The 72,089-nt window shown below is 46.8% G+C and overlaps 1 protein-coding gene and 1 long non-coding RNA gene across 5 annotated transcripts; one reads left to right on the top strand and one right to left on the bottom strand.

Moving 5' to 3' along the window:
• The first annotated feature begins 37,879 nt into the window (after window positions 1-37,879).
• LOC120659919 (expansin-B11-like) lies at window positions 37,880-39,560 on the top strand. The gene is made up of 3 exons (XM_039938188.1): window positions 37,880-38,329; window positions 38,410-38,522; window positions 38,672-39,560. Exons 1-3 carry the CDS (start codon window positions 37,996-37,998, stop codon window positions 39,188-39,190), a joined length of 966 nt encoding a protein of 321 aa, XP_039794122.1. The 5' UTR covers window positions 37,880-37,995; the 3' UTR covers window positions 39,191-39,560.
• Window positions 39,561-45,012: 5,452 nt separating this feature from the next.
• Window positions 45,013-69,827, bottom strand: LOC120659918. 4 transcript variants are annotated; one of them, XR_005669280.1, is made up of 15 exons: window positions 69,803-69,827; window positions 69,389-69,713; window positions 54,575-54,710; window positions 54,280-54,443; window positions 53,936-54,204; window positions 53,508-53,858; window positions 48,438-48,506; window positions 47,373-47,411; window positions 47,074-47,255; window positions 46,730-46,804; window positions 46,439-46,507; window positions 45,719-45,773; window positions 45,524-45,637; window positions 45,365-45,442; window positions 45,013-45,283 (listed from the first exon to the last, which is right to left on the bottom strand). It is a non-coding gene; the product is annotated as an uncharacterized LOC120659918 (long non-coding RNA). The 4 variants fall into 4 exon arrangements; XR_005669279.1 differs by having other exon boundaries at window positions 46,439-46,804; XR_005669282.1 differs by lacking the exons at window positions 47,074-47,255; window positions 47,373-47,411.
• Between the last annotated feature and the right edge of the window lie 2,262 nt (window positions 69,828-72,089).

Raw genomic sequence — 72,089 nt, 5'->3', positions numbered from 1 at the left:
CGCGCTACTAAGATTTTTTGTGTCAGTGGTTATCTTGTTGGAAGTTGAGCATTATTTCACACGATGGTACGCCAGAGAAAGAAACTAACAACGACAGAAAAGGGAAAAGCAAAAATGGCAGAAAAGGAAGGGAAAACAAAAGAGCGGATTGATTTGGAAGCTGCAATAAATGCTGCCCAGGCAGCTGAACTTCATATGAGGGACCGGGGAATACATATTAGGGACAACGCACCGATAGCCACTTAGACTCCAGAATCTCCTATTCCTCTGAGCCACACTATTGCGGCTGGGACGGACACCACTGGCACTCTAGGGTCAGAAACCAATCCAGCACGGACCCTAGGACCCTGAAAGAGGACACGTGCAGTTGTTGATCCAGATTAGGGGACAGATAGAGGCAGGCCCTCCTCATACTCATCCTCCTCCCCAGGTAGTCCTTGCTTTATCCATTTCTAGACATTTATTTACATATTTAAGTTTGGTATGAAGTCATTCTCACATTCTTCTTTGATAGCAAATTTGTTCTTTTTCTCTTATGATTGCACATAAACTACAGTGCTGCACGCTTTACTAGTTTGATTGTGAATTTACTATACATAACGGGTATATTATATTCTTCCCTTCAACTACCCACAAACTCAATATGACCTTACTCTGTGATTGTGAATTACATTCGCTGTCAGTCCTATACGTCTTAAAATGTTTAGATAACAGTTAAAAATTATGCTCTAAACCTTTTTTAGAAATTAGTTACATGATCTGACAACAATTTATTTAGCAATCTTATGGTGTCTACTAGGCAATTTCGGTACATGTTTACCCATTGTCGTTGACTGTTTATAATTATAGCCTTGCTATTATGAGATGCTAAGTTTACATTGCTAACTTTTTGCTCTATCTCATTTGTTTTTTCTTTTATGTATAGATCGAGGATGAGAACAATAACCATGAATTGATGTTGAAATCGTTATGCTCTGTTGTAACCATTGCCGACTCTCATGACATGAAGAATTTGGACGAAACAATCTATGACACTGGTTTTATTCTTATAGCCGAGAAAAACTATTGCTTGCTATTTACCTCATAATTACCTATTGTAGGAAAATATTTTGTCCATTTTAAAGACGATAGGACCAAAACAAAAGCTTCCTTGCTCACGAGAGCTAAGAATAAATTTTCAATCCTAATTGTTGAAACTATTAAAAAGCATACAACTATCATTTTCGATCATTTTTTTTGGGAACCGAGGTGCCCTAATACCCACTAAGCTAAGAACCTACACCTAAGACACACCAACTCATTCTAGAGTTGGTTAACTTTTTCAATTTCTAGCTACTTAGTGTACAAGGTTCTTTCAACGGCAGAGCCGCTTTCTCGCTTCCGACTATTCCTAGATACTTAGTGTATAAGGTTCATTCGACGGCAGAGCCACTTTCTCGCTTCCGGGTGGCAGAGCCTACCAACACTTGCTTTATTACAACACAAGAGTACACATCACACCCTCTCTTTGTGACTATCCTAGCACTCACCTTTCTCATCTACCATGCTCTTAGGTAGATAGCATGGCAAGGACGGGGGGTCCTCTATTTATAGGCCAAGGCGGATCATAGGGTGGTGACATGCGTCCCTCCTTCTAGAGAATTCCTAAATATTACAAGATTTTCTAATTTATTTATTACTAATTCTAGAGTACTCCACAAAAATATCTTCTTATTGTCTTGTGGAGAATACTCTAGAAGGTTGCCTTGTATTCTTCCAACATGATCCGCTAGATTATGAAACTATTTATACAGTTGGTGCAATGGCTGGTTCTAAGTTGAATGCTCATGCCCAAGCACCTTTAATGGAAGAACTGGAAAGTTGACTTGGTCTTTACGAGGGGTTCGTGTCGACTGTAACTTATGAAGCATCAGATTATAAACACAAAGATTTATATGGAGCTGAAGGAATCGGGAATTTCGGAGACAGGTGCTGGAGAAGCCTGGAGGCCAATGCGGGCCAATGTTGTAGACAGGGGGTGGGGGGCGCATGTCGGGGGTGTCGTGGGCCGCAGGGGGCAATGTGGCCGATTGGTGGGGAGGGGAAGTTGGGCTGCTCCATCTTTTTCAGCCGTTGGACTATTATGTTGTTCATTTTTTGTTTTTTCCTTCATATACACAACAAATACTGCATGTACAAAATTTTTGCCTAAAATAATAGGTATTCAACTGAATACCATTGATACATAGTGGATCAGCCCCTGCCTCCGCCTCCACCCTCATCTCACTGCTCCCCTCCCCTCACACCGTCCTTGTCATCTTGGAAGAAGAGGCGCAGCCAGAGCAGGAGCGAATGAGCAGTGGGCCTCCGTTGAAGCATATGCACTCTCCGATGAGCAGCATGCCAATTGAAGTGCCTTCCCCTTCCCAGCGGTGAAGAAGCTTCCTTTTAGATCTATGTTTATCAAGATTTGTTAGCAGATTCACTTTTTTAGCAGAACAAGCACTGCATATATGGTTTGAAAAATAAATTACATCAGCATTTGGTTGGATGCATGAGAAGTTTAGGTGTCATCATCTTAAGGTTATTGTTTTAGTTAATAGGATGAATACTCTAGTTGATTGTTGCAATGTGTTGCCTTGATTGAGCTTCTAATGACTGCAGGCAAATGTTTATATGCTTAGGTGCAATACTGTATGCACTTGCATCCAGTGCACTTTCAGAATTATGCCATATTACAATTACAACTAATGTTTTATGTAGGAAGTTGAACATGTCGGGTGGAGAATCTAAGCTGGAGATCCGTTATCCTTGTAATATACATTTTGGAACTTCCTTTAGTAGGAGTTACTCGTGCTTGCAAGTTCTGTAGAGTCCTTGGTGGAAGCAGTTCTCCATCTTCCAAACAGCAACGGGGGCTGAGGCAGGGGAGGGGGAGCGCTGCCCTGGGAATCCACTGGCCGGTTAAATCCCTGCCGGGAGTTTTCTTCCAAGGGCTAATTTGGCACTGGCTCCCAAACTAGCCCTTAGAGACCACTTCAACCCCCATTTCACAATCGATTCTACATGATTTTTGTTATACTAGCTAGTTTATGATCAGAGATTTGGACGAAAATTTTCAACTAGCACACTGCGAGTATCATCTCTTAGGCATCGTGCTAGGCATGTTGATAGTTTGCACAACTCGTACAATACTAGCTTTGAGCCCTAATTAGAGTAACACCATTATTCGCCTACCAGTACACACTTGCAGATTAAATTTCTCTACACGCGTTTTCTATTTGCAGTGTCCTTATAGGCCATTGCCCAATTGAACTCACAAACCATTTGTTCATGATTATTTCACTACTATAAAAATAATTTGTAAGAGCATCCTATTTTTTCTAGGGAGGATCCAAAAGGTAACACACTGCTATAAAAGGAGAGGCGGTACTATATTATTTGACCCGCCCGTGGAAATGTATTTTAGGAGCGGGTGATGCAATCACACCTCTAAAATATTTCTAGAGGCGGGTGATGGAATGATCCGATCCTAAAAATTAATTTTCAGAGGCGGGTGATGGCAGACCCATCCCTACAAATGGTGCCACACAAATAAATTCATAACTTTTTATATGGTCTCAGATGAAGTCAAACTTTATGTAAAATTTTGTAGTTGTTAATTTTTATTTAAGGTCATTTAATAATCCAAAATATTATTATAAGTTCTCTAATTTTAAAATCTAGAAGTTTTGATTTTTTTTCTCATACATCGGATGTAGAGTAGCTCCATATCAGAGCTATGGTGGTAAGATCTAAAATTTTATAGTTTTTATAGTTCATACATTACTCATTAAAAACCCTTTAGGATCACAAGACTGAATGGTTGTACTCTGTAATACATGTGTTATACTATATAGTATGAATATAGAATATGTGAATGTGAAAGCAATTTGAACATATGTATTGCCATTGTGATATTTTGACCATTTGAAAAAAATACTTGCGATATGTGAATATATTTTGTGTGATTATATTATTGACGGCTCTTAAGTACATATTTTAAATCATTAAATCCTGCATAAATACATAAAAGATGAATATCAACCGAGTGGTAGGGGTCTATTACAAACTATTTCCACAAGTGTTGGTAAATATTTGTATGCAGGTGTAATAAGGTAGAAAAAACACCTCAAGAGCAAGGAAACACACTCCTCAATTCAGGACAAAATGCGTCGACCAATCAGAATGCGACAACATTCAACCTCATAGGGATCACTGGATCCACTAGAGCATGCAATCGACTTAGGACAAGGCCAGCGCACTCAAAACTTTCAAGAGGGCCCACCTACCAGTGACTCAACCAAAGGGGAGGTCAGTTGGGCCTGACCCATGGTCGACCGACTATGGCTAGGAAGCTCCGCCTTTCCTCTTTGATGTGGCACTCCCTCATTGGTGTACAACGCTCCCTCATTGATGTAAAACGTCGGTTCCAAGTGATAGAGTTGTTGCACTCGACCGAGCAGCCCCATGGCTCCCTCTTAAATAGTAGAGGGGGGCTCCATTTGTAGACACACAACCAAGTGTTACAAACAAGCCAAGAGTTTTGAAGTAGAGAGAGAGAGAGAGCGAGGGGGTAGTTCGGGAGAAGTGCCGGGTGTCGACATTTTTCTCCCAGCTTGTACCTCTACGGATGCTGCTACATTCTTCGGGTTTTAGTAAATATTCGTAGTTCCTGTTCATAGTATTATACTTGGTGTAGTATATGCTACTAATGACTATAGCTGAGTGAGATTAGTTCTCTTACTCGCAAGTTTGTCGCTCTGTATTTATACATAGTGATGTGGTTTGCTAAGGGTCAACACACGTTGTTACACTATAGTAGTAATCAATAGCGTAGACATGATGTCTAGACTAAGGGTTATCCTTCGTCTGCCATCTTACGGTTTGTTAGATGTACGTCATAGGCGGTGAAAGCTCTATTGGTCCTTTGTAATTCTCCATGTTCGGATATAGCATAGAGCTGTTGGCTGGAATTGCCTGGCAGACCAGGTGTAAGCCGGTGCCTGAAGCGAGTATTGTGCCCAAGAGATCGACCTTTTAACTCAGCTATAGTGCTATCTTAGGAATCCTCGCCACCCTCGCCACCTATCTTGGTGACTAGAATAGAAGTTAGTGCACACATGTTTTCTGGGATTCAATAACCCTTGAAATACTCTGAAGTGAAAGTTACAACGGTATCCGTGTGCTTGCGGATTCATTCGCTATTGCTGAAATACCCAATATATATATTTATATTTTCAAAGAAAAGAATAAAAATAAAAATAAATAAGTAATTGAGGTATGGGTGATGGTACTATCTGCTTCTAGAAATGATTTCTAGGGGTAGGTGGTGATGTCGCCCGCTCCTACAAATTTATTTCAAAGTTAATACAAACCTTATAGTCATAAGTAACTATGTAGTTTGGTGGAGAGAAGGGTACACGCAAGTATTTGTACCTATACAGTAGAGGGGCTTGTGGTAACTGGTTGGTTGGGATTTTCTCGCCGATTTCAAGTTTTTCCAATTTTATTTTCTGAAAAAAATTGGAAGTGGGCCATGTCGGTGTTTACCGCCAAGCCTACTCAGGGATACCTGTGACACCCTAGGTGTCTGTACAGTAGTTGTGTATCTATTTTATGCATCACTTTCATCATGTGCTTGAATTGCTTGAAAAATGATCTTTTTGTAAATATAAAGGTTATATGTGTAATTATGATTTTATGCAAGGTCCTTTCTGCAGTTATATTTGAATAGGTTGTGAAATTATAACTTTTGTGGAGGGTGTTTTTGCAAAATTCAGTGCATTTATTGCATGGCAGCAAATTTTGCTTTTAAGTCTAAGTTTAAAGTGAAATTGCATTGAAAAAGACAAAATTCCTGGAATTCAAAATCCCTCTTATGTTTTTAAAATTAGCTCTTGAATCTTTGATCAAATAAATTTTTGCACAACATCAAAGTTGTAGATCTTGAAAAACTGAACAACTTTCATGTTGGGCACTTTTTCATTTGAGTTTTAGTTTAAAAGTTATCTCTTCTTTACAGTTTGGTCCCTGGAAATTTCAGAAATTGCAAAATGGCCCTTTTTCTCCTTCCTCCAACTCCTTCCTCTGTTTTCCCTGCCGACGGTGCTCTGTCGCGCCGCCTGCCGCCCCGGAGCCACCTCCAGCTTCGTTGCCACCTCACGTAGCATCCACGCGTCGCACTGGACCTCCTCCCACCGCCCATTGCCTCGTGCTGTACCTCTCCAGCCCGTGCCACGCGCCCCAGTGAGCTCCGCCGGCTGCCACCGCAACGTCGCCGTGGAGGGCTCTCTGCAGTGCCTTGGGCTCCCATCTTGCGCGCGTCTCAGCACCCCTGGAGACCCAGCATCGCAATCTACTCGCCCTCTCGCTCTCTCTCTACCCCGAACCCGCAGCACATCGCCGCCGCCCCGCGTGAACTCCGACGAGCTCACCCCCACCGCGGAGCCGCCATTCCAGAGCAGCTCCACCCCTACAGCCCCCACCAATAGCTTTGCCTCGTCCTAGCGCCGCTCCTCGACTGCTTCTCCTCGCCCAAACCCCACGGGAACCACCCCGCAAGCCGCCGCTCACCGTCGATTCCAAGCACCAGGAGGTGCGCATCGACCTCTAATCCATTCCCCCAACCCAACCCAGCCCTCGCCGCCGATGAGCCTAGGCGCCGGTAAAGGCCGGTTAAACCCCGCGCTCCTCTCTGACCATAGCCAAGGACCCCGTGTTTGAATTTGAAAAACCCCAGGGGGCTATCTGCGTTGTTAGTGACTCAGTGGAATAGTGCTATAGGGACTTCTTTGCTATGTTTTTCTGTGAACTTTGAAATTCAATATCAATTCGTAGAAAATTCGTAAAATAGAAAATCTTGATGTTTTGGAATCCTCTTGAAGAGATATATGCAGTAAAATCATAATATGTTAGGCATTAGTTGCAAGTTTTTGCTGTAGAATTTGATTTGTTTTACTAGTGCATAAATATTAGTTGATTTTATCTTTTTTCTTAACTACTGTTTGAAGCCATATCTTGTAATGAAATTTTTAAGGTGATGTAATCATGTGACACTAGTATTGCTATAAAAATTTCGTGATCAGTTCTCATGTGTAGCTATTTCTTTGATTTAATCCTTTTTTAGTGGACTTTATTTATGATAAATAGTTTATGCTAATTATAAATCATGAAAATATTTCTGAGTGATCTTTTTGAATATTTTAGCTTGTAAATAAAGTTTGAGCCTCAGTTCATGAATAGAACAGGAGCTAAAAATGAATCTTGCTAATCTGATATCTGTTTTATTTATTTTCTCAGAATTAAATATTTGTAGATAAAATCATGAAAAATTCATAGTAGCTATTGAATTTCTGTGTAGACCTCCTGTTAAATTTTGAGCTTCTTCTTTGCTATTGTTTGACCTGTATAATTCAAGCTTGTTCTAGGTGTTGTCTGAATGAATGATTTGTTGTGATTAAATGGCTACATGTTTTGGCATGATTTTTTACAGGGTAGCTTAATCTGTTCATGTTCTGTTTAGGGTAATTTTTGCTAAATTTATTTCTGTTTGTGCTTTGAGTTGTTTATTTATTAGCAAACCATGACTTACTTGTTATAGGAAATCACCCCCACTTGTTTATGAAGTTAGTAAACTTCATTTGTGCTGTTGATCATGATGCCTTATGTAGTTAGATTTGTTAATTAGCTACTCTATAAATGATTGCCCATGTGTGTTTATAATACTGTTCTTGCATTACATATAGATACGACTGCTTTGTCGGACGGGACGTACGAGCTGATCCCGAAGTCTGACGGAGGTGATCTCGAAGCTCAAGTGAACACTGCTAAACTAACTGAAGCCCCGGACCAAAGTTCGGAAGAGCCTAGGGCTGAAATAGTTAGCAACTACCGAGAAGGCAAGCCCCGGACATAACCTATATTTCAAATTAATACCTTTTACTGTTATTATTTGCTTATGCATTTACAGTTCTTAGGATTTGAATTGAAACCCTAGATGCATGATCCTAGAAACCTATGTACTGAACACTAGACTTGAGTTCGACTACTTGCTAAGCTTATAGGACCGGTAAAAGTCGAGTGATTGCCTGTCACTCGCGAGTTTTATAGGAATTGATTGTTTACCTTTCTGTTATCAATATAAGGACGACAGACGGGGTTGTGTTCGATATCATGACCTTATGTGAGACCCCGTCTGTGTTGATAAACTTGCTAAGGTCGCGGTGAGTGGTAGCGGTGGTTAAGTTTTCGAAAGTACTAGCCACATGCCGTAAATATGGTACGCGGCAGGCCTAGTAGCCGATTGGACCGGGGAGTGGATATACCTTTCACTCTCTCTTAGGGATAGGTTTTATTTTATGTTGCGCAACACTACGACTTCAAGGGACAAGGTTCGGCCTTGGAGCCCTGTAGTCGGGGAGAATGACCCTATCCACAAGCCGGAAAGAAAGGTCAACGGTTGTTTGGGAACGACCCGACGGTGTTCTAGACGTGTGTGTTAGGTTTGCCTGGCCAGGTTAAGAAATTCGATTTGAATCGTCTGCTTCTCACAGTTTGGGACTGCTTGATCCCTTTGCCACACAGAGTAATAAGAGCAACAATATTATTTATCAATCTTGATGTTTGCTTAGATTTCTACCATGATTGGATAGTAGTTGCTTACATAGATTGGTTAATCAACTAGAATCTTGAAAGCTAAAACTTGAAAGTAAGGACCTACTCTTTATTGCTTTTTGGCAAAAGGAAAACCAGAGCCTCACAGAATCTTGCATAGTCTAGCTAAAGTGGGCTACTTATACCCGTTGACGGTTAAGTCTTGCTGAGTATTAGAATACTCAGCCTTGCTGTTGAAACCCCTTTTTCAGGTATGAGTTTTGAGGAGCAAATCGCTAGCTTGACCTATCCTTGCTCGTTGCCTCCTGGCTGGTCCGTAGAGTGGGATACGTCTTCGACCGGCAATGACTATGACGAGTGATACCATGCTTGGGCTAGCCTGGTATCCTTTTGCGACGTGTTGTAGCCGTCGTGTTTTATCTTCCACTGTCTAAACTCTGAACTTAAGTGGCTTGTATAACTGTTTTACTTAAGTTGGTTTTGTAATAATGGTTTGAACTAGTTTGTAATCATTACTATGTCCGTGTTGTAAAATGGTGGTTGTAATATCTCTGGACTCGCCTTCGTGCGGGGTATGCTTGTTCGATCCGAGAACCGGTGGTTGTATCGGGACGTTACCCGATAGACCAAGGATTGTTCCGTTTGAAGTGCGTTTGAGCCGGTGTTGCCTTTATGGTGATGACCTGCGCACTTGAGCCGGGATAATTCAGGTGGTTCTGTCACAGCTGGTATCAGAGCTACAAGTGTACACCTGAGGTGTTGGAACCTTAAAAATCATTTTCCGTATAAAATTGGAACAACAAAGTATTTCGGAAAACTACGTTGGATTCGTTAAGGGTTGTGCGTAGAACGTAAAGTCCTAGGGAATTTACGGGAATTACTAGGTGGTTATTTATGTATGGTTTATGTTATCTGACTTCCAGCACTTTACATTTTGTTAAACCATACTCACAAGCAACTCTTAATTCCTTTAACGACGCATCTATGTTGAGGTAAGAAGGTAAGGATCCTCAGTCAGCTGAGGGAGTCTGACCTTCCCGTCGGTGATGCGAGCCGAATGCTGCCCTCAAGCAGTGGCTTACTTGAGGTGCTCCCAATATACCAACGATTAGTTGACTATATTGGAAGTAAAGTGTACTCAGTCAGCTGAGGGAGTCGGACCTTCCCGTCAGCGATGCGAACCGAACGCTGCGCTCAAGCAGTGACCTACTTGAGCTGCTGCCAATATACCGACTTCGGTCGACTATATTGGGAGTAATGGAACTTGTGAATACGCCTCTGAGTAGTGTATGTTAACGTTGGCCATACGGCGGAAATTGTATGGCTGCTGCTTCTATAGTGAGCGGTAATGTTTGGGGACGCTTTCATGAGTGCTGGCATGAAAGGTTCATTGGATATATATATATATATATATATATATATATATATATATATATATATATATGTTCTGTCAATCTTATGCAGGTACACTAACCGCGATTCGATAAGTTAAGAACGGTTAGAATGTATTGACTAGCTATATAGGGAGAGTTGTATTTATGTATGCCACCGTGCTAACCACGTAAGCCCAACCATAGTTGGCAATTGTTTATCTTGTGAGGACGGTCAGGACGTGCATGCATATTTGGTTGATGTTTACTTTGGTTCCTAGTCCTTGAAGTTGTTACATAAGCTTTTTAAGGAATTTTTAGTATGAATCCTCATAGATAAGTGTTAGTGTGCTTAAACCATAAGTGAGTTAAGTTTTGATTTTAGGAGCATGCTTGTTAAAATGCTTAGACTTTCTTGGATGAAAAAGATGGTTTTGAGTCATGCCTTCGTCCTAAGCCCATCTTGTTGTTATAAGGATCTTTTTATTTCTTAGAATCTCAAATGATGAACCAGTACCACTTGGAGGTTTGTTACTTTCTGAAGTTGGTGAAATCAGATAATTCTTTGAATCAGAATCATATTTTCTCCCCATTCTTCTTAAAAAGCTTTATTTGAGAAGGTCTTTTGCAAGTTAGTGGCTTTGGCTTTTGTATGAACCTTACCATTAATCTTAGCTTGTTAATCAATCCAACCCTTGATCAAATGCCTTAAATCTATTCCTATCAAAACCATTATTCCTTTTCCTTCATGGCTCCCTGGTTGAGCCATGATGTTTGTTAACAAAAACCCCATCAATAGTCATTCTATTCCTCTCGGTGTTATGTCGTATCTTCCTAGCTATTCTGATATCTAAATCCTATATTTTCATTCTTGCTCAGTTAGTTTTGGAATAAATTAAAAAGTTTCATGATAATACAATGCATAGTGTTGACTTTTGAATCTGTAGTAAACTTTTGAAATACAGTCCTTGATGCAATAATCATGCATCACATCATTCATGTCATTCGTCAGTGCATAGTGTTGCATCATGATCGGGAATCTGTAGACTGACTAATGGGTATGTGTTTGAGTACCACTTCGTGGGTTGTCTTCGGTTCCTATCTTATCGTTGCTGGCGCTATTAGGTTGCCACTCTTGTTTTCTCTTGTGGTGGAGTTTAGTCATATAACCTTGATGCCGCGACGAAACCTAGACTCTCGTGTGTGCTGCAGCCACATGATTGAGTTACTAGGAGCGCGCTGGTGTCTAGGTATGTGTGACGTAACTCACTGCAATCCCCTTCTATGCAACCTTGTTAGTGTCTTAACTTCTGATCCTTACTCAAGGGTACAAGGCTAATGAGTTTTAGTCGCGGGGGGAAAAAAAATGGGTATGGTATGCACATTTGCACTGTGTGCATCATCAACTCATCCTTGTGGGCATCATGCTTATGCATTTCATACATGCATCCATCAAGAGCATCATCATCGTTGCATCAGAGTGTATGCAAATTTAGGTCAGCATCGTGGCAATTACATTGTGTCATAAGCACCATTTCAGTTGCGCAGGGAACATTCCATTATTGCATTACACCACCATTGCAATCCTACATCTTATGGGTGCATCATTATCATGGTTTCGAGCATTTGAACTTGGAGTTGGAAGATTTTGTCATTACCCCTTGATGGCATTGGCATACATAAGCATATTTTGCCACTAGCATCCTGCAACTCAGTCCGATAATAAAATCCTGAGCAAGGATGTTCCAAAAATCTTCTCCTAAACCATTCTTTGTGTTATCCTCACTTGTTCTCACAAATCTTGTGCCGAATCTCACTGACATCCGTTTTCTTCGTGTGGTGATCTCAGCCTTGTAAGGACTGGCCACCTTGCATCATTATCGTTCCTCGTTCCTTCTGACGTTCTCTTTTTGGATCTGAAAATCTTACATGGCTTACCTATCCAATCTCGTTGAAGAGCCGTGCAAGAATTAAGTTCGGGCGTTTGCTTAAAAGCATCATCGTCATCAGGAGGCGTCCCTAGCTGCATACAAAGAGGAAGATCCTTTCACCTTAGTAGGAAATTCTGGTTTTGGACTGCATGTGTAACCTTGAGTTCCCTAAACCACCTTGCTTATTTTGGGCTAGAAACTCTTGTATGCAATGTTGTTTACAGATATTTGTATGTATGAGGTTTATGTGGGTCCTCTTGAAATAGAAGTTGCCATACTGCTAAAGATGTCTCCACTTTATTTTGTTTCTTAGGTGAATAATGGAGAATGCAGCGGGAAGTAGTAGGAAGGACCCTGGTCAGGGGCACATCAACCTTCTACTCTCTGATGTCGTGATAATCGAAGCACCAATGATGCAATTTGAGCCTTGCCACTGTTGTAAGACGTACGACCGCCCTTTTCTACGAAGCAGCTCCAGCAAAAAGAAAAGTGATCACAGCGAAGTATCCGAAGGATATGCTAAACCCAGACCAGAAATAAATGGGAAGCAAGAGGAGACACAGAATGTTTACTCGGATTTCTTAATGCCACCATCACAACTTCCGCTGGAACTTAAAGATCCCCAGGTAGAGTGTATGACTCTTAAGGATAGTGGATACGATATAGATTTGAGTGGGTGGGAAATTACATGCACAGAATTCCTTCCACGTGGTAGAAGGCAAGCTAACAGTACTACTGATGTCGACCCAACCATAAGAGCAAGAACTCGCTCCCCTGTTCAGGGTTCAATGAGGTCAAAGAAGAAATGTCGTTGCACCGGGTGTCAACCTTGTTTCAAGTGTGGCGAATACGGTCATTTTATCCGGGACTGCCGTTCATCCACTTGGAAAGATCCACCGAATTCGGTTAGCACCTCTAATAATCTGAACTGGACAAAGATATTATCCAGTGTTCGTATGTTGGGAGGCGACTCAAGCAATCTGCTCCGGATGTTAGCTGCACAGTACGAACCACATACACAAGGTCAGAGGTCAATTAAGCAATGCGATAGAGAAAAATCTTGTACTTGGTACCATCGTGAAGGGATGGTTCATGCTGAATGCGCTAACCCCAAGAAAGATTTCGAAGGTAACTTAGTTGGGGAAGGTAATTTTTGGATAGTGCTAATATCCTGGGTTAACGAACATCTTCCCTCCTTAGCTGTCAATTACGCGTGTGAATCTCGGGACGAGATTCCTTTTTAGGGGGGAAGGCTGTGACACCCTAGGTGTCTGTACAGTAGTTGTGTATCTATTTTATGCATCACTTTCATCATGTTCTTGAATTGCTTGAAAAAGGATCTTTCTATAAATATAAAGGTTATATGTGTAATTATGATTTTATGCAAGGTCCTTTCTGCAGTTATATTTGAATAGGTTGTGAAATTATAACTTTTGTGGAGGGTGTTTTTGCAAAATTCAGTGCATTTATTGCATTGAAGCAAATTTTGCTTTTAAGTCTAAGTTTAAAGTGAAATTGCATTGAAAAAGACAAAATTCCTGGAATTCAAAATCCCTCTTATGTTTTTAAAATTAGCTCTTGAATCTTTGATCAAATAAATTTTTGCACAACATCAAAGTTGTATATCTTGAAAAACTGAACAACTTTCATGTTGGGCACTTTTTCATTTGAGCTTTAGTTTAAAAGTTATCTCTACTTTATAGTTTGGTCCCTGGAAATTTTAGAAATTGCAAAATACCCCTTTTTGTCCTTCCTCCAACTCCTTCCTCTGTTTTCCCCGCCGCCGGTGCTCTGCCGCGCCGCCTGCCACCCCAGAGCCACCTAAAGCTTCGCTGCCGCCTCACGTGGCATCCACGCGTCGCACTGGACCTCCTCCCACCGCCCATTGCCTCGCGTTGTACCTCCCCAGCCCGTGCCACGCGCCCCAGTGAGCTCCGCCGGCTGCCACGGCAACGCCGCCGTGGAGGTCTCTCTGCAGTGCCTTGGGCTCCCATCTTGCGCGTGTCTCAGCACCCCTGGAGACCCAGCATCGCAATCCACTCACCCTCTCACTCGCTCTCTACCCCGAACCCGCAGCACATCGCCGCCGCCCCGCGTGAACTCCGACGAGCTCACCCCCACCGCGGAGCCGCCATTCCAGAGCAGCTCCACCCCTACAGCCCCCACCAATAGCTTTGCCTCATCCTAGCGCCGCTCCTCGACCGCTTCTCCTCGCCCAAACCCTACGGTTATCACCCCACCGTCGTGCTCCGAGCCCCGCAAGCCGCCGCTCACTGTCAACACCCCATCTCCGACCACCCTAGCCTCGATTCCAAGCACCAGGAGGTGCGCATCGACCTCTAATCCATTTCCCCCAACCCAGCCCTCGCCGCCGGTGAGCCTAGGCGCCGGTAAAGGCCGGTCAAACCCCGCGCTTCTCTCTGACCATAGCCAAGGACCCCGTGTTTGAATTTGAAAAACCCCAGGGGGCTATCTGCGTTGTCAGTGACTCAGTGGAATAGTGCTATAGGGACTTCTTTCCTATGTTTTTTTGTGAACTTTGAAATTCAATATCAATTTGTAGAAAATTAGTAACATAGCAAATCTTGATGTTTTGGAATCCTCTTGAAGAGATCTATGCAGTAGAATCATAATATGTTAGGCATTAGTTGCAAGTTTTTGCTGTAGAATTTGATTTGTGTTACTAGTGCATAAATATTAGTTGATTTTATCTTTTTTCTTAACTACTGTTTTAAGCCATATCTTGTAATGAAATTTTTAAGGTGATGTAATCATGTGACACTAGTATTGCTATAAAAATTTCGTGATCAGTTCTCATGTGTAGCTATTTCTTTGATTTAATCCTTGTTTAGTGGACTTTATTTTTGATAAATAGTTTATGCTAATGATAAATCATGAAAATATTTCTGAGTGATCTTTTTGAATATTTTAGCTTGTAAATAAAGTTTGAGCCTCAGTTCATGAATAGAAGAGGAGCTAAAAATGAATCTTGCTAATCTGATATCTGTTTTATTTATTTTCTCAGAATTAATTCTTTGTAGATAAAATCATGAAAAATTCACAGTAGCTATTTAATTTCTGTGTAGACCTCCTGTTAAATTTTGAGCTTCTTCTTTGCTTTTGTTTGACCTGTATAATTCAAGCTTGTTCTAGGTGTTGTCTGAATGAATGATTTGTTGTGATTAAATGGCGACATGTTTTGGCATGATTTTTTACAGGGTAGCTTAATCTGTTCATGTTCTGTTTAGGGTAATTTTTGCTAAATTTATTTCTGTTTGTGCTTTGAGTTGTTTATTTATTAGCAAACCATGACTTACTTGTTATAGGAAATCACCCCCACTTGTTTATGAAGTTAGTAAACTTCATTTGTGCTGTTGATCATGATGCCTTATGTAGTTAGATTTGTTAATTAGCTACTCTATAAACGATTGCCCATGTGTGTTTATAATACTGTTCTTGCATTACATATAGATACGACTGCTTTGTCGGACGGGACGTACGAGCTGATCCCGGAGTCTGACGGAGGTGATCACGAAGCTCAAGTGAACACTGCTGAACTAACTGAAGCCCCGGACCAAAGTTCGGAAGAGCCTAATGCTGAAATAGTTAGCAACTACCGAGAATGCAAGCCCCGGACATTACCTATATTTCAAATTAATACCTTTTACTGATATTATTTGCTTATGCATTTACAGTTCTTAGGATTTGAATTGAAACCCTAGATGCATGATCCTAGGAACCTATGTACTGAACACTAGACTTGAGTTCGACTACTTGCTAAGCTTATAGGACCGGTAAAAGTCGAGTGATTGCATGTCACTCGCGAGTTTTATAGGAATTGATTGTTTACCTTTCTGTTATCAATATAAGAACGACAGACGGGGTTGTGTTCGATATCATGACCTTATGTGAGACCCCGTCTGTGTTGATAAACTTGCTAAGGTCGCGGTGTGTGGTAGCGGTGGTTAAGTTTTTGAAAGTACTAGCCACATGCCGTAAATATGGTACGCGGCAAGCCTAGTAGCCGATTGGACCGGGGAGTGGATATACCTTTCACTCTCTCTTAGGGATAGGTTTTATTTTATGTTACGCAACACTATGACTTCAAGGGACAAGGTTCGGCCTTGGAACCCTGTAGTCGGGGAGAGTGACCCTATCCACAAGCCGGAAAGAAAGGTCAACGGTTGTTTGGGAACGACCCGACGGTGTTCCAGACGTGTGTGTTAGGTTTGTCTGGCCAGGTTAAGAAATTCGATTCGAATCGTCTGCTTCTCACAGTTTGGGACTGCTTGATCTCTTTGCCACACAGAGTAATAAGAGCAACAATATTATTTATCAATCTTGATGTTTGCTTAGTTTTCTACCATGATTGGATAGTAGTTGCTTACATAGAATGGTTAATCAACTAGAATCTTGAAAGCTAAAACTCGAAAGTAAGGACCTACTCTTTATTGCTTTTTAGCAAAAGAAAAACCAGAGCCTCACAGAACCTTGCATAGTCTAGCTAAAGTGGGCTACTTATACCCGTTGACAGTTAAGTCTTGCTGAGTATTAGAATACTCAGCCTTGCTGTTGAAACCCCTTTTTCAGGTATGAATTTTGAGGAGCAAATCATAAGCTTGACCTATCCTTGCTCGTTGCCTCCTGGCTGGTCCGTAGAGTGGGATACGTCTTCGACCGGCAATGACTATGACGAGTGATACCATGCTTGGGCTAGCTTGGTATCCTTTTGCGACGTGTTGTAGCCGTCGTGTTTTATCTTCCGCTGTCTAAACTCTGAACTTAAGTGGCTTGTATAATTGTTTTACTTAAGTTGGTTTTGTAATAATGGTTTGAACTGGTTTGTAATCAATACTATGTCCGCCCTTATATATCCGGGGGGACAGGTCTACATGAAAAGTCCTAGCTGAGTACAGTTGGAGTCCTACTACAGCACGATCGGGTAGTTTCCTTTGTACTGCAGCTAGTTCTACGCCTATTCGGGTAGTTACAAAAGAGGTAAGATACATCTATGAGCTATCCCTCACTCTAGAACATTCTATGCCTATAAGCAGTCCCACTGTCTCGGGTCTGACAAGCCCCCGAGCTCTTCGTAGCTGAGTCCTGTAGGCGTCGAGTACTTGGCCGGACGTCTTCGAGTACTTCAAGTAATCAGAACGTCATTCTGGTTGCTTCTTGTTTTCCTTTTGGATACGTCGAGTAGTCCTCCAAGTGCTTCTGGTTGCTTTGAGGCTGTGAGGTGCTCAAGCCCTGAAATCTTGATCATATATGGTGCGCGAAGTACTCGCGCTCCATATGGAGTAGCCCCCGAGCCTTAGGTTGAATCGCAAAATCAGGCTAAGGGTCACTTCAGTCTTTTTTCTTCTTTATTTTCCAAAAAAATTGAAAAATAAATCTCTGATACATATATCATACAGCCCCCGAGTCTTGAATTTAAATCTCTCCATTTAGATTTAAAAATCGAAGTAAACTCGTGGCAAAATGAAAACTTTTCTGAAAAGGAAAGAATCCGTTGATATCCCATATATTCCCGAAATTGCCACCAGAGACCATATAAAGGCATCTGAAAACTTGTGAGGGTTTTACCCCTTGAACTCCTGGCCGCCGTCAAACTCAAATTTCACCCTTTTCCTTTTTCAGTGAGATCCATAGCCCCTCTCGTAGCCCCCGAGATTAAACTCGTGACTTTGAGATGGCTCCCAAGAAGGACAAATCCAAGGTTGAAGAGGAAGTAGTCGCCAATATGTCAACGGGTTGGCGCAAGAGCAAAATGTCTGAAGCAGCGGTGCAGGAATTGGAGAATTTGGATCTTCTCCAGGCTCAAGGTGTGATCCAATGGCGTGCAGGGGAGGGAGAAGATTACCCCATGGAAGGTACCCTCGAGACCATTGTATTTCGTGACTTTGTGGAACGTGGTTTTGCATTGCCTGTATCGGAATTTTTCTATGCTCTTCTGCAGTTTTGGGGAATCCAGCTGCATCATTTGACTCTGCAATCCATTTTGCATCTTTCCATTTTTACCCATTTCTATGAAGCATTCCTTGGCATTCTTCCCCATTTTCATGTTTTCCAACACTTTTTCCCATTCCGAATTCCGCCAAACCCGCCGTTGTTGGAGGTTGTGAATTAGTACTTTGTCCTGAATCCCGAGACGAATACTTGGCTTATGATCCATCGGGCAAAGGAGTCGAGTGGAAAAAATTCTGGTTTCATGTTGGAAACTTCAAATCTCCCCTCCCAGAAAGAATTCCTTGGGCCCCCCAAGTCCAAGAGAGCTGGTCGAGTAAAGGACCTGGTGGTGAGCAAGTTGACTGCATCCTAAGAGCCATTGCTCATTTGAAAAATAAAGGAATCACTGGTGATCATGTAGTCTTTTCTTTTGTAAGCCGTCGGGTCCAGCCTCTCCAGCATCGAAAGCATCCTGCCTTCAGATATGAAGGCACATAAGACCCTACCAGAATGTCTTTAGAACAAATGGCTCAGTCGGAGGTAATTAAGAGGTGCTGCAAAGTACTCGACAACTTCGACAAGTCTCTGAAGCTTCCAACGCTCTTCTGGACAAACAATCCTCTCGAGAATGCAAGGGTATGTGTTTTAAGAAACACTATTGAGTACTTGAAATTGAAATTACTGATCCTCTGATGAATTCTTTGCTTGTTTTGCAGAAGAATTATAAGTCTTGGTATTGTATGCCTCCGACTTCAGCAGATGCTGCTTCTGATGGCAGCAAGAAATGGAAGGCAACTCCTGGATCTTTGTTGCAAAGAAAAATTTCTTGTCTCGATGCTAGCCAGTAAGAATCTGATATTCTTTTAATTTCATTCTGTCTGCCTCAGCTTTCTTATCTCCAATCTTGCTTGGCTTAGGATCCAATATCTCCTAGCACATGAGAAAGAACAAATCCAAAATTTTTGTAACTGGGTGCAGAATAGCTCGGAAGGAACTAGTCGATCAGCCCCCGAGTCACCAGAAATAGGGTTGATCGAGAACCCATCCGCCGGCTTGTCGAATGTAGATGCGGCTGGAATATCGACTGAACCAAGTCCTCAAGCACCCGAACGTACTCCTACAGCTGTTGAAGGTCCCAACAATGCTGATGAAACTGGCAATAGTGGAGCTCAAGGATCAAGAGGTCCTGCTATTCGACTGGTGCCCTTTCAATCTATGCCTCGGTCAACTCAGGAGGAGTTGAGAAAAGAACTATTTGATGATCCATTGTTATCCATAGACAACGTGAAGAAGCTTGCTGATTACATGCAATGGAGCTTCAAATATACCAAGGTAAGTCTTCTGCTGCTACTTATCTTTCTCGAGTAGTTAGTAATTGTCTGACTAGTCTTTCCTTGTATATTACAGGACGTTGCCAATCGGTCTTTCTTGAAGTCTCAAGCTTTGTATAAGATTGTGGACAATCGGAAGACTTTGGAGCAGCAGAATACTATGATTGCAAAACGACTAGATGAGTCTCTTGATGCTCGGAACAAGCTTTATGAAGCAAACCGAAAGCATCATCTTGAGCTTTGTGATATGAAGCGGCAAATCAAGAGCCTTGAAGAAGAAAGATCAAAGCTTCAGGAAGAAAATTCCAAGCTTTAGGAACAGTTGCAGACTACTCAAGCTTGTGAGTATTCGATCTTTTGTCTTGATATTCCTTTATCAATAGTAATTATTGAAATATCCTTCTGTCCGGTTCTCCAGATGACCATGCTCGATTGGTAGCAGCAGCTCAGGTCCTTGTGGACACGATTGATTCTGAAGAGGGATCGTCAAGTAGCAAATCCTTGGTGGAGCGTTTAGAGGAGGCTCCCAAGAAGATTTTTGATGTCATGACGGCTACCTCCAAGAATTATTTGACCCACATGATAGGAGTTGTCAAGTCTTACTTGCCTCAGTTTAACTTGGCTCCCATAGCTAAAGGAATAGCTCCCAATTGCCCCGATGAGAAATTTCGGGACTATTATAAAGAATCAAAATTGATTACTGAGGAGATTCTGAAGAACTTGGCAGAGTAAACTACTTGTAACAACTCATTGTTCTTTGTTAATCAATTGTATCCTGTTGGCATGTCTGCAGAAGCATGATCTGATACCGTAGGATAAGTACAAACTACTCGTTCAATTGAGTAGAAAGCTTGCATAGAGTAATCTTTAAAGTTGATCAGCTAGGACGAATCCCGTCGGACTACCCAAATAGAAAAACTTGTAAAGATATCCATAAACTACTCAAGCAAGCGAGTAGTGTGTCCTAACCAAGGACTGGAGTAATCTTTAAGATAGATCTATTAGGATGAACTTCATCGAGTTATCCAAGATGAAACCATCTTGAGGATATCCAATACCTATTCGAGCTTGCGAATAGGGTGTCTAACTTGTAGACTAGAGTGACTACTAAGATTGACCTGTTAGGACGAACCCCGTCGGGTTGCCCAAGATGGACAAAATGTAGTAGTATCCATAACATACTCGAGCGAGTGAGTAGTTTTGCCTTAAAGCAAGGCTCGAGTTCCTTATAGTTGACATGTTATGATGAACTCTGTCGAGTTATCTAAGATGGACAACCAGTAAAGGTATCCATACACCTTCTCGAGCTAAGCGAGTAGGTTGTGCCCTTATATTAAGGACAAGGATGTGGCTTGTGTAGTTGTCCTGATGGAAAACTGTGTAAGCTATCCTGAATAGGTGATGCTGTCAGATTGGAAAACTGCCTTTAATGTAGTCAATGTACTGGTAAAAAAACCCTTGCTTTATTAAAGAAATCAACTAACATCACCATGTTGCTTGGATCAAGGATAGAACTTGCGCAAGTGCTCAACATTCCAGGAATTCAGTACCTCATTGCCATCTGCATCAGTGATTCTGTATGATCCTGGTCTTGCAACCTTGGTTACGATGAAAGGACCTTCCTATCTGGAATTTAGCTTGTGCAGTCCCGTCTCATCTTGGATCCTTCGCAGTACTAGATCTCCAACATTGAAAGATCTTTGATGGATATTGCGATCATGATAGCGTCTGACTCCTTGAAGATATCTAGCCGATTGGGTTAAAGCATTGACTTTGGCCTCTTCGACTGAATCTAACTCAAGTTGTCGAGCTTCATCTGCTTCTCCTTCTTGATAGGCTTCTACTCTTGGAGATCTCCACATGATATCTGCGGGTAATATAGCCTCTGATCCGTAAGTGAGGAAGAAAGGAGATTGTCCAGTTGCTTTGCTAGGCTGCGTCCGCAGCCCCCAGACCACATGGGGTAATTCTTGAATCCACTTGCCACCTTTCTTAGTGTTGGCATCGTAGAGTCTTTTCTTCAATCCATCGAGAACTAAACCATTGATGCGCTCTACTTGACCGTTTGCCCGAGGGTGAGCTACTAAAGCATACTTGACCTCGATGCATGAGTTGTCACAGAAAACCCAAAAAGATTGTGACGTGAAATTAGAGCCAAGATCCGTAATGATGGTGTGAGGGAAACTAAATCGGTGGATAATGTCAGAGATGAAATCCACTGCTCTGTTGGATGAGATCTTGACAATGGGCTTGTACTCGATCCACTTGGTGAACTTGTCGACTGCTACCAGCACATGATTGAATCCTCCTAGAGCTATGGTTAATGGGCTGATCATGTCCTAGCTCCAATAGGCGAACAACCATGATGGAGGGATTGTTATCAAGTTGAGTGCTGGGACGTGAGTCTTTTTGCCGAAAAATTGGCAGCCAGGGCATCGTCTGACAAGGAATTCTGCGTCTGAAATAGCTATTGGCTAGAAGAAGCCTGACCTATAAGCCTTGCCGACTAGTGTCCTTGATGTGGCGTGGTTGCCGCAAACTCCTTCATGTATCTCTCTGAGAATGTCTTTGCCTTCTTCAAGGGTAACACACTTCATGAGGATGCCAGAGGCGGAGCGCTTGTACAGGTTGTCGCTGACTAGGACGAAACCCTTGCTACGCCTGATGATGTGGGCAGCTTCAGCGCTTTTAGGATCAACATGTGGTGGAAGCTTGAATTCCTTGATGAAGTCGATAAACTGAGTCCGCCAGTCTTCTTCAATCACCAGTACTTCTCTAACTGTGGCCAGGGCCTCCGTGTCAGTGGCTTGTTGGCTTTGTACCTTGACTGATGGGTGATGAAGTTCATGGACAAAAACTCCTGGTGGAACAGCTGCTCGAGTAGATCCGAGTTTGGAAAGGACATCGGCTCCCATGTTGTTTTCGCGATCTACATGGTGGATTTCCAATCCTGAGAACTTGTTTTCGAGCTTTCTGATTTCTTCAACGTATGCATCCATTGTATCCTTGTTGATGTCCCATTCTTTATTGACTTGCTAGACAACGAGTAGTGAATCACCGTAGACAAGTAGTCGCTTGGTGCCAAGAGAAACTGCTAGTCGAAGGTCGTGTAGCAGTGCCTCGTATTCGGCTTCATTGTTGGAGACCTTGAACAAGATTTGAAATACATACTTCAATTGTTCTCCCTTGGGGGAGATGAATAGGACTCCCGCGCCGCCTCTGTCGAGGTTGAGTGAGCCATCAAAGTACATCACCCAATGTTCTGGAACGTTATGAGGTGCTGGAATTTGATTTTCCTGCCATTCAGCTAAGAAATCGACTAGTGCCTGTGACTTGATTGCTGTTCTTGGCTTGAAGTTGATTTCCAAGGCTCCCAGTTCAACTGCCCACTTTGAAATTCGTCCAGTGGCACCCCGATTGTGAAGTATATCCCCCAATGGGGAGTCAGTTATTACTGAGATCTTGTACTCATCGAAGTAATGTCGGAGTTTCCTGGAGGTGATTAGGATTACATACAAAAGTTTCCGAATTGATGGATATCTAACCTGATTCAGATAGTACTTCACTGATGAAGTAAACTAGTCTTTGAACGCCATAGCCGTGGCCTTCCTCCGGGCGTTCGACTACTATCGCGGTGCTGACTACATGAGTAGTCGCAGCGATGTAGAGGAGTAGTTCCTCGCCAGGTAGCGGAGCTGTTAGAATCGGCGGTGACTGGAGATAATGCTTGAGGTTCTCGAGTGCTTCCGCGGCTTCTGTAGTCCACTCGAATTTATCTTGTCGCTTTAGGAGCTTGAAGAAGGGTAAGCCCCGTTCGCCGAGCCTGGACAAGAATCGATTCAGAGCTGCCATGCAGCCTGTAAGCTTCTGGACGTCCTTGATAGTGGCTGGGGTGTCCATGGCCATGATGGCATTGATTTTCTCTGGATTGGCTTCAATTTCTCGGTTACTGACAATGAATTCGAGTACTTTTCCAGAGGGCACGCCAAAGACGCACTTGGTTGGGTTGAGCTTCAAGCGGAATTTTCGGAGGCTGTTGAAGGTCTCTTCTAGGTCAGTAATGAATTGATCCTGGGTCTTGGTTTTGACAACGACGTCATCAACATAGGCTTTAATATTGCGATGTAGCTGATCAGAGAAGCACAGCTGTATCACACGCTGGTAGGTAGCACCAGCGTTCTTCAACCCGAAGGATATGGTCTTGTAGGCATATGCCCCGTAAGGGGTGATGAAGGCCATTTTGATTTGGTCTTCTTCTTTCAGGGCGATCTAATGGTACCCTGAGTAGTAGTCGAGGAAGGATAACAGGACACATCCTGCTGTAGAGTCGATTACTTGATCAATATGTGGTAGCCCGAAAGGATCCTTTGGGCAATGCTTGTTTAGATCGGTGTAGTCGACGCACATCCTCCACTCGTTGTTGTTCTTCTTCTGGACGAGCACAGGGTTGGCCAACCATTCAGGATGGTAGACTTCCTTGATGAACCCTGCTGCGAGTAGTTTTGCCAGCTCTTTCTTGATGGCTTCTCGCTTGTTCGGTGAGAAACGCCGTAACCGCTGCTTTTTGGGTGTGCCTTTAGGGTCGACCTTCAAGGCATGCTCGATCAACTCCTTGGGAACCCCTGGCATATCTGCTGGTTTTCACGCGAATACGTCTCGGTTGGCCCTAAGGAAGTTGACGAGATCGAGTTCCTATTTGTCGCCCAGTCCCGCTCCGATGATGGCAGTTTTGGAGTCGTATCCCTCTTGTAGCTGGATAGTCTTGGTGCCCACGTCGCCAGTTGGTTTAACCGATGATTGTCTTTGTTTCTTGGAAGGCATCGAATCCTTGAGTGAGAGTTTCTTAGCAGCGGCAAGTATTTCGCTGACAGAGCTAGGGACCCAGATTGTGGCAGCATGATCTATTGCTTCCTTGTCGCACTCGAAGGACTTAAGGAGGTCTCCGCATAAGGAAAGTACTCCTGTGTTGCCTGGCATCTTGAGGAGCAGGTACATGTAATGTGGTTCTGCCATAAACTTGGCTAGTGCTGGTCTTCCCAAAATAGCATGGTAGGAAGATTCGAAGTCGGCTACATCGAATTTGATATATTCTGTCCGAAAGTTCTGTTCTGTACCAAATGTGACTGGGAGAGTAACCAAACCAATTGGTGTGGAGGAGTTCCCGGGGATGATGTCGTAGAATGTAGTCTTGCTTGGAGTGAGCAGACTCATGTAGTTGAGGCCCATCTTTGCCAATGTGCTTGCAAAGATCAGGTTGAGCCCACTTCCACCGTCGATGAGTACTCGAGTAAGCTTGGAGCCTTGGACGACTGGATCGAGTACTAGCGGAAACTTGCCGGGTTCAGAGAAGCTGGTCCATTGATCTTCCCTAGAGAAGGTAATAGGGACCTCACTGTATTTCAGTGGCCTTTGAATTGCTGGCTCGACTGAGAGGATCTCTCTGAGTAGGAGCTTATGAGCTCGCTTGGAGAAGCTGGGGTCTCCTCCAAATATGACGTTGACGACATTTTGTTGTTGTTGGAAACCATCATGGTCTTTCTTGTCATCTTCATCATCTCTGTCTTGTTTTTCTTAGGAGCGTCTGCGGGCGGCGATTGGAAGGATTTGCGCAGGATCGAGCACTCCCACATCGAGTGGTTGCTTTTCGGGTGGATTGGACATCTCTTGTTGTGAAGAATCTTGTCGAACTAGTCCTGTGGCTTGTCGCCCTTCTTACCGCGCAGAATGCGATCCATAGTGCCGACTGTGTCGTCAGGCTTGCACTTGCGCGCAGGATCCCGCTGGTTGCTAGTCCCTCCACGGTCATTGTGGCACTTCCCATTGTTGTCATTGTTGCGGCGTGGGAAGCGACTGCGTTCTTGCTCTTCCTCGTCCGCCCAGCGCTGCATCATGTCTCATAGATCCACTACCATCTTGGGGCGATTGCGCCCGAAGTCATGGTACAGAAACTGGACGGTGATGCCGCTCTGGAAGTAGTCGATGATGTCGGCGGCGGCGACGTTGGGGATGGTTGCTCTTGTGTCGAAGAAGCGCTTGACGTAGGATCTGATTGACTTGTCTTGCTCCTGCTTGCACATGGACAGGGCGTGACGGGTGGCTACTCGATATAGCGACCCTTGGAAGTTGTCGACGAAAGCCTTCTTGAGGTCCTCCCATGTGTGTATGGACTCAGGTGTCAAGCTTTCGAGCCACGTGAGGGGTGCGGGCTCCAGGGCCATCGGGAAGTAGAGGACCTTAGTGTTCGTGTTTCCTCATGCAACACTAATAGCGGTCGAGTATAAATGTAACCATTGAGCAGGGTCTTGCTTACCGTCGTACTTCTGGATGTTCGTAGGCTTGAAATCCTTCAAATACTCGATATTGTCGAAAGCCCTGCTCAGGGCTTGGAAGTGATTGGAGTTCTCTGCAAGATGCGATCTGCATCTTGCGTTGATGATGTCTCGTGCGTCTATGATTGTAACACCCGGCTTATAAAAGAACATAAACCGAGCAATCATATACGTGCCAGGATCAAGTCACACGTATATACAACAGAATGAACAGTATATCATAGCACATATCACGTAAAAAGATATAATAAAGCGAATACGAATATTATTTATTACATTAATGACAAAATGTCTAATACAGCGGAAGCGAAGTACAAATACGAATAAAACTCTCCGAAGCTGAGCAGGGCGCCACAGGGACGTCGACTGGGAGACGAACACCTAGAAGTCCTCGTAGTCCTGGTAGCGCTGAGCGAACTCCCTCGTGTCGGCAGAAACTGAGCAGCAGTGGCGTAGCCAAGAGGAAAAAGTAGAGAAGAGGCAAGAGTGAGTACACAACTCGTACTCAACAAGTATAACACAAACTATGAGGCTCTAGGCTAGCTGACTCAACTGCATTAGCTTTTAAGTGTTGGCAAAATTTTATTAAAGCTATTTACTCAATTGCAGCGGCGGTCGAGCTCACCGGCGGCGCTGCACAGGAGAAATTCCCGTGCTGCAGGGCCTGGGAGTCGCGAGCAAGGGCTCGGCGAGATTCGGGGCGTCGATGTGGGGCTAATGCGGGGGTTTGTGGGGGCCGCGGTGCAGCGGGGAGGTGTGCTCGCGGCGGAGCAGAGGCACGGCGGCACGGCGGGGCGAGCGGTGGCGGTGTGCTAGGGTTAGGGATGGCGGCTGCGTGGGGAGATGGGGCGCTGGGGAGGGCTAGGGCGGTTTAAGAAGGGAAGGCCGGCCTCGGCGTGCGGGTCCAGGGGCTGACGCGGCGCGGAGATCACGGCGAGGACTCGGCCGGGCGTTGCGCGGGGTAAGCGGGAGGTGGGGGATGACAGGCGGGTCCGCCCGGTCAGTGGGGGCGCGGGCGAGCGCGGTGCGGGCGAGCGCGCCGACAGGTGGGCCCGGGGTGCGGGGCGTCGCGCGCGGGCTGAGGGAGGGGGGCGTGCGGGTTGGTCTGGGCCGAGCGCCATGCGGGAGCGGGGGCGCGTGCGCTAGCTGGGCTACGCGCAGGGTGAGTGGGCCGACGCTGCGCGCGGGGTGGAGCAGGCCCGGGGGAGAGGGAAAAAGGAGAGTGGGCCATGGCCCGCTTCGGGTTGGACTGGGCTGTGAGCTGGGTTTCTTGTTTTGGGTTTGGGCTGGGTTGTTTTGGGTTTGGGTTCCTTTTCTATTTCTTCTTCTCTTCTATTTCTAATTCAAACAAAGTTTGAATTCAAATACAATTTTGAATTCAAACCACACTCAAATAAAAACATGCACCAGCATGAATGCAACACAAATTTTTTTAAACCTATGATAAAATTTTAATTATTAAGGAACAAAATTTTAGATTAAATGCAAGTCTAACACAATAAACCTTAGAAAATTAAATAAAGCCATTTAAATTTATTATTAAATGCTGGAATTTAAAATTAGGGTGTTACATACCCTACCCCCTTAAAGAAATCTCGTCCCCGAGATTTAGCTGGGCTGGCTAGCAAAGAGATCTGGATATGTCTTCTTTAACTCATCTTCTCGCTCCCAAGTAGCCTCAGCTTCACTGTGGTGACTCCACTGAACTCTGCACATCTTGATGCGCTTGTTCCGAGTAACCCTTTCTGACGTCTCCAGAATCTTCACCGGATGCTCAGTATAAGTCAGATCTTCCTGCACATCGACTCCATCCAGGGGTGTCTGCTCCTCGGGTACTCGCAAACACCTCTTCAGCTGAGATATATGGAAGACATCATGAACTCCTGAGAGGCTGAGAGGTAACTCCAGGCGATAAGCGACTTCGCCTTTCCTTTCTAGCACCTTGAATGGCCCCACATAACGAGGTGCTAACTTCCCCTTGACATTGAATCTGCGGATCCCTCTCATCGGAGACACCTTCAGGTACACATAGTCACCAACACTGAAAGTCAGGTCTCTCCGCTTGCCATCTGCATAGCTCTTCTGTCTGCTCTGTGCAATCCTCAGATTTTCTCGTACAGCCTGAACCATCTGCTCTGCATCATCTATGATCTCAGGGCCAAAGAGCTGCTTCTCACCAATCTGATCCCAATAGAGAGGAGTCCTGCACTTTCTGCCATACAATGCATCAAAGGGGGACTTCTTCAGACTAGCCTGATAGCTGTTGTTATATGAAAACTCAGCATATGACAGGCACTTATCCCAACTGGTACCATACTGAATAGCACAAGCTCTCAGCATATCTTCCAACACTTGGTTGGTTCTCTCTGTCTGCCCATCTGTCTGAGGGTGATAAGCCGTGCTGAAACGCAGCTTCGTATCCAGAGAATCATGAAGCTGCTCCCAGAACCGAGAAGTAAACTGAGACCCTCTGTCAGATATGATCTTCTTGGGCACACCATGCAAGCAGACAATCCGAGAGATGTACAACTCTGCAAGTCTAGCACCGGAGTAAGTAGTGTTCACTGGTATGAAGTGAGCAACCTTTGTCAATCGATCCACTACTACCCATATGGAGTTGTACCCTTTCTGAGTACGAGGCAATCCAACAATGAAGTCCATAGTGATTTCCTCCCATTTCCACTCTGGAATCTTCAAAGGCTGTAACAGACCTGCTGGCCTCTGATGCTCAGCCTTGACACGCTGACAGGTGTCACAAATAGCCACGTACTCTGCCACTGAACGCTTCATCCCATACCACCAGAAACGTTCCTTTAGATCATAATACATCTTCGTGCTGCCCGGATGAATAGAGTAAGCTGTATCATGGGCCTCACTCAGAATCAACTTCCGGAGATCCTTCACATCTGGCACACAGATCCGGTTCTTGTACCACAAGGTGCCCTGATCGTCCTCTCTGAAATGAGGAGCCTTGCCCTTCTTAAGCAACTCACGAATCTCCTGCAGCTTCTCATCATCTTTCTGATGCTGCCTGATCTCTGACTCTAGAGTCGGTACTGCCTCAAATGCTGCACTGGAGGTATGATGCAAGAAGCCCAGACTCAACTGCTCGAACTCCTCGCATAACTCTGGAGGCATCTGGAAAGCCACGGCCATGTTGACATAACTTCTTCTGCTCAGAGCATCTGCTACAACATTGGCCTTGCCCGGATGATAGTGAATCTCCAGGTCATAATCCTTGACCAACTCTAGCCATCTTCTCTGCCGCATGTTCAGCTCATTCTGCGTGAAAATGTACTTGAGGCTCTTGTGATCAGTGTAGATATCACACCGCTGCCCATACAAGTAATGCCTCCAAATCTTCAGAGCATGCACAACTGCGGCTAACTCAAGATCATGAGTGGGATAGTTCAGCTCATGCCGGCGTAGCTGCCGTGAAGCATAAGCTATCACTCTGCCCTCCTGCATCAGGACACACCCAAGACCATCCTTCGAAGCATCACAATACACCGTGAACCTTTTGGTCTGGTCTGGCAGAGTCAGGACTGGCGCCGTGGTCAACCTTTTCTTCAGCTCATCAAAGGCCATCTGACGCTCATCAGTCCATACAAAAGCCACATTCTTCTCCAGTAAAGAAGTCAAAGGCTTCGCGATCTTAGAGAAATTCTCAATGAACCTCCGATAATATACAGCTAAGCCCAAGAATGATCTGACTTCCTTTACTGTCTGCGGTGTCTCCCACTCGAGCACATCCTTCACCTTGCTCGGATCAACAGCAATGCCTCCCTGAGAGATAACATGACCGAGGAATGGAACCTCGTCAATCCAGAACTTGCACTTGCTGAACTTAGCATATAGCTGATGCTCTCTCAATCTCTGCAACACGAGCCTCAGATGCTCTTCATGCTCTTCCTCTGTCTTGGAGAAGATCAGAATATCATCAATGAAAATCACCACAAAGACATCCAGATAATCCATGAAGACCATGTTCATCAGATGCATGAAGAAAGCCGGGGCATTAGTCAAGCCGAAGGACATGACTGTATACTCATATAGCCCGTACTTGCATGTGAATGCCGTCTTCGGAATATCCCCAGGACGGATCCTCAGCTAAAAATAACCCGAACGAAGATCAATCTTCGAGAATATATGAGCACCTCGAAGCAGATCGAAGAGATCCTCAATACGGGGCAGTGGATGCTTGTTCTTGATAGTAACTGCATTCGGCTCCCGATAATCGACACACATCCTCTTCGAGCCATCCTTCTTATCTACCAGCAACAATGGAAAAGCCCAAGGAGAGAAGCTGCGACGGATATAGCCCTTGGCTAGCAACTCATCAATAGTCTTCTTAACTTCTTCATGCTCTATAGGTGCCATACGGTAGGGCCGCTTTGCAATAGGAGTTGTGCCAGGCAAGAGATCAATACAAAACTCAATGGCGCGTTCAGGCGGCATACCTGGCAGATCATCTGGAAAGACATCCGGGAATTCAGACACCACGCGAATACCGTCCGTGGGTCTAGCCTCCATCTGATGAAGAAATCCAGAAGGCTCTACTGCACTGATAACAACCTCTTGGCCACTGGAAACTGATAGCAAGACTGTCCTCTGAGCACAATCTATCCGGACTCCCCACTTGGCCAGAGTCTCCATTCCCAGAATGACATCAATGCCCTTGGTGTCTAGCACCATCAGATCAGTACAGAACTCTACTCCCCTCAAGGAAACACTGACTCTCGGGCAGTAAGTGTGAGTCTTCAACTGTCCTCCCGGTGAAGATACTAACAGGCACCTCTTTAATGTGCTAGTATGAATACCATGATGCTCAACAAAAGACTGAGTAATGAAGGAATGCGTAGCACCAGTATCGAAAAGCACTGTAGCTAGATATGAATTAACCATGAACGTACCAATAACCACGTTGGGAGCCTCGGCCGCTGACTCGGCCGTCACGTGGTTCACTCTGCCCTGAAGTGGCGCCCTGGGCTGAGCTGGGCGCCCCTGCTGTCCCGCCTGCGCCTTCCGGGGGCAAGTGTTGGCGTAGTGCCCCGACTGGCCGCAGTGAAAGCAGGTGCGAGGGGGTCCCTGAGCCTGCTGTCCGGTAGGAGCTGCCGGACGTGGAGCCTGCGGTGTCGGTGGAGCAGCACGAGCCGGAGGTGCCGGTAACCTCTGGCCCTGCCCTGCCTGCTGCTGCTGTCGAGGCGGGTACTGCTGCGGTGGCCTCTGCTGGTACTGCTGAGGAGGCCGATACTGAGGCTGCTGGTACTGCTGGGGCGGCTGGAGTCGGGGACGAGTGTTGCTGCCGGAAGCAACAGGGACAATCTTCCTCTTCTTGTCCTCCATCTCCAGGTGCTTGCGCTCAGTGTTGAGCGCGTTGTCAACCAGATGGTTGAAGTCGTCGAAGCGGAGGTTGAGCAGCGCGTACTGGAGGTAGTCCTCAAGACCCTCCATGAAGTGCTCCTGCTTCTTGCGGTCATCCGCAACATCGGCAGGGGCGTAGCGAGTAAGCTGCAGAAAGCGATCACGATACTCCGTGACCGACATAGTCCCCTGAAGTGACAAAGACAGATAGATATCGAAAGATTAACTCAAGATTTCATAAGGATAGAACAAGGGCCATTAGCTCAAAAGAAACTGCTGAATGATTATATCTAAGATTACCTGCTTTAGTGCAAGGAACTCCTTCTGCTTCATCTTCATAATGCCCGCGGGGACGTTGTGGCTGCGGAACCGCTCCCTGAAATGGAGCCAAGTGAGAGCCTCGCGGTCATGGACTGGGTGGGACTCCCACCGGTCCAAAGCTGCCCCTCGCAGCTGTCCTGCTACGTACAGAACTCTCTCACGATCATCGCACTGGGCGATGTCCAGCTGACGCTCCACTGCACGGAGCCAGTCGTCAGCCTGAAGAGGGTCGGACGTGTGAGAAAACGTCGGCGGGTGACCCCTCAGGAACTCAGCACGCCTGTCGCGAGGCTGCGGCGGTGGAGGAGGCGGAGGCTGAGGCTGAGTGTGAGCCTGCTGAAGAGCCTGAACCGTGTTGTTCAAGGTAGCCATCATCTACATCTGGAGCTGGAAGTACTGCTCCGGAGTCAAGGGCGGCGGCATCGGGATCCCGGTCCCCTGGGTGTTCTGACCCTGGTTGTTCTGCCCCTGCTGGTCAGAACCACGCCTGGTGTTCACCATCTGATTTTGGACAAAAGATTTCACGAGTAAGGATATTGCAGGAATAAATTCAGATGGATATGATAACTCTTTTGCAGAAAAAGACTCAGCCGTGATAAAGTAGACAGGATTGAGTGGACTGTTTTACCCCCAACGATCTAACTTATTTTATTAATTAGTTAACTTTAACATCTGAGTGATTTTCTTTAAACAAATTTAAACTACTAAGCTATGCAATCAGTCAAAAATCCAAATCAAACATGTAGCATAATAACAAGCAGACAATTTTCACGACTTAGCCGAGTTTAACACACGACTCGACTAACACAACGCGTCGCGGAGCGTGCTATCGTATTATTATGAAAGGGTCTCCTAGCTAATACTCATGGTGGTCAGATGACTGATTCAGGCCAAAATTTACAAAAACTATTCTTCAGAGAGAGAAATCAAGGCAAGACGGGTAAAAGTCATAGAATTCAAGGGGTATAATAGTAAAATAGTTTCAGCAGACAAGGATTGGAGAGAAGAAGTCCTAAAACTCGACCAGTTCTATCTAGGCTTCGTCCTACAGTCGATATGGCTCTGATACCACTCTGTAACACCCGGTTTATAAAAGAACATAAACCGAGCAATCATATACGTGCCAGGATCAAGTCACACGTATATACAACAGAATGAACAGTATATCATAGCTCATATCACGTAAAAAGATATAATAAAGCGAATACAAATATTATTTATTACATTAATGACAAAATGTCTAATACAGCGGAAGCAAAGTACAAATACGAATAAAACTCTCCGAAGCTGAGCAGGGCGCCACAGGGACGTCGACTGGGAGACGAACACCTAGAAGTCCTCGTAGTCCTGGTAGTGCTGAGCGAACTCCCTCGTGTCGGCAGGAACTGAGCAGTAGTGGCGTAGCCAAGAGGAAAAAGTAGAGAAGAGGCAAGAGTGAGTACACAATTTGTACTCAACAAGTATAACACAAACTATGAGGCTCTAGGCTGGCTGACTCAACTGCATTAGCTTTTAAGTGTTGGCAAAATTTTATCAAAGCTATTTACTACGAGTTGATGAATTACCATTAACCCAGTTACATAGTAATTAATCAGAATTAATCATACTACTACTAAGAACCAAACCGAAACCAAACCAAGGTAACCCCGAGAAACACCTCCCTCGTCGGAAGGAGATAACTTCACTAATCAAAAGGAGGATCTGGGCCGCTCATAACCGTGAGCACGGCTAGTATACCAGTTTTACACTCTGCAGAGGTTGCACATCTTTACCCACAAGTCGTGAGCTACGCCAGTTGTTCATCACACTTCCTTAGGTGAGATGGCTAGCGACTCACTACGAGGCCGTTACAAAGAATCTCGTTGGTAAGGCGTAACCGCGAGAGTTAGGTCAGCGACGATGGGGCCCACCTCCGGGGGTACAAGCACAGGAGCGCAATCCAAGCACAGACCAAGCCGGAGGAGCAGGGACCATTGAAGCTTACTACTCTTGCCCCGCAGGTAAGTTACTCCAAACCAAAAAGACCTAATTAGTAAGCCAAGTCTATCCCATTCTAGCCTTGTGGTAGCGCTGTTGTCCCAGGTTGTCGCTCTATGAACCGGTCCTTATGGAGAGTGGCCAACCAGGCAGTAAGCACCGTGCTGGCCCCCTAAACCATGTTTCTACAAAAAAAAACCATATTTTAACAAGACGTGAGCCACTCATCCACACAGAGGGCCACTCTCAGAATTAAGTTCAAGTAAACCATTAATCAAATTAATTAAAAAGGACCAGAGTGTGTTATAGCGCAGCAACCTAGCACAACTAAACTAAATGCAACCCAAAGGATATATATAAAGGATATAAAGTGGCTAGGAAAGTCCTTAAGGGCCTACAGAATTAAAATGCAGTATGAAATTGTAATTAAAGGTGATAGGTTGTTCATGTTATACTTGCCTTCCTCGTACTGCTCCTGCTGCTGCTCAAAGTGCTCGGAAGACGGTTGCTCCTGGTACTGGTACTGGGGCTCCTCAGATGGATCAACGTCTACTATAAAAACAATAAGCATACAAGCAAACACTAGCAAAAACTAAGAAACAGTACATCAATACATAAAAACAGCACGCTAAACTAGTATAAAGCTATTCTACGTGTTACAACGATCGCGTGGACATAAAGAACGCTTAAAACGGAGCTAAAACGTGTATTCTAGGCTAAAAACAAGTTCTAGGGGCTTATTTGCGAGAAAAACTAAGTTCCAGGGGGTTTTCTGCAAAAATAGAGGGCCTAAACATAATTAAACTAAAGCTTCAGGGTCTAACTCGCAAAATCAGCAGCAAAGGACGGCGGGTTCTATTTCCAGAAAGGCCAGGGGTTTATGTGCTAAAAACAGGACCAAACCGTAAATTCTTTTGACTAAGGCTGGACCGCGGGTTGATATTAACAAAAGACAGGGGCTCTTTAGCAAAACGTGCAAGGCGAACCGGTATGTTTGATTTCCAACTGCAGGATTTGGATCTGGCGGTCTAGATCTAATGGATCCTAGATCTAATCGTGCGCGTTGATTCTGGATCTGGCGGCTCAGGGTGAAAGGGCGAGCGGGCGGCGGCGGGACTCGCCGGCGACGGGGCTCCCGTGGCGGAGGGCTCACCGGAGACGCCCAAACCGGCGCTCCGGGGGTCAATCCGACCCGGGCTTGGGTCGGGGAGCATGCCCGCGGAACGTGTAGTCCACCTGGACACTAAGGTGGGCACGGGGGAGGTCTGAGCGGGGAGAGCGATGGCGGCGGCGGCTCTGCGCGGTGGCGCTCGCCGGCGGTGGTGCGTTCCGGCTCTGATGCGGCCTACAACCTAAGACAACAAGTGCAAAAAGGAAACGGGGCTGTGCTTGTGCTCACCGAGGGCTTGAATCAAACCGGGATGGCACGCAGGGGGGTCGACGGTGTGAAACGGCGGCGAGGTCGGCTCGGTGCTTCGCGGAGGTGGACGTCGAGGTGTGCTCCGGCGTCCTGGTGTCCTCGGATGGGCTCGTGAAGACCCTACGATGGCGAGAAGGGGGGTCAGCAGGCACGGAGCGGCAACGGCGGCATGGGATTGCAACGGCGGTCGAGCTCACCGGCGGCGCTGCACAAGAGAAATTCCCGTGCTGCAGGGCCTGGGAGTCGTGAGCAAGGGCTCGGCGAGATTCGGGGCGTCGATGTGGGGCTAATGCGGGGGTTTGTGGGGGCCGCGGTGCAGCGGGAAGGTGTGCTCGCGGTGGAGCAGAGGTATGGCGGCACGGCGGAGCGAGTGGTGGCGGCGTGCTAGGGTTAGGGATGGCGGCTGCGTGGGGAGATGGGGCGCTGGGGAGGGCCAGGGCGGTTTAAGAAGGGAAGGCCGGCCTCGGCGTGCGGGTCCAGGGGCTGACGCGGCGCGGAGATCACGGCGAGGACTCGGCCGGGCGTTGCGCGGGGTAAGCGGGAGGTGGGGGATGACAGGCGGGTCCGCCCGGTCAGTGGTGGCGCGGGCGAGCGCGGTGCGGGCGAGCGCGCCGACAGGTGGGCCCGGGGTGCGGGGCGTCGCGCGCGGGCTGAGGGAGGGGGGCGTGCGGGTTGGTCTGGGCCGAGCGCCATGCGGGAGCGGGGGCGCGTGCGCTAGCTGGGCTACGCGCGGGGTGAGTGGGCCGACGCTGCGCGCGGGGTGGAGCAAGCCCGGGGGAGAGGGAAAAAGGAGAGTGGGCCATGGCCCGCTTCGTGTTGGACTGGGCTGTGAGCTGGGTTTCTTGTTTTGGGTTTGGGCTGGGTTGTTTTGGGTTTGGGTTCCTTTTCTATTTCTTCTTCTCTTCTATTTCTAATTCAAACAAAGTTTGAATTCAAATACAAATTTGAATTCAAACCACACTCAAATAAAAATATGCACCAGCATGAATGCAACACAAATTTTTTTAAACCTATGATAAAATTTTAATTATTAAGGAACAAAATTTTAGATTAAATGCAAGTCTAACACAATAAACCTTAGAAAATTAAATAAAGTCATTTAAATTTATTATTAAATGCTGGAATTTAAAATTAGGGTGTTACAATGATGGAATCGGCTACCTCTTCCCTATTGCGCCCGCGATTATTGTTCTTGCGGTTTGGCTGAGGCCCAGGGGCTTGGTTTGCCGGTGGTTGGTCACCCCTGGGGCAATGGCTGCTCGCGGCTTCCTGATCCTTTTGATTCCTTTGGTTTTGCTGCTCCGGCTGTTGTTGACGATTGTGGCCTCCGGGAGTGCGACTTGCCTGAGGTATGACTGTTGCGGTGGCCCTTGACCGTGTACCATGAAGCGAAGACAATGGGTTTTGTCTCTCGAGTTGTTCAACAGTATTCTTGGCAAGATTTATGACTCGTTCCAAGTCCGGATTTTGAGGCATTTGCATGAGTCGCAGGGTTGCTTCTGTCATCGCAGCAATTGGTATTCTGAAGATAGGGTCCGCAATATTGTTGAATTCGTTGTTGAGGTTGCGTGGTGGAAGACGAGCATGTTCGGCCGCATGAACCCTGCACTCCTCTTTACGTTGATTCCTTGCCCTCCGGGCTACGCGAGTAGCTTCATCTTCATCTGGTGGAGCATCTTGGGTCAGATTGTCTACTGAAATCTGATCCAAGGCTTCGTTTGGATCGTGCTGACTAGGTTCAGGTTGTTGGATGATCATTGGAACCAGTCGTTCAGGAGAGAAGCTTTCCATGTCTGAATCGTAGTCAGCTAGGATAGTTTCTCCGGACCCAGTTTCTCTCTCGGTTGTGAGGGGAGTACCATGTTGGAACGGAAGATCATCAATGCTGGCGATTTCTCGCAGGTTGTTGAGTAGTTCTGCGAGGGTATGGCTTCGGCAAGTTTTGAGTTGCATTTTAGCCAGCGCATTGGTGATGAAATCCAGGCTGTCTTGAGGTGACTTGACAGGATCTGGGTATACGTCGAAAACGGGTGCCTCCCGACTAGCGGTGACTGAGTGGTTTTCGACGCGGAGTAGATGATCCAAGCTATTTTCATAGATGGATTTAATCATCTGTTTATAAGCAGATGATGAATTGTGCAAACCAAAGATGGGTTGAGCAAGAAGAGTCCCAATCCGAGTAGACTTCAGTTTGAGATCGATCTGAGTCCGAGTGGAACTCGAGTTGTCTTCGAGTTTCGTCTCGATCTCCTTGACGAGGTCGGGAAGCAACATGACGCCGCGATCGTCAGATCCGGCGAATTTATTGAGATCTTCCGACGTGGTGATCTTCAGTGCGGGAGAATTGGTTAGGTGGCTGTCAAAGCCGCCCGAACCGTTGGCGATGCAGACCCACGAGCCGAAGATAAAGGTGGCGCCCTGAGGAGGCGCCATGGTGCTGAAAGCGAAGGTGGCCATCGAACTCGCCGAGCCCCTACCTGGCGCGCCAGCTGTCGGTATTTACCGCCAAGCCTGCTCAGGGATACCCTTAGAAATAGGGTTTGTAGGTAGGGATCGACGGTTCTGGAACTCGATGGTGCAAGGAACACAAAGATTTAGACAGGTTCGGGCCGCGAGTTGTGTAATACCCTACGTCCTGTGTGGTGGTTTGTATTGCCTTAGGTGTTGATGTGTTTCGAGGGGGTACCTGCCCGCCCTTATATATCCGGGGGGAAAGGTCTACATGGAAATTCCTAGCCGAGTATAGTTGGAGTCCTACTACAGCACGATCGGGTAGTTTTCTTTGTACTGCAGCTAGTTCTACGCATATTCAGGTAGTTATAAAAGAGGTAAGATACATCCATGAGTTATCTCTTACTCTACAACATTCTATGCCTATAAGTAGTCCCCGGATCTGACATGTCACGCTCTAATCGTTTCTAAAAAAAACATTTCTAACATTGTGTGATGGGCATGTTACCCGATTCTGCAAACAGCTATCTGTGGATGCAAAAAGTAGGAGGACATTCCGCCCCTGCAAATGTTGTTTTAAACATTTTCAGTGGCTGTGAACACTAGCTCACAGCGCTAGGTACTTATACAAATTAAAAATCAGTTGGCTTAGACTTTTTCCGGGACAAACCAACTTGTCACGTTCTCCCCAATAATTCAATCGACCGGTAGCATTGTCCCAAAAGTTGTGCACCGTAGACCCCTCCTCCAAAGTGCCCCCCCTCCATATAAATACCCCACTTCACTCGTGCCCACTGCTTCAGCTCACCCAAGAACAATCGAGCTAGTTGAGCATATCCTATCCAGTTAGCTAGCTAGCCTCTCTGAACTCCAAGTGGTAAGCTTAGAAGAACAAGAAGCAGCAGCGCAGCAGCAGCAATGGCGAAGCTTTGCACAGTGCTGTTGGCAGCAGTGGTCGCGCTCGCGCTTCTGGCGAGCCCCATTGATGGCACCCGCAAGCTCAGCAAGCCCAGGCCAAAGCCCAAGCCGAAGCCAGGCAGCCACAGGCCAGCGCCGGCAGCCAAGGTCAGCCACAGCCACAAGCCGGCGGCTCCTGCCGTCAAGGTCAGCCGCAAGCCGGCGCCTGCGGCCAAGGCCCACCGCAACTACACCGCCACCCCCTCGTCTCCGTCCACCGTGTATGGCTCCGGCGGCTGGTTGTCCGGCGCCGGCGCGACGTACTACGGCGCCCCCAACGGCGACGGCGGCGAAGGTCAGTAGTGTGTGTACCGTGCATTGCGGGTGGTTGTTGTGCCGGTGCACTGACCGGCGTCTCTGAAACTGTGAACGCAGGCGGCGCGTGCGGGTACCAGACCGCCGTCGGGAAGCAGCCGTTCGACTCGATGATCGCCGCCGGGAGCACGCCGCTGTACAGGGGCGGCGAGGGCTGCGGCGCCTGCTATGAGGTCAGCAACTCTATGCTCGTGTAAATGGTGGCCACACTACTCACACTCAGACGGCCTGCCACTGAACTGTCGTCGTAGCTCAATTATTGCGAAGCTGTCGGCTGGTCGTCTTAACTTCCTAACTAAAAAACTAAGGTAAAAATGTGCAGGTCAAATGCACGACCAATGCGGCCTGCTCCGGCCAGCCGGTGACCATCGTGATCACCGACGAGTCCCCCGGCGGGCTGTTCCCGGGCGAGGTCGCCCACTTCGACATGAGCGGCACGGCGCTGGGCGCCATGGCGAGGCCCGGCATGGCCGACAAGCTCCGCGCCGGCGGCGTCCTGAGGATCCAGTACAGGCGGGTGCAGTGCAGGTACCCCGGCGTGAACGTTGCCTTCAAGGTGGACCAGGGCGCCAACCCCTTCTACTTCGACGTGCTGGTCGAGTTCGAGGACGACGACGGCGACCTCAGCGCCGTGGAGCTCATGGAGGCCGGCAGCCGGGCCTGGACGCCCATGGCGCACAACTGGGGCGCCACGTGGCGGCTCAACAACGGCAGGAGGCTCAACGCGCCCTTCGGGCTCCGTCTCACCTCCGACTCCGGCAGGGTGCTCGTGGTCAACAACGCCATCCCCGCCGGGTGGAAGCCCGGGAGGACCTACCGGTCGCTGGTCAACTACCCCTGAATCGTTCTTGCATTGCGTTGCCACCAATGGAGGAGCAGCGCGTGGTGGGTGAGGAAAAAAATGTGCGTCCGGGTTTCGCGAGAGGCGGTGTCAAAGGAGGAGGTTGAAGAAGGGAATGGTGTTCTTCCCTCCCTCCACGCGGTCTCTGCATTCCCCTAGTGATGTGTGTGAATGGTGCCTGTAGTTTCGTTGCTTCCTTGGCCTCCGTTGTGCTGTGGTGCAAAAGGGAGAAGCTTGAGCTGCGACAAATGTTGCATGCCAAATCGTCAAGTTGTGTGTTTTTGAATTCTGTACTTAGTGCGTGTACGTCGCAAGTCCTTTGATCAAAATTTAGAGAAATGAATTACTGTTTGGAACAACGTCAAGTTCAGTATTCGCCTTTCTTTTGGTGAGGAAACTTTAGTATGCACAGCACTTTCGATGACTGTTTGCAGCACCGTGATCCTTGGCCGGCGAGGGTGGAGCCGCGGGGAGCAACGTCATCCCCAAGGCGAAGCGCAGGGGGAGGGGGGTAAAATCCCCTTTGTTTAGAATGGTTAGAAGCTCTTGTGTAATTTTGCTGATTTTTTTTTTGACTTTCTTTGTCTCCTAATTCTTAGCACTCTGTACTCTGCTTTGACTTTTTGGTTTGTTTTAATATATTTCCTGTTTCTTCAAAAAAATCCCCTTTGTAAATGGAGCTGAGGAGAATTAAAATAGGATTATTTTTTGAGTCATCTTCAGGTGATAGGAAAGGAACATCAGAAAATACAGTTCCTATTTTGGTACAGTAATAGGAGGTATCGAGAGGTACCTTTTTCTATTTTGTTATGGGTGCCATTTATTTTGGCACCGATTGGTACCTTTTTCTTGATACTTCTTGTTATACCTCTTATGTCTCAGCTGTCGATTCCAGCCTCTTATGTCTCATTTATATTAACCATTGTAAAATTCCTCTTATTTTTTTATAGAAGGATTGAAATAGGATTACAAAAGAAATCTGATGCACGTTTTCCCTTTCAATTGCTTTTATGTCAGATTATAGAAATATGCGGCCGCGCGGCTGGTCGCCTCGGAGCTGGACGGTAAGTGCTGGTCCCGGCGGCGCGCTGAGTGGATGAGCAGGAAGCTGGCCGAGGCACTGGCGAACACCGAGGTGTCACTGCTAGCAGCCACGCGGGCGCTAGAGCACGAAAGGGCGGCTAGGGCGCGGTTGGAGAAGGTGTGCGAAGAGCTTGCCAGGGGCGGCGGCGCGGTGGCGGAGGACGAGGATGAGCTCAGGCGGGAGGCCGCCCTGGATCCAATTCGGGACATGCGATGGAGGAGGGGAGCGGCGACAGTGCCCCTGGATCCGCCACATACCGATCCCACGAGGGAAGAGAGAGCATGGGGATGTGGGGCCATCCCAATCAAACCCCAATAAGCACTTTTTGGAAGGATAGTTTTATGGGGTGAGTTACTAATCCTTTTTGTTTGGATGTTTTAAGGTTAGATGAGCTTCAAAAAACCAAATCTAACTCTAACCCTGGCATTCAAATAGGACCTATCTGCTCAACTGCTATGGACATAAAGGGGCATGTGCCCCACACCCTTCTCCAGATGTTTGGATATACATGCCTGCAATTCAACCAATTCTAAGTACTTCCTTTTTTTTTCTAGTTCCATTCTTCCCTTGTAAGCTGTTTGAGTATTACGCATTTCATCCTAGTTCCATTATTTCCTTTTGCTTACGATTTTTTGTTGAGCTAGAAATTGATTAAGTTTTGTTTCTTATTATATTGTTATAAGCTGACTTGGCTTCCTGACGACAAGGACATGTGTAGTGGATCGGAGGTCTGTAGCGAGGATAATTGTGCAGAGGTTTGAATATCGAAGCGATTGATTATTGTTGCGCCCCACCCACCCCCCGGCGCCCGCTCTCTCTCTCTCTCATGAAAGGGTTCAATAAAGGAAGAGTGTGGATGATTGGTTATAATCGTACTTGTCTACATATATACACAGAAGCTTCCTTCCGTTGTACTCGGCTCAATTTCTGAACCGGATACGTACCGATCAGAGCCGATAATCAGCCTGGGGCCTGGGCATCAGATGCGTTTAAGCCTGTCGACGAATACACACATGCAATCCGGACAATACGCCTTTCCACGAATCAGATTATTTTTTGAGAATACAACCCAAACTACACGATCCTGCCGCCGAGCTACACGTGTTCTGCTCAGTTATCCGAGTGCTCCATCAGCTGCATCTTGCTACCCGCTAGATTCAATGTCTCCTCGCCAGTTCAGGCAGAAGCTGCACGAACAGGTCACATCTATGCAAAGTCCCCAATGGAATGGAAGTTTTTGACAAGAAAGAAAGATTCTTCCTTTTCCAATGAAGCATCAGAGGTTAATTCTTCTGTTCACTGTTAGTCTGTATATATTACCGGACCCTGAAAAAAAAGGAAACTTAGCAGTACTGACATCACAGACAGACCAAATATCTTCCCTGCGGATCATCACATATTATATAGTCAATCCATCCGATACAGACTGACGCTGAAGGATTTCGATGCGCATGTGCTGCTTGCTGACCACCGTACAGTAGCCATCAAACACCGCGACGAGCTAATCACTCCAATTTCCAAAATTAATTTGGCATTACTACGTACACATGTAGCTTAGTTTAGCTGATGATGACGAGTCCCGATCCAGTGGCCACCGATCGCGCGGCATGTTCCGCGCAATCTTCCCCTTCGTCTCGGTCCTTGTCTTTGGCCGGGGTGGGGTTCGAGCGGTGGGTGTGTACTACATGCAAGGCGCGTGCGCCACGGAGGACGCCGCCGACGGATCGATCGGCGCCGACCGACCGGAGCAGCCGCCGGCGTGGCGCGCGGCCCTACCGGCCGCCGGTAGCTGCTGCACGCGTCAGCGAGGCCGCGACGTCGCATGTGCGGAGATTCTCGATGGGGGCGTGCGAGATGCGCGTGAGAGTGAACGAGGAGGAAGGAAGGTGAAAGGAACCCCGCACATGGTGGTCGCACGCGCGCGCGGCCCCGGCCGGCCTGTTCACGCATGAATTGTGCTTTGCGCCGGTAGCTAGGGCCAGGGGGACATTAACTAACGTGTTGCTGCTTGGCAGCGTCCTACTACTCTATCCATCCGTCTACCGACGGTCGAGCGACGAGCGGTGCGGATAAAAAATTGGCCCCAGAGGTCGACCTTCTTTCTTGGCACATTTGTAGGACCAGAGTATAGCATATATGATACATATAAGTATATGTACTATATAAGTATATTGTATATGTATATATATGTATATATGTGTGCAAGCGTGTCACCAACCGGGCCGACGGCAGCATGTCGGAGTGATTTGCGCTCGCTACCCCGGCCGCCTGCACCGCCGCCTACGCTGACCGCCAAACGTCGCCGGAGAATGAAGACCGACAAGGCACAGAGCTTCGACTTCGAGCACCCACGTCCACATGGGCGCCGGCCGGCCGGCCGGAGCATCCATTGATTTGCCGCGGAATCTGGCCGGATCGGAGTAACCCTTGTCGTCGTCCCCAGTGTCGGCGTGCTTTTCACACACACACGCACGCCTCGTGCACATGGGAAGATCGATTTCTTTTTACTTGCTCTGCTTGCCGACGGATCGGAGGCGATCAATCCTGGTCCAGCGCGATAGCGGCCGCCGTGAACCACCGCCGCTCGCTCGCCGGCCGGCGGTTGCAACGGTAACACCTACCTAACCTGCTTTCGAGCTCCTCCTCCTCCGGCCTTTCGGTTTTAATGCTGTTGGCGCGCGGGATCCCGCGGCGGGGGCAGGACCAGGTCCCCCCGCCATTACGGCGCGCCCATGTGAACCCAGTAAAGAAAGGGGACGAGCGGGGGCAACAAGGAGATCTTGGCCGCGGCGACGGCGACGGCGACGACGGCAGCGGCCGATCCGGCACATGGATTTGGTTGCAGCGGCTCAGCAAGTGCCGCTGTCGCTCTCGTGCGTGGTCTGGCCACCTCACCCTGATTCAACACGAGGCGAGCATCAGGGACATCTATTTTATCTATTTTGCACTGCCGCTGCTTCAACAAGGTTAACAGTTCCAAACACTTCTAAAGTGTATATATAGTGTGCTAGATCGAAAGATCTTTGGGTTCCTGATAACAAGTTTATCGATCTACCATTGAAAATACTTGAACATCGTAATAACTTCCCATTGGGGTTGTCTTTGAATTTCACAATCTTGATCATGCTACCAGGACCTAGTCCTGCCCGAGCTTGGGCCATCGTTCGATAGTTCAGGGATGTGCTGTACGGCCCATGAGCCCGAGGCCCGAGCAGGCAGGCAAGGCAGGCGATACACACAACAGGAGGAGGATAGTCTAGACCAGGACGGTCCACTACCATGTAGTGCACGGCCCTGGCCCATGGGGCACATGTATGTTCTTTTCACTATTTTGTTATCTTCTTTCATCGTGTTATACTTAATCCCTTGCTTGTTTTTTTAGGAGTTATTAGAATTTAGAAAAATCAAGCTTATAAATTCGGGTATGAGCAAGTCCAAATATATGCATATTTAGAGTCTAAAAGTTCAATACATATCATACTTCTTTTTTAAAAAGAACAATCAATTCAACACCTCACAAAACATAGTACAACCATTTGGGATTCACAGTTCGGCATCTTTAATGACTGAATTCTGGTCGCGGGAGAGAATGTACATTTGGCCACGTCATCATGACATCAGCCTGCAAATATGAATCATTGGATGGAAATCTATCGGTGCATATGACAGCAGACAAAATCAACCCGACTCTTTGGTTTCTAAAATATCAAGACGGAGGTCAAAAGTTCCTAAAATTATAATAAGCTTGGCTCTTTGTCTTCCTTGGTCTCCCCTGTTCCTGTAAGAAGCATCTATATCTGGTGATGATTGATATTCACCTCATAACTTCTGTCATGGTCCTCAAGCAGTATCCTACAAAGGCTTTAGCTCCATTTATGCTGGAGGATTATCGGAAAGTAACAATGGATCAGAGTGGGCAGGAGGAGCAATACAGCTATGAAGATATTCTTAGGTGCATGAAGAAAGGTAACCTTAGTTACCTTTGCAACCTCTATCACTGGCATACTTACAAACTGATGCTGGCGCACAAGTAATTGGAATATATAATAATTCTCTTTTGCCCGATGTACTTGGCCTTTCAGTCATACCATTGGACTTGAATCAAACTGTTCAAGTAGATAAAGACCTTGTGATTCGTGCCTATTATGCTGGACATGTATGTTCCTATATACTTTTTAATCATTCCATATTATGTCCCGCTGTTCTATATATTCTTTGAAGTGAAGTATTGATTTAGTTCTCTGCTTTCTAATCTAGTTTTTACGTATAGTTAATGATTTATTGATTTATCTTTTTTGAGAATTTATTGATTTATTTTTTATATTACACAATAGAACTCAGACACTCACAACGTATGCACAACCTGAGGTGTTTCTGAGTCTCTTGTAACCACTGGGCTACAAGTGCTTTTATATTTACTAGTGGAGATGCACGTACCACAGGTACGTGTTTAAAGTCAAATTGTAATAAATAATAACTACTACTAAAAAATCTCATTTGCTGCATGATGGAATAACGAGTGTGAGTTTACATGAGTTATTTTAAGCCAATCGAAATCATACACGTAGGCAATATTTATATGCTTGAAGGAAAACAAAACTAAACAAAATACTCCACCACTGGAAGAAGCTTACGATTAAAAAAGGTAGTGCTAATTTTAAAAAATACATAATTTATGTTTCAATTACTGCAAATAGGAAAGAAGTGCTAAAAGCTGATTCCTGTATAAGACAGGAAATGATACTTGCCATGCATAGCTAATTAAATTAAAACATAATATTACAATCCTAATCAAATTCCTCTCCATAAGTCTAGTTATTTTCATGCTCGTCAACGACGAGATCTTTACGATTGCCGTCGATCATGTACTCAAATAGATCGCTTAAGAAGCAGAACACTAATACTCTTGGAGCGAGCATCTAACATCTTCATCTTATCAACATGTTCGGTAATGGCACATTTTACACCATCGTTAACCAAAACGTCTCTGCACAACCCATGTCTAAGATCTGAAAAAGTTAAGAATATGTACATTAGTGATACATATATAATGCCAAAACAATCAACAATTAAAAACTACTACATATCACCTTCGAGGTGTTTTATCCGTGGATAGGTGCCACTTTGAAACAAAAATATTCTAGTGCTCTCGCACTCCTCAAAGCTACCTGAACAAATTTATTTTGTTAGCTAGAAACACCAAATAAAACACCATAAATTGAATGTGAGTGTGTTATTTATTTAGCAACCCCTCGATCACAGTCCACAAGAGCTCCTATGACCATCACAAAGTCATTCAGCTTCAAGAATTTCCACCTGTCACCAGGTTGTTGTTTGTCGCAATATGTATGAATCCAGTACCACTACAAAATGATAGATTATGTTACTATGTACATGTGTACAAAGAAGAAAACCCAAACATAGTGATAGTTAGAAAGCCAAACCTCACATCCCTAATACAGATCTCCCTTGTAATGTATGGATCCGTCCAGTTTCTAGCTGTCACAGAGCCAATAGAAGTCACAACCGCCATCAGATCCACTTTGGATCCATGAGTTTTTGAGAGGGCTTCATCAATGGGCATGAAGGTGTGCAAAACCATCGTGTCTAGCTTTATTTCACTATCTATATCTCTCCTATGTGTGGCGAAGGAATGTGTTTGCCTCTTTATATCCACAGGGAGCTAGCCACATCAATGGAAAGAATAAAGATAGAAAATATGAATGGCCAATCGCTTCCCATACTTTTCATATCCATTTCATATTATGTATTGCCGGCCATTCGCTTCCCAAAATTTTCGGCTACATCATGATATGGATCTAAGCTTGCAAAACATCAGTATGGTTAAAGTATCCTTTTTAAATAGAATGCATATCAATGTGTCAAAATTTAGTTTATTTATTAGTAGATATCTTAGCAAATATATACCAAACAAAGCTGCACAATCATATATGGAACACCACCAATGATCCTAAACCTTCCGATTTTCAAAACACATACCTTCTAAGATCACATCTCCACAACTGGAGTTGCGGACAAGAAAACAAGGGGGTCTAAATTGTTCATAGTTTTATTAAGAAGCACATCCTGTCTGCATATTTTGATGCCAATCAATTATTGCATCATGAACAGAGAGCAGAATCAGAGGGAAAATAGAAACTCACAATGCCTTCCCTATCCTAATGTAGCTGGAGAAGTCACATAACCATGTAGGCCATTGCTTCCAGCACGCCCTGTCATGTAGAAGAAAAAGGAACTTAAAACATTAATCCATATGACACACAACCAAAAATGAAACCTTATAATTCTAGGGACATAGTATAACTTAAAAAATAATTATCACTATGAATATGACCAATTTATAGTAGTTCTTTCAGTAATTTTGCTATCTGGGAAAGGGAAAGGAATTGCATTGGAGTTCTTAGAGTAAAATTAGAGAAGGGAAAGGGAATTACACGGGAGTTCAATTCTCATCTGTTCTTGTCCTTCCCTAGACTGCAGCAGCAACCATGAGCTCTTCCTTCTTCCTGCTGGCAAGCACCAGGAGAGGGAGGGAGAGGGGGAGGGAGGTAGGTAGGGAGGAAAGCATATTTAGAAATTCCAAGATGCATTGCTAGAAATACCTAATGGAGATATGATAAGAGAAAAAAGAGATGCAATAGGCCTGAAAAAGGTTCTATCATATTATCTTCAACCTATTCATAGTTAAGTTAGGCCAAACAACATTTATTTAGAAATGTGGCTCATACCATATGTAATTTAGAGGAAAAAAACAATAGCAGCAAGAACACCAACATACTAGAACTCGCCTCTGTGATGCAAAGTGTTTCAACCCCTCCTTCAAAGTTAAAATAATTCCATCCATTGGACTAATATGATGGCATGATGGATGACACAACAGATTGTAGAACAAGAGACGTGTTAACTGCCAAGCAACTCATCAGGTACCTAGCTCCCAGTTGTGATCAAAACAACAAAATTCTGCTTCAAAACAAGCAATCGACGTTTATCAGTTACCTTATATGGTACAGAGGTCATCAGACATGACTAAACTACTAAACTAACCACTAATTAGTATCTTAACTGCATCTTTATTACCTTAAGAAGGAGGTCACTTCCTGTCATGAAGCCATGACTCTATGACAAACAAACAAGAAGGTTCAAGGGAAGCAGAATGCTTATGGTGCAGAAAACGTATTTAACTGCTATGAGCCAACTGTTTCATAATTTAAAAATTGTTATTGCAATTTTCAGAAAAATAATAACAGGCCTAATGCAAAGCTAATTGATCTCTTGAATGCAACAAAAGATCCACTTGCCTCTACTATCCGCAGAACTTGCAATTGGAATTTTCTTACAAAACAATCGACGGATGGTCCTTACAAATGAGAAACTCTAACAAATTGAGGCACCACTCCTTGGCTGACATAATGCAATAGTCTGGCCATGTAATTTAGAGAACCCAACAATAGAATTATGGAATCCTTAAAGAATGATAATCCAATCTAATCATAATGCCTAGAAGTACAGGGTACACACACCTCAAATTTGATCATAATGCCTAGAAGTACAAGGCATGCACACCTCAAATTTGATCATATGCCTAGCTGTGCAGGCCACACATACACAACTCAAATTTGATCAAATTCTAGTAACATTAGAGCAACTCCAACAGATTGATTTTCTCATTTCCCCTTTTTCATCTTATAGGGGAATCCCCCATCACAATTTTAGTTTATTGGAGAGATGTGCTCTAGCAGATTGATTTTTCCCTTTCCCCTTTAATTCATGAGTGGCCAGGATCTTCTCATGCATGTGGATCTTATGGCTAGAAAAAAATGGATAGAAAGGAAGAAGGAAAGAGAGAAGGTGGAATTCCCCTTTAAAAAGGGGAGAGGAGAGGGAAATATAGGGGAAAGGGGAAAGGGAAAAAGGGAAAATCAATCTGTTGGAGCTAAATTTTTTCCCCTAAATCCCCTTTATGGCTAAAAAGTGGAAAGTGAAAAGGGGATAATCAATCTGTTGGAGTTGCTCTTAGGTAATGACACTGAACATTGGTTAATGATTTTCAGTTAAGGCCCATCATAATTGACACCCAAGCTTAACTATAGTTATTTAGAACACGAATAGGCAAAATGGAAAAGATTATGACAAAGAACTCACTTGTGATCCAGAATCGTAGAATGACGAGCAGTCGTTGGGTGGAGGTGTTGAAGCGGTGCAGTCGAAAAGCTTTCAAAACCCCATGAAAGAAAGGATTGCAATTCAGAAAGCTGTGCTGATAAAAGATCCTTTGCTTCAGAGTAAAGGACAAAATGTGCAGAAACCATATCTTCATAACCAGAACATGAAAGAGGTGTCAGACCCGGGGCAGTGGGACTGCTTATAGGCATAGAATGTTCTAGAGTAAGGGATAGACCATGGATGTACCTTACCTCTTTTATAACTACTCGAATAGGCATAGAACTAGCTACAGTACCAAGAAAACTACCTGATTATATTGTAGTAGGATTCCAACTGTACTCGGCTAGGACTTTCCATGTAACCCTGTCCCCCCGGATATATAAGGGCGGGCGGGGACCCCCTCCAAACGATCATCAATACCTAAGGCAATACAAACCACACAGGAAGCAGGGTATTACGCAAACTCGCGGCCCGAACCTGTCTAAATCTTTGTGTTCCTTGTACCATCGAGTTCCAGAGCAGTCGATCCTTACCTACAAACCCTACTGCTAAGGGTATCCTTGAGCAGGCTTGGCGGTAAACACCGACAGCTGGCGCGCAAGGTAGGGGATTCGGCCTGTTCATCAGCGAATTCGATGGCCGGATCTAGCGACGCCAACAACGTGCCGGAAGGCACAACCCTCGTTTTAGGTTCCTGGGCATGCACAGCTGACGGAACGGGAGGCTTCTCCAGCCACCTTATCACGCCTAACTCGCCTAAATTGAAAACCAACTCCCAACTCGCTGGCATCCGCGAGTCTGCGGATCTCGACGAAAAAAGAGTTCTACCCGAACTCAACTCGGAAAACCCAGGAAACATGTCAACTCCGACCCAAACTCTCGGTTTAGTCGAGTTCGACACAAACTCTGATTCCGAAAAACCTCACTTTTCCAAAACTCTTGGAAAATACTTGACTCATCTCAAGACGATCAAACGCCCTAAGATCAAAAACTCAGAACTTCTCGATGATGTAAATCGAGTTTCACGATCAATAGAGGGTTGCATCAAACTTGCAGAAACTACCCTCGGCTCAACCACGTCTCAGCAGAACCCTAAAGTGTTAAACCCACCACAGAAAAGGTCGGGTGATATGCTCTCAGGGATCGATGGGGTGAATTCAAAGCTCGCCGACTGCATCAAGATAGCTGAAAGCACTCTGCAAAACAAGAGGCGGAAAACGGGTGGAGGAATCTACGGAGGATCTGGTGAGACAAACCCCCGGCTTGTTTGGATGGGATCATCTATTTCTAGGATACCTCAAAGGCCTTCACCGAAACCTGTTCACATCTGGACTCCGGAACCAACCAAGTCCTCTTTCGATCAAGACTTTGATCGCTTCATGAACAGTCTCGAGAACTTTGAACCATTCGATGATCTCGAGGATTGGTCTGACAACGTCGAGCTGTTCCTGGACGCTATGGCCAATCCACCCGAACACGCTGACGCTCTTTGGGAACTCGCCAAGCTTAAAAAGGGAAAAGCCAAAGCTCCAGAACAATCCAGTGAATCAATTTTTGACAAACCCTGGATTAAGGAGCCTGAAGGGTTGACTCCCACTCAATCATGGCTACACTGGATGAACGAGAATGCCCTCCGTGTAGATATGGGCATCCCACTTTTCGCTCACCCAAAGCATACATACTCTAAAATCGGTGGGCTAACCAATTCCGAATTCGAGTACTCGTCCAACTCGGAGGATGAGCTAGACAACCTAATCCAGTACAACAAGCAAGTCGAGTCCAACTCGGCTAAAAACTCCAAGTCCGATCGGGACTCCCTCCCTAACTTGGTTATATATGCAACCCCGCAAGGACGGACAGTGCATCAAAATAAGACTCAAGATCCCAACACCTCCGGCTCACAGCCAGCGGATCTGCCTTACCAACAGAGCACCCCTCTAGACCCATCCTCAAGCAAACAAGACCAAGAAGTTCAGGACCTGTGCCGTGAAATCCTCATGGTTCGTATCTCCGAAGAACCTGAGGTTGATCCCACGGAACGTCTCAACCTTGACGACTACAATTCTGATGATTTTGACGAGTACCTTTCCGACAACATGGAAACTACTCCTCCAACAATCACTGAAGTTCAGGCTACTACCAAGGAAGATCCAACTGTTCCTCCTCCAGCGGTGACTGTCACCGTCCAACTGGAAGAGCAGCATCCAGCAGAAGATCTCTACGAACATCATTGCCTGCTTAACCGGAAGAGGGCATTCAGGCGCCAGCGCCTCACTAACAGCCAGCAGGAACAGCAGGGCGACAACTACGACAACTCCAACTGCGACCTTTGCAACATGATCAATGTTGGCCGCGACGCGCACAACGTCATCATCTCAAGGAGAAAGGAACGTGAGGAAGTCGAGGCTTACAACCCTTCCTCCAATTATCGCATCCCACCAAAGGCTTCCGCATCTTTCAAGAAGCACAAGCCGGCAACCATCGGTACCCGTTCTCAGGGTAAACCGCCCACCCCGCATCAAGGAGAATCATCTCAGAGCGGAAACAGGATCAACAAAGTACTGCTACGCAAATGCTTCATACACCCAAAGAGTTCTCATACAATCTTTCAGTGTGATTCACTCCGCAAGGCCCTTAGGGCACCTCTCCTGAAGGAGACCCAACCAATAATCTAGTCGACCCTTGCACCGACTAGTTTCACTTCAAATCTAGTCGACTATCATATCGACTAGTCTTATCCTCGAATAAGTTTTATTCAGTCATGTAAACCATTGCCCATGTCTAACGGGCAAGGGGTAGGTCTTAAGAGTCAGAGTCTGTCACTTTAAAACTATTTGTAACTTCGACATATCCAAATAAAAGTTGATTTCCCCCATAAATCGACTACTTGGCTTTCGCTCATACGACCAATACCCCATCTCGAAAGTCACGCTTAGCATTGGAGCAGCTATCGAGTAGTTTTCATGGTTTACACTCGAGTGCTTCTTTAACATTTACGTCTTGGGCAACCCGACAGGGTTCGTACCTAACAGTTCTGTCTTAAAAGTTGCTACAGTCCGTGTTACGGATACCCTACTCGCCCCGATCGAGTAGTTTTTGGATATCTTTCTGACATTTACGTCTTGGGCAACCCGACGGGGTTCGTACCTAACAGTTCTATATTAAGGATTACTCCAGTCCTTGGTTAAAAGGACACCCTACTCACCCCGCTCGAGTAGGTTTTGGATATCTTTCTGATATTTATGTCTTGGGCAACCCGACGGGGTTCGTACCTAACAGTTCTGTCTTAAGGATTACTCCAGTCCTTGGTTAAAAGGACACCTTACTCGCCTCGCTCGAGTAAGTTTTGGATATTCGTTCGACATTTACGTCTTGGGCAACCCGACGGGGTTCGTACCTAACAGTTCTGTCTTAAGGATTTCTCCAGTCCTTGGTTAAAAGGACACCCTGCTCGCTTACCCGAGTAGGTATTGGATACTCTTTCGGCACCTTCATCTTGGGCAACTCGATGGGGTTAGCACCTAACAGACTTGCCCTAGAGTTATTCCAGTCCTCAGGTAGGACACCTTACTCGCCCTGCTCAGTTACTTTGGGATATTTTTAGAATATTCACGTCCTGGTTAACTCGACGGAGTTCAATCCTAACAGTCCTATTCTAGAAATCAATCCAGTCCATGTATAGGACATACTACTCGATATGATTGAGTAGTTTGGAATATTTTTACAATAGTTGTACACTATCCGGCGACCAAGCAAGGTCCATCCTAACTAGTCAACTACGAACATCTGTCAAGGAGTACAGATAAGTTCTCGATACTCTAAAATAGGTCGACACAAGTTTTCCGCTTGCTCAGTCTACTATGGGAATCTCCGTTACAGAATCTTTTTGCCTCGAGTACTTGATGGGTGCTACTCGCTTGCTTGAGTTACAAAAAGAAGTCATGTTTTCCCTTAGCACTCCGAGTAGTTGTCGAGAGCTGTTTGTCTTCCTATCTATCAAGAAACATCTTATAGCTCCTAAATACTCGATAAGAGTTCCCCCCGATTGAACAACAAAATCCATGATAGCTGCGCGCTAATAAAGAATTTCCTTCAAAAGGAAATCTGCTTCAAGCTACGGCTTTTACACTCTTATAGTGCTTTTCCCACTTGGTTAATCCTGCGAGATTCAATCCTAACCGGTCAGCACTATGGTTTCGATCTAGAACCATACTCGATCCTATTCGAGAATACTTTGCCTTCTAAGGCACCTACGGATACAATTCCTCGTATCTACTATTATAGCAGAGTGGGTGCGATGCTGCCTACACTCAGGATCCTCGAGTACAACTACTCGACACATCAAAGGATTCCATAATCCAAATACAAAACAAGTACTTAACATTACACAAATATTTAATATTTGTCCAAAAGTACTTCTGGCCCACGCGTCAATTCAATTACAAGAAAAAGTTCAAGGAGACTCAGCCTTGCTCAAGGACTCTATAATTTGATCGGCCACCCCGGAAATCTCCGCCAAATACTGACGGAATTGATCATCCGTATAATCAGCTTTGGCTCCTTGTCCAAGAGCATCCAGACGAGTGGTTGGCCAATAAGATTTCACCAGCCCAAGTACGTGACCTACATACTGGCGGGTGATGGTGGAGACAAACCTCTCGAAGGCTCCGGGCACTTTACGAAGCCTCCATGCCAGCGTGAGCGGCTCATCTCCATCCCTTTCTGGGATATCCATGGCCTCGGCTACCTCCAGGGCGGCATCCTTGACTTCTCTCAGCTCCACGAGTTCTCGGTGCATCGAGTCTCGTGACTCTAACAAGGTCTTGAGCTGTTGCAGAGTCGACGCTGCCTCCCGATCAAAGTCCTCCTTGATCTTCTTGAGCCTCTCTATTTCATCTGCATTTCGGTACATAAAAATATTTAGATCCAGTACTAAGTTTTCCTAAATCTTTAAGGATTTCGCACAAGCTGTGTACTCGATTGAAAGAAAATCTTATAAACACCAAGCAGATCTACTAGTCGAACGCATAGCAAATGCTAAAAACTAACCTTTCTTCGACTGGGAAAGCTTCTTTAGCTTCCCCTCGAGAGCTGCCTTCTCGAATGAGAGCGTCTTAACCCTCTCTTTCAGGGCATTCAGTTCTATCTCATCCTGGGACTAGCTACCCTCCCGTCCCAGCGCCTCCTGCAAAGTAAAAAGATCAGTACACTACTCGATATCCTTTAAAAGTACTCGAAGTATTCGACTACTTATCTCTAGCAGCTTGACAGCAAGCTCCACCTTCTCACGCGGCAAGTCACTTCCCGATGTGACCTGGGAAGTACTCGCCCGCACCTCAGCCACTGCCCCCTTGGGCACATCTTCAACCCTCCCTATAGTATTCCCTGCATTTTGGGAATCTAGAGGAGAAATACGCTACTTAATCATATTAAGAGCAAGAAAAAGATACCTTTCTTACAAGGTGCTACAAGCTTACCTGCAGGGGTCTCTTCGGGCTGCTTATCACTGCCTCCCTCAGGAAGCTTCTCGCCCTCTCCCTCCTGAGGAAGCTTGCCATTTCCACCATCCTCCGGGACATCCTCATTGCCCCTCTCCAAATTTGGCAACGGAGAATCCCGAAGCATGGAGTCGACCATGGCCTCCGCATCTTGAGCACTCATATCAGGAGTATTCGGGGGCTTCTACAGCTCCGATTTGGAGGCTGAGCTGTCTTCAGCCTCCACGTTCCCTTCCAGGATTGCATCCCTACAAAGACAAAAGTAGTTAAAAACTACTAAACTCAAAATCAGATCCTATGGCTACAAGTTCTAAGGAACTTACGTAGGAGCTCTTCTCAGAGCAAGACCCTTGATGTCAATTTTGCGGGCAGGCTTCACAATTATGGCCCGCTTACCCGCATCAATAGTAGTATTTACATTGGAACTACTCGCCGAAGGAGTAGCCCCGGTCCCACTTGATGGACCCACTATGGTGGAAGGGACAGGCTGTCTCACCGCAGTATCATCCCCAGAAGATGATATCCGTGGCAATTTAGCAGCCGGACATAAAAAAGCAAAACATAAATCAGCAAATCGAAAATTAAAAGTACTCGATTCTAAAATAATTAGCTACTTACTTGTCGCTACCAGTTTGGGAGGAGCTTCGACGCTTCCTCGCCGTGGATCGAGTACTCCTGGGATGCCCAGTTTGAGTATCGGTACTCGGAGTAGGGCTGAGATCCCTATCACTCATCTCTCCAGCTTCCTCCTCATCTGCACAACCAAGAATATATATAAGTACTGTTTATATGAAACTTCATATGAACATACTTGAATTTGGTTAACAGATTGAAAAGTTTGGAAGAACAAAAGGGTGAATAAATGCCTGGCAGTGAAGGACTACTTTTAAAGTACTCCACGTCCTCCTACAGAAAGCAAAATCCTATCAGATATATACTATGGTATAGTAATCGATTTCTACGCATCGACTACTCTTATCAAGTACCTACTTAGGTGGATTCGCAGCAGAAAAAGTATTAGGAACAATTGTGCTCGTACCTGTGTGGATGAGCGAAAAGGGAGATATCCATCTTGTCACAATTAAGGACCGAGTTGGTGTATTGTCTCACCTAACCCCACTATCGTGCAAACCACTCGACCGTTGAATGGGCAACGACTTAGCATAAACTCCACTAGTTAGTCTGATAGCCATCAGGAGAGCTGAGAGCAACGGGTGATCAAGGAGAAGGGATTAGCTCTGTGTGACTTATGCCCCGGTTAAAACCTCTATGATAGGTCAATAACCCCTTGGTGGATCCCGTGATGGCTAGTCAGGTCTAGCTAAGGTGGGTAATGGCTTTGTTGGGATCTGCACCGATACTACGGTGATCGAGCTGTGGTACCCCGCTTGTGGGTAAAGTTGCACACCTCTGCAGAGTTAAAATCTATTCGAATAGCCGTGCCCGCGGTATTGGGCAGGTTACGGTGTGGTCACACGACTAGTGTTTCTTCTGGGAATGGACGGGTTGGCGTGAGTGGTTTTGGAAAAGTGTCTGGCAGATGTGCCGTGTGCTACGGCGGATGAGGAGTCCGGTAGCAGCTTAAAACTTGGATCCTGTGTGGGTCAACACTACGTGTTACCCGGTACAAGAAAATTTGCTTGAAAATCCTTTCCTTTAAATGAACCCCTGCATAAAAAATTAACTTTCCGCAAATTAAACCCTAGCCTTATCCTTGATTTAACCTGTGCATTATATTCTGTTTATACCCCTCCGTGGGTGTGGTTGGACTTGCTGAGTATGTTTGTACCCACCCCATTCTTAATTTTTACAAAGGAAGATCCAGACTTCATTCCCGAAGACGTTGAGTAGTGGTTCCGTCCTGCACCCAACCTTGCTTGTGGATAGGGTCACCCGCAGGAAGTTCCCTATGGTGCAAGATTCTGATGACCCCCTCTTCGTACTTAATATCGTTGTGTGGATGTTAGTTGTTATCCTCGCGATAGTTGCGCTTCACTGCCCACTTCCGCGTAGAGTTGTATGGTGATGTACCATCTGATGTAATCAAAGTGTTATCAGCCTCATGTGACTGATATTGTATCACTTTTAAGTCTTCTTTTATGAGGGGACGCTTCAGGTGGTATCAGAGCCGTAGGTTGGCCGTAAGACGTGGCCCTTAGGATCGAGACCCTTATTCAGGCCTTTTCACATTAGGATTTTTTCCTTACTTAATCCTCACCGCTGATTCTTGCCCTGTTCCAGATGACTGACAATGGATAGAGTGGCGGAATCTGCCACGCAGAGCCCAGCCTTACTAAGTTATTGATACTCAGCCTGGAACGCATTGGAGTGGTGGACCCACCAGAGTACGTCAACCAGGAGTACGACTCCAGGGGCACTCTTCGGTGTGACATGATGATTTTTGTGGGAAAGACCACCCGCTACCCTGACGTGGACCCCTGGTTCATCTCCACCACTGGCTTTCGCTTTCCTGACACCTACCGAAAAGCCGCCCGTAAAGCCATGCGACGTCTGTGTGTGGTTTACAAGTATCATCTTCAGCGGACTCCTATGGGATTTTTCCCGCCTACTAAAGGAAGAGGACGCTCATGGATTGCCCGGATGAGAGGACTTGGGAGAGAAGAAGAAGACCTAGAAGATACGGTCTCCCACCTATCCATCTACCTCACCGGCCTGGATGAACTTTACCGCGAACAGGCGGCACAACTGAAGCACCAAATCCACAGGGCAAAAAAGGCAACCCAAGAACTGGAGGAACAACGGACAAGAGCCGCACGCGCCGATATTCCCTAGCCGCTCTCCAAGCCCAATGGTAAGAATATGAGGCTTGCAGAGGAATAGGTGGGTGGATAGAGGAAGAACCCGAAGAAACCCATTGGGATAAAGGTACTCAGACCGAAGATGATCAGTGTCTTCCACCAAAGAAGCGCCTTATCCGGATCGAGGAAGAGTCCCCATGATAGGAGTAGCACTCCAAGCTAGAACTCTATCCTAATAATCGTGTATCCATGGAAACTGTGCCCCTCCACGTTGTAATAATAAGTACCATCTGTCCCCTTCGTACCCAAATACTTGTGCAAAATTTGTTCACCCTATCTTTGTTTTCAGATGGCTGAGGAAGGATGGACCCAGGGCAATTTCCAAACTGCGCCTGGCTTCCTCAGCCTCTTGATCAACGCCCTAGAAAGCCTTGGTGTTACGGAACGCCCAAGATACTACAGCAGAGAGTACGAGCACCTTGGTACCCTCCGCTGCAGGGTGATCCTAGTCATCGCCAGAAGTGACCACTACCCCGACATCCAGCCATGGCGAGTGACCGCCACAGGGTTTAGGCACCAAGACACCTATCCCTTGGCCATCAGAAAGGCACTCCGTTATCTGTGCCGGATTTTTGAAGGACACCTAGCCCCCACACTAATGGGGTTCTTCCCTTCGGCCATCAGAACCCCAGTTTGGGAAGCTCGTATGAGAAGCCTGGAACGGCGCCGCCATGAAGAAGACCCCCTGTACCAAGTGGCTACTTACCTAGACTCCTTGGATCAGCTCCTTGACGAGCAAGCCAGCATCCTGAGGGAGCAGACCCATCGAGCCGAGCAAGCAGAGCTCGCGGTAAGACTGCAACAGATTCGGGCAGCCCAAGCCGAGGCAAGAGCCGCAGCCGCGGTCAACAGCGAAGCGGTTGCCTAGGAGAACCTCAGGCAGGCCCGGGACCGGCGTATGCAAGAATGGACCAAAAGCGGAATGCCAGTCCCGGCAATTGGGGAAGACCATGTTCTACTCGGGACGCCCGTCATAGGATGGGGACCACTCTTGAGAACCCCACAAACCCCACCTGAGAACCCCGAAGGGTCTACTGCCACCGTTGGAAGAGAAGCTGCTGCGCAACCCTTGAAAAATGAAAATCTAAAGGACGGCGAGCAAGGACTACACGCACACTCCGCCCCGGAAGAAGGCTCGCCCCGCGAGTAGAATGCCCGACGCCACCCTAGTGTTGTACCCTCCCAACCCCTTTGGTTTAAGTTGTAACCTTAAGTGTGAACCTGTTCCCGAACGTGTAGCACGCATTTTAGTCTTGCCCCGTGTTGTACCCTACCTTGCAGTAATAAAGTGGTGTGTGCTTGTTGTTTGCTAGTTTGTGTGCTTGTTGTTAGTTTGTGTGCTTTCCGGCGGATGGTAGATTTTGTCTTTTCAAAAATACGAATTAAACAACTTAAACATCACTTAATTCTAATCCCAATCTCACAAAGACTCTACCCAATCTACAGATGGCTTCCCGAAGCGGTAGAAGGGCCTCCCGCAACCGGACCCTGGCAGCCGCTGGCGCAGGAGGACAGCCTAATGGAAAGAACCCTCCCCAGGAAGAACAGGAAGTGAGCCAGAACAGAGAAGAAAATCAAGGAGAAGTGCCACTGCCACCACCAGCACCCCTCGGGGACCTGGCACAGATAATACACAACCAGACCCTCATATTGGAAACACTGGCCAATGCCCTCGTCAACAAGCAGCCACGGGAGCAGACCATGAATGACAAGCTGACAGCTTTTCTGAGGACCAAGCTGCCCACCTTTGTCGGATCCAGCAACCCCTTGGATGCAGACGACTGGTTACATGTAATCCAGAGGAAGCTCGAGCCGTTCGAATGCCAGGATCGAGACAAAGTTCTTCTGGCAGCCCACCAACTCACCGAGACTACCTTAGCCTGGTGGAGAATTACTGTGCCGCTGCCGATGATGCCTCCACTATCACTTGGAAGGAGTTTGTGAAGTAATTCCGCCGCTATCATATCCCCTCGGCCACCATGAAGCGTAAGGCGGATGAGTTCTGAGCACTGCAGCAAGGAAGCATGTCAGTAGAAGAGTACACCTACTAGTTCATGGAGCTGGCCCGATATGCACCAGAGGAAGTGAACGATGATGAAAAAAAGCAGGACATGTTCAAGAAGGGATTGAACCCAGAACTCCGGACCTTGCTTACCCCTCAGATCTACCCCGACTTCAATACTCTTATGAACAAGGCTATTCTCACAGAGAGGGCCAAAACTGAAGAAAGGAAGGGTAACAAGCGCAAGTTTCTGAAAAGAAAGGCCCGCCAGCATGACCGCTTCAAGAAACCAAGGAATTCCAGCTATATGACACCAAGATATCAGGCCCCAATGCAGTATAGAACCTAGTCACAAGTGACAGGATCCCAAGCCCCTAACACACAGTTCAGAAGCCAGAACACCATGAAGACCCAGCAGAGCAATGCAAGCCAAGTCACCCCCAACAACAGCAATGCTAGGACCTGTTTCAACTGCAGAGAGACAGGGCATTTCATTGCTAACTGCCCATACGCCAAAAACAAGCCTGCTACATCAGCCTTCTCCAACACGATGAATGGACCAAGGCCAGTTCTGTCAGGTGCCAACCGAGTGCCCATCCGCAACAACAACAGTCAGCAGATGAGGCAGCCCCAGCAGTCATTTGGACGAGCCCGCGTCAACCACATCAATGCGCAGGAGGCTCAAGGAGCTCAGGGCATAGTGTTCGGTGAGTACCTAGTCAGCTCAGCTCTTGCAACAGTACTATTTGATTCTGGAGCATCACACTAATTCATATCCTCGAGTTTTGTGGAAAAGCACAATATACCTACATACCTACAGTACTACTAAAAACACCCCTATTAACCCGGACGCCTGGAGGTGACATCAAGTGACAACTAAGTTGTCTACGGGTAAGGATCAATTTAAGTGGGGTAGAATTTCTAGCAGACCTAGTAGTACTTAAGTCTAAGGGAATAGACGTGATCCTTGGTATGGACTGGTTAAGTCGACACAATGGTCTCATAGGTTGTACTGACAAAGTGGTACACCTAACGAACCCAGAAGGAATACGAGTGACCTGCCATACCCGGAGAAGTGGGTCTGACCCAATGGTGTTTAGCATGGAAGCCAAGTCCTTGGAAGAAGTCCCGGTAGTAAATGAATACCCAGATGTTTTCCCCGAAGAACTTCCCGGAATGCCACCAGATAGGGATACAGAATTTGTCATCGACCTTGTCCCTGTAACCTCTCCTATAGACAAAGACCCTATAGGATGGCAGCCTCTGAATTGGCGGAATTAAAGAAGCAACTGAAAGAAATACAACGAATTGGCTTCATTAGACCAAGCTCGTCGCCTTGGGGAGCCCCAGTCCTATTTATCAAGAAGAAAGATGGGAGTATGAGGTTGTGTGTAGATTACCGGGCACTGAACGAAGTTACCGTCAAGAATAAGTACCCCCTCCCCAGGATTGATGACCTTTTTTATCAGCTAAAAGGAGCCAAGTACTTCTCCAAAATTGATCTAAGGTCAGGATATTTTCAGCTCAAGATTAGAGAAAGTGACATTCCAAAGACAGCTTTTGTCACCCGTTACGGACAGTTTGAGTTCACTGTGATGTCCTTTGGACTCACTAATGCACCTTCTTATTTCATGAACCTCATGAACAAGGTGTTTATGGATGAGTTAGATAAGTTTGTCGTAGTCTTTATCGACGACATACTTATTTACTTGAAAAGTGTCCAGGAGCACGAGCAACATCTGAGGGTAGTTTTGAAAAAGTTGAGAGCAAACAAACTCTATGCAAAATTCAGCAAGTGTGAATTTTGGCTAGAGAAAGTGGCTTTTTTTGGACATATTCTGACCGTAGAAGGAGTAGCAGTCGACCCTGAGAAAGTCGAAGCAGTCTCCAATTGGCAGCAACCGACCAATATTAGTGAAATCAAAAGCTTTCTTGGGTTAGTTGGGTATTATCGGATGTTCATCGAGGGATTATCCAAGATAGCCCGGCCCATGACGGAACTACTTAAGAAGGAAATGAAGTTTGCCTGGACAGAATCCTACGAAAGGAGTTTTCAGGAATTGAAACGAAGGTTGACAACCGCCCCAATACTGATCCTACTGAACATTCATCGGGATTTTGTCATTTATTTTGATGAATCCCGACAAGGATTAGGATGCGTCCTCATGCAAGACGGGAAAGTAGTAGCGTATGCTTCCCGACAACTTAGGCCTCATGAGCAGAACTACCCAACACATGATCTGGAGTTTGCAGCCGTGGTGCATGCCCTTAAGATTTGGAGGCATTATCTAATTGGAAACAAGTGTGAGATATACACGGATCATAAGAGCCTGAAGTATATTTTCACCCAGCCAGACCTGAACCTCAGGCAAAGAAGGTGATTATAACTGGTTAAGGATTATAACGTGGAAATCCATTACCACCCTGGCAAAGCTAATGTGGTAGCCGATGCCTTAAGTCGGAAATCTTATGGACCCAAGGATGCCCATCTACAGGAAGAGATGGCATGATTGAACGTGCACATTGTCACTCGAGGTTCCATTCGCAAGATGAGCATTCAACCCACTCTGGAGGATAAAATCAGAAAGGCCCAAAGTTCGGACAAGGACTTGATGGAAATCCGAATGCAGACTGGAGAGAATAAGGCACCGGATTTTAGAGTGGATAATAAGATAACTTTATGGTATAAAAATAGGATTTGTGTGCCCCAGATAATCATGGATGAAGCTCATAACTCAGCCTACTCCATCCACCCAAGATCCACCAAGATGTATATGGACTTAAAACAAAAATATTAGTGGAAGGGAATGAAGGCGGATATTGCACGGTTTGTCGCCCATTGTGATACTTGTCAAAGGATCAAGGCCGAACACCAGAAACCAGCAGGATTGTTGCAACCCCTACCCATCCCGGTTTGGAAGTGGGATGAGGTAGGAATGGACTTTGTAGTAGGTTTGCCCAGAACACAGAAAGGACATGACTCCATATGGGTAATAGTGGACCAACTCACTAAAGCGGCTCATTTCATACCCGTACAGACCAATTACGGTGGAGAAAAGCTGGCAAAGCTTTATGTGAAAAATATAGTAAAGTTGCATGGTGTGCCTAGCAGAATCATTTCAGATAGAGGGACCCAATTCACCTCTAGATTTTGGAAAAGTTTGCATAAAGCCATGGGCACTAAATTGGATTTCAGCTCCGCCTATCACCCGCAAATGGATGGCTAGACAGAAAGGGTGAATCAGATTATGGAGGATATGTTGAGAGCATGTGTCCTTACCTATGGCAAGGATTGGGAGCAGAGTTTACCCTATGCGGAATTTTCATACAACAACGGTTATCAAGCGAGTTTAGACATGTCACCATTTGAAGCTCTTTATGGAAGAAAATGCAGAACTCCCCTAATGTGGTCAGAAGTTGGAGAACGTGCCCTAGTCGGACCCACACTCATAAAGGAAGCAGAAGAAAGAGTGGCCGAGATTAGAAAAAAGCTAAAGGCCGCCCAGTCCCGGTAGAAGAGCTACGCAGACAAGAAGAGTCAAGAAATAAGCTTCAACCCGGGAGAGTTCGTCTACCTTAAAGTTTCACCTATTTGGGGAACTCGAAGATTTCAAGTACAAGGAAAGCTAGCCCCTCGGAACATTGGACCGTACCAAGTTCTGAAGAAAGTTGGAGCCGTAGCATACCGACTGGAGCTACCAGAAGGAATGTCGGATATACATCCGGTGTTCTATGTGTCATAGCTAACGAGATGTTTGAGAGTACTAGAGAAAGAGCATGTGCCAGAAGAAGGGATAGATCTACAGACAGATCTTCGGTACCAGGAAGTACCTATCAAGATTTTGGACACTGTCACTAGGAGGACAAGAAACTCTGAAGTACGGATTTGCAGAGTTCAGTGGAGCAGACACGGAGTAGAAGAAGATACATGGGAGCGTGAAGATGCTCTGAAGAAAGAATTTCCCCATCTGTTTAGGAGCCAGCCGAATCTCGAGGACGAGATTCATTTTAAGTGGGGTAGGTTTGTAACATCCCAAAAATCCACCAAATTAAATCACGCACTAAATTTTTTTTTCAAAAGTTTTCGTCGTTGAGCTCAAATCATTTTTCCCCGCCCGATCTCCCGATCTTCCGAAAAACCCGATCCCAACATCCGAATCCATCGCCGTCCCGTCTCCCTGTTCGCCCTTGTCCTGCGCGTCACGCATGACCGGCGCGCGTGCGCATCCGGCCGCGGTCGTCGCCGCGAATCTCTCTCTCTTTTTCTCTCTTTCTCTTTCTTTCTCTATTTCTCTCCTTTTCCTTTCTTTTTCCTTTTTCCATTTTCCTTCTTTTTCTTTTTTCCTCCTTCTCCTTCCTTCCTTCCCTCTCTCCTTTTCCCGCACGCTGAGCAGCTCGCCGCCGCCTGGCTCCCCGACCACGCCCGCCTGCTCGCTGCCGAAGCAGCTCGCCGCCGCCCTCTCCCTCCGCGCGGCACACGCCTACCCAGCCCGCGCGCCCCGCCTTCCTGTAAGGATCACCGGGGTGTCCGACCCTAGAGGGGGAGGGGGTGAATAGGGTCGCTAATCGCTTTTCTATCCTAGGGCTCAATCTAATTGCATAAGATAAACCTAACACGTCCTACACATGCTAGTTATGACTAAGGTTTATCTATGCTACCCTCTACTTACCCCAAAAGACTTGCAACCTATAGCCAATCCTAATCAAACTAACTAGGAAAGTAAAGGTAAGCAAGAAAGAGTAAATGCGGAAACGTAATGTGGTAAGTAAAGCGGTAAGGGAGAGGATATGCAAACTCCCGTGAAGACACCAAGACACATGATTTAACGTGGTTCGGTTAGGACACCAAAGTCCCTCCCTACGTCCACGGCCACTTGCTCACAAAGAACAAGTGTGATGCCGAGTCTCTTCGCTTGATCACCGTCTTGCCACGCCTCCAAGGCTCCCGACAAGCAAAGGCTAAGTGACGCCAAGTCACAAAGACGAGGTCACCGCCACCGTCTATCTCGAAGCGTCACCACGGCACCGTCTTCACTATCTTGGAGCTTTAACACCAAGTAGGGGCCTCCTTCCCCGCACAAAGTGTCGTTGCCACTCCACACCAAGTCGGAGGGTCACACGACGAGTACACAAGGTGCTTGCCGCAGCAAGGCTTTCTCTCAAGCTAGTTCTCTCAAGAACTAAGCCTAAACAAGCACTAAGCACTCTCACAAGTGTGCTTAAGCCTATATGATGTACAATGAAGCGCTATGGTGGTTGGAGATGATCTTTAGCTCTTGTATACTTCCTTGAACTCCAGCACTCTCAAATGGTGCGGCCTTGGGGGTATATATAGGCAGCACAAGCAAATATAGCCGTTGGAGAAAAGCTGCCAGAAATGTGCTTAACACCGGTTAATCCGATGCTCCCCAAATTGCCATCGTCGGTTTAACCGGTGATACTAAACTGCCCACTGAAAACTAGCCGTTACGTGTACGGGCAATCAACCGACGCAATCGACCGGTGTATGTAATATTAGCGTCGGTTTAACCGGTGAGTGCAACTGTCCTCTGATCCTTGAAAAACAAACTCTCTGGACAACTGCACCGACGCCATTAACCGGTGCATCATCGGTTCATCCGATGTATGCATTTTTCTTGGTCTGCTTCTGTCATTGCACCGACGTATTCAAACTTCCTATCGCCGGTTCATCCGGTGCCAAACCCTAGCCCGCAGGCCATCTCTGTCATTGCACCGATGAGTACATTTTGCCTTACGTCGGTTTAACCGGTGATACTAAAACTCCCAGACGTGCTCAAGTCAATGCACCGACGTGTGTAATTTGCTTGGCGTCGGTTCAACCGGTGACTTGATTTGCTCAAGTCACAGCGGAACCCCCGTAGGGGCGGCCCTTCGGGCCTAGCTTCGCCTCTCTTCTCTTTGTCATCACTTGAACCTAAAAGCCTGAGTATATCATCTAAGCAAACACATTAGTTCAAGTGTTGCGTGTGTCATCAATCGCCAAAACATTATATTGAAATATGGCATGAGAGGCCATTTTCGCTACACTTCCCAACCGCGCCGAGCACCCCTGGGCCGTGCGCATGCGCGCTCGCACGGGCTCGCCGCGCTCGTCGCACCGAGCCGCGCACGCCGCGACGCCCGCGCCACGCCACGGCCGCCCGTCCACGCGCCACACGCGTTCCACGCGGTCCCGAGGCTCGCCACGCCGCCCGCCGGTCAGCACCACCGCCGCCTTCCTATGCCCGCCCTCACCGCCGGCCACGCATACGCGCGCACTGCTCGCACAGCGCCGCCGCCTCACCGCTCGAGCCCGCTCAGCGACAAGCACAGTGCCTAGGGCCCCTCTACGTGCTCGCTTCCCCTCTACGCGTCCTGCTCTTCCGAACCGTTGCATCGCCGCCGCGAATCACGCGCAACGCCGCTCTACGACGCCCCGAGCACCATCAATGGCCGTCCTCGGAGCTCGCCAGCCGGCCACCACCGCTCTACCGCCTCTCTCGGCCTATAAGTAACCCCCTCCGCCGAGCACTCCACCACCACGAACCCCACGGCCGCCGCTAGCCCCTCCAGCTCCCTAGCACCGCCGCCACCGCCATTGCCGCCGCCTCCAGGACGCCGGCCACCGCAGAGCCCCCTCCTCGCTGCGCCCTAGCCCAAGCCAAGGAGGAAGTAGGTGGCTTTTTGCCGCAAAACCCCCTCCCCTCTCTTCTATTTGTTTAAGAGCCCTCCCACCCTTTAGCCTTTTTGCAAATTAAACCCTTTCCCTTTATTATATTCCAAAATAAATCCTTTCCCCATATAAACATATTTCTAAATAAACCCCTGACCTTTTTCAGAATAACCAGAGTATTTTCTAAAATACCAATCAAGCCCCTGTCTTCTGAGAAATAATTACAAACAGGTCCCTGACTCCTTATTTAACCCATAAACCTCTCTGTAACCTATCATTTCATGCGCCAAACAATCTCCGATCGACCTGAAATTTTACCACGTCATCTCTAACATAGTTTTGGCCATGCCATTAGGAAACCGCCCAAAAATATTACTCCTATCTCCATATCTTAATTATTTCTTATTCGAGCTCAACGATAAAACATTTGTTTTTTTTTCCTGATTGTGTGTTTGTTTGTATACGTCGTAGATCACGGTGTGGACGAGGGAGAACCCGTCGACGAGCAGTACTGCGAGCAAGTGAACGAGGACCAGTTCCACGATCCTGAACCCGAAGGACAGCACCTCGATCAGGACTTCCCGGAAGGATTTGAGAACGGCAAGTTCAATCCCATCCTTTGATGCATGTTTTGTCCCAGTTTTATAAACACAACCTATTGGCCTGTTTTACAAAACTGCATATGTTTTGCCTGCTGGAAACATGGTTGGATAGCCACCCCTTGATTTGTTATAACCATTCCTTGACCACCTATAATAATGTCTGAATGTGTTCTGTTTGGACGTTAATCGCTGCTAGAACGCTTAGGACCTTAAACACGGTACAACTTGTTTTATAAAAAGAAAATGTGTGAGTGTGTGGGAAGGGAAAATATGAAATTTTCGAAAGATGAGTTTAGACGGGATGGATGGCACTTCATGTGAATTGCCAAATGGTGTGCTCGTACCTGTGTGGATGAGCGAGAAGGGAGATATCCATCTTGTCACAATTAAGGACCGAGTTCATGTATCATCTCACCTAACCCCACTATCGTGCAAACCACTCGACCGTTGAATGGGCAACGGCTTAGCATAAACCCCACTAGTTAGTCTGATAGCCATCAGGAGAGCTGAGAGCAACGGGTGATCAAGGAGAAGGGATTAGCTCTGTGTGACTTATGCCCTGGTTAAAACCTCTGTGACAGGTCAATAACCCCTTGGTGGATCCCGTGATGGCTAGTCAGGTCTAGCTAAGGTGGGTAATGGCTTTGTTGGGATCTGTACTGACACTACGGTGATCGAGCTGTGGTACCCCGCTTGTGGGTAAAATTGCACACCTCTGCAGAGTTAAAATCTATTCGAATAGTCGTGCCCACGGTATTGGGCAGGTTACGGTGTGGTCACACAACTAGTGTTTCTTCTGGGAATGGACAGGTTGGCGTGAGTGGTTTTGGAAAAGTGTTCGGCAGATGTGTCGTGTGCTACGGCGGATGAGGAGTCCGGTAGCTGCTTAAAACTTGGATCATGTGTGGGTCAACACTACGTGTTACCCGATACAAGAAAATTTGCTTGAAAACCCTTTCCTTTAAATGAACCCCTGCATAAAAAAATAGCTTTCCGCAAATTAAACCCTAGTTTTATCCTTGATTTAACCTGTGCATTATATTCTGTTTATACCCCTCCGTGGGTGTGGTTGGACTTGCTAAGTAGGTTTGTACTCACCCCATTCTTAATGTTTACAGAGGAAGATCCAGACTTCATTCCCGAAGACGTTGAGTAGTGGTTCCGTCCTGCACCCAACCTTGCCTGTGGATAGGGTCACCCGCAGGAAGTTCCGTATGGCGCAAGACTCTGATGACCCCCTCTTCGTAGTTAATATCGTTGTGTGGATGTTAGTTGTTATCCTCGCGATAGTTGAGCTTCACTGCCCACTTCCACGTAGAGTTGTACGGTAATGTATCATCTGATGTAATCAAAGTGTTATCAGCCTCCTGGGACTGATATTGTATCACTTTTAAGTCTTCTCTTATGAGGGGACACTTCAGTTACCGTTTCATTTTATAATGACAGTGGCAGCATGGTAAAAACACCCAACAGGCCAACAGTCCGTTGCAAATCGCGGAAAAAACGGGATTTTAAAGAGACATTTCTTTTTCTAAAGATTACATTCTGGAAAAATAAACACTCACATCCCTAGTCAACTACTAGACTCTCCTTTCCTCGACTGGGATTACATTCCAGAACAAAGAAAAGTACTCGACACAGTACAATTCGAGTATTTTTTTCTTACATAACTTTGCAAACGACTCGGGTCTGCACGCACACTTCTTGGCTTCCTGGGAAGCCTGCTGCTGCTAGATCGGCCCGAGGCCGTGACAAAGTACAAACTTGTTATTCCCATCAAGGGAATAATGATACATATACTATGGGAAAAAAGTTTCAAGAGTATGGAAGCAGATTACAGTAATCACCTCGCAAGTCCTCTTGTAGCATCTTCTGGAGAAACTTCTCCTCTCAGAATATGTTGTGACAAGATTAAGTCTTCCCGCCAGAGATGTCAGTTCTTGGGCACCCAAAAACAAGCAACCCCAAGGATATGACACAACAAGACCCAACCAGTCCACAGAGAACTTTCCTCATTGGAAGATGCAAGGACATGATGTCCAAAATGGATCCAATGAGAGCAAGAGAGTGGCAGGATGAGGTAGCAGGGACTTTTTTTTGTCACTCGCAAGTTCTCTTCTAGCATCTTTTGCTGGGATGAACTACACAAATCTCAGGAGGGCAAGAGCAAGAACACCAAGGATAAGCCATGGCTGCTACACTTCGGTACTTCTGGCAAAGGCCTCTCCCTGCTTTTTATAGCCACAAGGGAGCTTGCTGAAGGAGAACCCGTGACTCAATAGTGCACGTTTCACAGACGCATTCATTGCAGTGTTCATGGCAGCATTCACGGACGCAGTCAAAGACGCAATAATGCAGATTCTCCAAACAGTAACGTCCCACGTGGGCACTGAATAAGAGCCGTACATCCTGAGTTTTATTTCTGAAGTTATTTCGGGTGCAATCAGTGTGGCGTATCCAATTGCATCATTTTTCTGGGATTTTGCCCGAAAAAGAGGTCTTTTCGGATACCGGATCTAATGAATCCTGCAAATAATCTGAAGAATAAAATCTGATGCCACGTCTTAAATCCTTAATTCCAAATCTATGCTCGGGGGCTACACGCAGCAAGAAGGATTTTGATTTAAGGCTCGGGGACTGCGGGATATAGGCATCAAAGATTTATTTTTCAAATTTTGGAAAATAAAGAAGCAAAAAGACTGAAGTGACCCTCAGCCTGATTCTACGATTCAACCTAAGGCTCGGGGGCTACTCCATATGGAGCGCGAGTACTTCACGCACCATATATGATCAAGATTTCAGGGCTTGAGCACCTCATAGCCTCGAAACAAACAGAAGTACTTGGGGGACTACTCGACGTATTTGAAGGAAGGCCTAGAAGCAACCTGAAGGAAGCTTTGATTACTGGAAGTACTCGAAGACGCCCAGCCAAGTACTCGACGCCTGCTGAACTCGGCTACGAAGAGCTTGGGGGCTTGTCAGACCCGGGGCAGCGGGACTGCTTATAGGCATAGAATATTCTAGAGTAAGGGATAGACCATGGATGTACCTTACCTCTTTTGTAACTACTCGAATAGACGTAGAACTAACTGCAGTACTAAGAAAACTACCTGATTATGTTGTAGTAGAATTCCAACTATACTCGGCTAGGACTTTCCATGTAACCCTGTCCCCCCGAATAAATAAGGGCGGGCGGGAACCCCCTCCAAACGATCATTAATACCTAAAGCAATACAAACCACACGGGACATAGGGTATTACGCAAACTCGCGGCTAGAACCTGTCTAAATCTTTGTGTTCCTTGTACCATCGAGTTCCAGAGCAGTCGATATTTACCTACAAACCCTACTGATAAGGGTATTCCTGAGCAGGCTTGGCAGTAAACACCGACAAGATGACTCATCCCTAAAAGCAGCAATCCATTCCCTACAATAAAATATTAACTCAAAATATTAAGAAGCCAGCAGAGGTTGAATAATTTGTAAAAGAGCTTTCCAATATACGTGCGCAGCATAACCACGTGCATGTGCTTCTCTATTTGCTCTAGACCACTGCTTGTTTTTGTCAATAGTTGGAGCTAGCTTGTTGTGCCATTTCATCGACCAGCTGGTGCACAGGATTCAGATATGTCCCTGCATGAACAAGGGGGTGTCCCTCTCGCCTGAAATCAACATCATCATTAGAAGAATGCACACCATAAAAATTGGCCTTGGACAAGAGCACGAATTGCAAGCGAGAAGGTAGCCTGACCAGCATCGACGACGCGATGAGAGCTTGTTGGAGCTCAGCCTTGCGCCGCGACAACGGCGAACAGAGACGAACAGAGCTCCGCCGGGGGGTCGACGGTGAACTCACTCTTCCGGCGATCCCCGGCCAGGAACTTGGTGCAGAATCGACGCACCAGCTCACACTCAAGCTCACCGAACCGATCGCTGGACGAACTCACTCACACACGCGACGAATTTGTCTCGGCGGGAGGAAGAAGATGAACAGTGACACGGGGGAACTTCGCGCTCAAACGCTCGGCGCCGAACGCCGTTTTCCAATTCACCGCGGTAGCATGATCTAGGGGTTACAAGAAGGCTATATAGCCGGGCGGACGCGCCAACGACCACGCGCAGCCCTCCATCATCGCCGATCGGCCCGCGTGGCTCTGCCATGGCGCCCACGATGCGCTCGCTGCACGCACGCCACGGAACAGAGACACTGCGGCCAATGCGGGCGCTCTAACTACCTCAACGGCTCGCACGAACGAGCTCGATCACCCCCCCCCCCCCCCCCCCGATCTCGACTCCACTCACGCCACGACGATCGCCGCACACGATCGCATCCCGCTCGTCCCGGCGTGCACACACGGCCGGACCCGAGCTCACACCGCGCGCACACACGCGCACACACGCACCCCCCAGCCGTGAACAAGATCGCGCTGGGTTTATAGCGTTTGAGCGCGAAGTTCCCCCATGTCACTGTTCATCTTCTTCCTCCCGCCGAGACAAATTCGTCGCGTGTGTGAGTGAGTTCATCCAGCTATCGGTTCGGTGAGCTTGAGTGTGAGCTGGTGCGTCGATTCTGCACCAAGTTCCTGGCCGGGGATCGCCGGAAGGGTCAGTTCACCGTCGACCCCCCGGCGGAGCTCTGTTCGTCTCTGTTCGCCGTTGTCGCGGCGCAAGGCTGAGCTCCAACAGAGCTCCCATGGGTGACCGCTGTTGCTAGGCATCGTAGGGCCGAGCGAGCATGGAAGGGGAGGGATGGCACGAAAATGGAAAGCAACATTGGCACCTCCAGCGGCGACCGGAGTGAAGGGCTCCACCGGGGCGGCGGCCGCCGCGGATGGCCTACCGTGCCGCCCGCGCATCAGCGGGCCATTCCAGATCGACCACGCCCCGCGCCAGCGGGCGCACCTGCCCGCCCCAAGCGTGCTGCACCTTGGGGAGCCTCGCATGGCCGCCTCTCCCACCAGGCGCTCACCGCCAGAAAGCAACTGTGGCCGCGCGCCCTCGCCGCGGGCTGCGCGCGCCCCAGGGCCGGGCCATCGGGAGCGCCGGGCCTAGGCAGGTAGCGGCGTGGAGAGGTAGCGCTGGCTCACCTCGCGGACGCGGCAACCGCCGCCGGCCATCGCGCCGCCGACCGCACAGCCGCGCCGCCGCGCCCGCGGCCACGGCCGCCCCTCCGCTCCGCCGCCACGTGCCCTCCGCCGCCGCACACCCTCCGCGGATCCGAGGCAGCGCCGCTGGGGAAGGCCGTAGCCTCCGCGCCGCATCCGCGGCCGGCCCGAGCAGATTCGAGGTGCCGCCGCCGGCCAGAGCGGATCCGGCCGCTACTTGCCGGATCCGGGGCTGGGGCGGCGCGGGGAGGGGCGACGTCCAGGCGGGGGCGGCACGGCGTCTGTGCGCAGGCGGCGTCGGGACGTGATTTTCGTGTGGGTATGCGCGGGCGGGTAAGCGGCTACGCGCGGTAACAAAAAAAAATTTGGTTTTAGACTGAAATATTTTCCCTGATGTTGTTTTGCCTCTCATTTAATTTGGTCGAGCACTAAGCTCTTCCATGTGGGCCTAAAAGAGATATTTTATGAGAGGGGTAGGTGGGTTAAAGTAGATGAAAATTGTATTCAATTCTTTCATCCTTTATAGTATAGATTAATTTATTTGGACTACTATTTTTTTTGTCATTTTAGACATTTGCAAAAGCCGTGGGTTCAACAATCCTCGGACGAATCCAACCCGAGCTTGGGCCATCCTTTGGTGGTTCATAAGCAGCACCTTGCCGTCGTCCCCACCACCGCTACCACATTTCTCCCAAGCTAGGCTGCACTTTCGACATGGGCCATAGCCCGTAGGTTGAGTTAGGCCATGAGAGTGTTGTTAGGCCTTAGCCTCAGGCTATGGTACGGTATTGTGCTGCCTAAAGTACTTGGCCCACCCCTGCATGAGGTTGTGCTTGTTTCTTGGGTTGGTATTGCCGTATTTGTATTGGTATGATCGAGTGGAATGCTTGGCGATGAGAGTGAAATGTTGTTGTCTGATGATTCAAGGAGCCT

This window comes from Panicum virgatum, chromosome 2N, assembly GCF_016808335.1.
Source record: "Panicum virgatum strain AP13 chromosome 2N, P.virgatum_v5, whole genome shotgun sequence".
NCBI lineage: Eukaryota > Viridiplantae > Streptophyta > Magnoliopsida > Poales > Poaceae > Panicum > Panicum virgatum.
This window is presented reverse-complemented; position numbering and strand designations above follow the sequence as displayed.

Excerpts from the sequence above, each read along its gene's own strand:
- LOC120659919 (XM_039938188.1), top strand. The coding sequence starts at position 37,996 with ATGGCGAAGCTTTGCACAGTGCTGTTGGCAGCAGTGGTCGCGCTCGCG. Across the intron at positions 38,330-38,409 it reads CAACGGCGACGGCGGCGAAG|GCGGCGCGTGCGGGTACCAG; the intron begins GTCAGTAGTGTG and ends CTGTGAACGCAG. Across the intron at positions 38,523-38,671 it reads GCTGCGGCGCCTGCTATGAG|GTCAAATGCACGACCAATGC; the intron begins GTCAGCAACTCT and ends AAAAATGTGCAG.